Source organism: Miscanthus floridulus, chromosome 18 (assembly GCF_019320115.1).
Source record: "Miscanthus floridulus cultivar M001 chromosome 18, ASM1932011v1, whole genome shotgun sequence".
NCBI classification, from domain to species: Eukaryota; Viridiplantae; Streptophyta; class Magnoliopsida; order Poales; family Poaceae; genus Miscanthus; species Miscanthus floridulus.
In genome coordinates this window covers 119660486-119724049 of record NC_089597.1, presented here as the reverse complement: position 1 = coordinate 119724049, position 63564 = coordinate 119660486, and the positions used below count along the sequence as shown (strand labels likewise).

General features: G+C 44.9%; 3 protein-coding genes and 2 pseudogenes across 3 annotated transcripts; 3 read left to right on the top strand and 2 right to left on the bottom strand.

Annotated features, from left to right (window-relative positions):
- Positions 1-25488: 25488 nt before the first annotated feature.
- Positions 25489-27056, bottom strand: LOC136522594 (uncharacterized; annotated as a pseudogene).
- Positions 27057-27072: 16 nt separating this feature from the next.
- Positions 27073-28907, bottom strand: LOC136524489 (protein ALP1-like; annotated as a pseudogene).
- Positions 28908-38034: 9127 nt separating this feature from the next.
- On the top strand, positions 38035-43680 carry LOC136524488 (anthocyanidin 3-O-glucosyltransferase-like). The gene is made up of 3 exons (XM_066517843.1): positions 38035-38162; positions 38208-38695; positions 43195-43680. Exons 1-3 carry the CDS (start codon positions 38035-38037, stop codon positions 43365-43367), a joined length of 789 nt encoding a protein of 262 aa, XP_066373940.1. The 3' UTR covers positions 43368-43680.
- Positions 43681-47645: 3965 nt separating this feature from the next.
- Positions 47646-48287, top strand: LOC136521795 (large ribosomal subunit protein eL27x-like). Its single transcript, XM_066515562.1, has one exon. It carries the CDS (start codon positions 47717-47719, stop codon positions 48128-48130), a length of 414 nt encoding a protein of 137 aa, XP_066371659.1. The 5' UTR covers positions 47646-47716; the 3' UTR covers positions 48131-48287.
- An 11955-nt stretch (positions 48288-60242) lies between these two features.
- Positions 60243-60719, top strand: LOC136524487 (predicted GPI-anchored protein 58). The gene has a single exon (XM_066517842.1). It carries the CDS (start codon positions 60243-60245, stop codon positions 60717-60719), a length of 477 nt encoding a protein of 158 aa, XP_066373939.1.
- Positions 60720-63564: the final 2845 nt, after the last annotated feature.

Genomic DNA, 63564 nt, shown 5'->3' with positions numbered 1-63564 from the left:
GCGAGCTGGACCAAATTTGGTTCAAACCGAATTTAGAATACGGAAGACGCCGAATAAAATGTAGAAAACTAGAAATTGGTCGAACAAAGCCTAAACCGAATTCGATCCGATTTTGAATTTAGTATTCCGTATTTCGAATTCGAATTTAGTATTCCGTATTTTGTCTGAAAATACGAATTCGCTCGGGTCAAATGTAGAAAACGATGCGGTTCGGTTCGGGATATTTCCTTTCCGTTTTCATCCTTACGTACATGTGCACGCTGGATAACCTGATGTAACCTACTAATTTGTTCAAATGTACGTGTACGTATTAGCTAGCTAGATTAAACATAACTGGACAAAAAACAGCTTGTACTTTTTTTCTAATGCAACGTAAATAAAAGCAAATGAGGCATGTGCACATTACATTTTGAATGCACAAGAAATTTGACATGATATGTGCATGACTTTTATTATTATTGTAACGTGACAACATAATAGAAAAAAGAAACATGCATAATATATTTGTACAATAATGCGTGACAAAAAAATTAATGTTATATGATACCTGAAAATAACGAAAAAATGTGACGTACATATTACATGCATTTAAAAAGAGGTAACGTGACATAGTAAACTTGGTATTTGTACAATAATTGGCCTACTTCCATCCGAGTGTATCGTGGATAAATGGAAAGAGTGCATGGCTGTTGGGTGGTGCATGCAATGTACCAGATATCTAGGGATTGACTGTGATTTTTTTTATTTTTGTTGTTGTTTTAGTTATTTAAATACTTTATAAATCTCTAAAATCAACGGCTATGATTTGTTTTAGCTATTACCTCCTAGGAGGTAATGTTTGTACCGTAGCAAAACCCTAACGTTTATGATCACATTTTCCAAATCTTCATCAGACCCGAAGCACGCTGCAAATGTAAGCAAAACAACATCTCTGTTCCCAGCTGTCTCCACGGAAACCTTCTACGAATCCTCTGTTTCCAGCAGCTGCTTAGTAGAAAAAAGCAGTCCAATTACACACGGAGGGGAACAAAGCCACAAAGGCGGTTTAGACCTGTTGGGTTAAACGGGTTTTCTCTTTCGACGACGTTTCGTTTTTGGTTCCAGAATCCACACGCTGCTGTCTGCTGTTGATCGCAGCCGTGGCTGCTGGCCGGTGTCTGCCGGGTCGGGGGCGAGGCAGAGAAAGGCGGGCGTGGCTGCTGGAGACGCGGGGTTGCAGGTTCAGAGCAAGTTTGCCGTCAACAACACCTCACCTGGGCATGGTCGGCGGGATCGCTGTCCAATCTTCCTCTTGGCGGCGGACTCCATCAACCACGAGCACGCCTCTAGCCTTCATCAGAGAGGAACTAGCTGCTGATGGAAAGGCCAAGTCTGGTTGCTGCAATGTCTGCCGCACCTCTGCATATCCTGATACCTCCCATGCCCAATTATCAAGCTAGAACTTTCTCTTGATTTTTGTGGTTGATGGATCACCGCGTTCTGAAACTACATCAACATTCTACAAGCAGCAGGTCGCTGGTGATGGTTAGAAGCAGCAGATGATGAGAAGCATCCAGCTTGCATTATTCCACGGAGAGAAGTGGACACTTCAAACTGTCTCAGCACTTAAAAATGGCTGAATGGGGGAACACAGCAGAACTATAGAGAAAGGAGTAGCACACCAAAGTTATATTAATAGAGTAGCAGCATAGCAGGGCAGTAACGAGGCACGCATTTCTGCAGAGGTGTAGATATATATTGCAGATTGAATTGAAGGCGAGGTGTGTGTTCGGATGATACTCATGAACTCATCCGAGGGTAGGACAGAGTAGGCTGCAAGGGGTTCTGTTCGGGTCTACCCTCTTGCGAACTGGATTTGCTCCTAGAATTGGCCCACGGAGCGAAGCGGATTGACCCCATACGGACGAGGGGGTCGTCACTCGATCGACCCCAATCAACCCCATGCCACTCCTCTCTCTGCCGTAGAGCCGTGCGCCATCACTACTCTGCTCCGGTTCATGGGGCCAGGGCGTCGCAGCACGTAGCTCTCCTCCCAATCCACTTAGCCGCCCTGCAGATTGGGGTCGGCAGTGTTCGGATCTGCCTCACTTTCTGGTTTTTGACCTCTGCCTGTTAACTTTTTCCTATTGATTTTGTAATAAAATTTTAGCTTAGCAACACAACAAAAGCTAGAAAAGCAGCTCAAAACGTGTTTTTCAGCTTTTATTAGTTCATTTCAAGCCAACTTTCTAGCTTTTCAAAAGCCAACTCAACGGCTAGCCTATTTGTTTCATCTAAGTGTGTGGCTTGAAGAAAGCAGAAACAAACATGCCCTTAATCCAATAGGACCATAACTTGAGTCCATACCCTATGAAGGCCTCCAAATCTTTCCCCTTATCCCCGCGCACGTAGGGAACTCCCTATTTTTTTTTCCAGGAAATCCCTCCGCACCAATTCCCTTCTACACGTCTTCCGTCCCGACTATCTCCCACGCCACCACCGTATTCCCTCTCGCCACACCACCATCGAGGCCAAGCCTGCCCCTCCCCGTCGAGATCGTCCCATCCCACAGCTCCACCACCGAGGCTAAGCATGACGCTCCCCGTCAAGCCCGATCCATTAGCATCGTAGAGAAGTATAGGAATCACACCACACACCCAATGTGTGGGGTGGGTGGGTGCTGGATATATATAGCCACAGTCACAATACAATATAAGGCAACTAGGTTATGATTAATCACTATCCTAAAATACATGATCCTGCTGGATCCTTTCCTAATGCAAGCATTCCTAATGAGTCATTTCCTAATAAGCACTGGGGCCAGAGTGAGATAATAGGAGACAAAAAATAATAACAATAATGTGACTGACAAGTAGGTCCCAAAAAAATAGAGGCCCTAATTTAAGGGCTACTGTTGGAGTTAAGCACAATGAACAAAACCTTCAAATTAAATCCCAGGTAGTGGCCTGTTTTATGTGGCATTATTGGAGTTGCTCTAATAATTGTCACGAGAACTACAAAAACTAAGTTGATGGTATAATTGTCACGAGAACTTTGCTAGTGGCCTTTCGAGGATTTTTAGATTCGTTCCGTGGGGGGGGAGAGAGAGAGAGTATTTTTTCAAATTATCTACATGTATATGTATATATATCACAGAGCTACGCATGTTCTTGCTATCGGCATGAGCTCACGTGATGGATGATGCAATTAATCAATCTCCCTCTACTTCCATTGCCGCACCTCAAGGGTGTACGACGTTGGATAGTATAGTTCTACAGATAGTTATCTATTTCTTGAGCAGTCCTGCTTCTTTAATTTGTCTCACGGAATTTCTGATCTTTACCAGCCATAAAACACGCTGCAAATGAAAGAAAACGACATCTCCTTTCCTGTGCCTCCATGGAAACCTTCTACAAATCATGTTTCCACTTTTCCAGCGCTTTGGAGAGGAACAAAAGCAGTTTAGACCCACTAGGTTAAACAGGTTTCGATGTCGGTTTCGTTTTTGTTTCACACGCACTGCTAGCTGCTGGTGTCATCAGAGAACAGGATGCTTCCTGCGGGCGTGCAGAGCATGCATGGCAACTGCCGGTCATCTGTCAACTGGCGGGACAGTTGCACAGCAAGCGCGCCACCAAGGTTACATAACCTAGGCATGGTCAACGGGGCCGCTGTCCAATCTTCTTGTACAAGTCTGGTTGGTGTAATGTCTGCCGCACCATTGTAGATCCTGATACCTCCCATGCCCAACTATCAAGCAAGGATATTATATAACAAGCTAGAACTTTCTCTATATTTTTGTGATTGATGGATCATCGTGTTGTGAAACTACAACTCTACAAGCAGCAGCATGTTGCTGGTGATGGATAGAAGCGGCAGATGAGAAGCAACCAGCTAGCTTCTATTGATTCCATGGTCCTCCTGGGAGCTCTACAACTACAAGGAAATGGGAGAGCAGTGGAAACTTCAAACTGAGCCCCAACACTTAAAAATGACAAGACTGCACTGAACGGGTGAACACAACTAGAGAAGGGAGTATAGATCGAACACTAAAGTTATAGTATTGATAGAGTAGCAGGACAGCAACGAGGGCACATATTTTTGCAGAGATGTAGATAATGCAGATTTAATTGAAGGCAAGGTCTGTAGGACAGAGCATGAAGCTAGCGCAACAAGAATGAGGGAGGACAAAAATCTAGAGAAAGTTCTAGCTTCATATATAGTTGGGCATGGCAGGTATCAGGATATGCAAAGGTGCCACATGCAGTACACCAACGGACCAACCAGACTTAATTGGCCTATCTATCACCAGCTAATTCCTCTCTAATGAAGGCCACTATTCTGTTAATGGTTGATGGAATCGCCAGCCATGAAGAAGAATGAACAGCGACTGCGTAGACCATCAGCCTGTTCGCTTGTTGGTTTCAGCCAGGGCTTATCAGTCAGTCAACATTGTTTTTCTCTCACAATAAACCAGCACCAGCTGGACTTATCAGCCTAGAAACGAACCAGCGAATAGGCTGCATGCCTAGCTGAGGTATCGTTCGTGGCGCGCTTGCTCTGCTTCTGCCACAGCCACGGTCGCCTTTCTATGCCTCGCCACATTGCGGACCGCCATGCCTGTGCTACTATCATGCTCCACATCGATATCTGCCATGATCGCCCTGGTCAAGAAACAGTATTGCTCAAGAGATATGGAAAATGTGCTTCAACTACTGTGTATTATTATATATGGAAAATGTGATATAACTGTAAGCCCAACTGGCCAGTGCTGCATAGAAGGTAGAACCATAGTTTGGAGGTTGATGTTGTTTGAGAAAATTTCTTTATTGTTCATTATTCATCAGTGTGAACTTTCCTGAGAATGTCATTGGAAATTGGGAGGCGCAGGGTCGCGGGGATGAATGTAATTGGAACCATCTCTGTTCTACCAGTGGGGTGATAAACAGACATTTCTATAGAACTAATAATATTTTTTTGGAGTCAGCTGACCCTACAAACCAGCTCACTTTCGCGCTTGGGTGGAGATCCTTAGGCCTTGTTTAGATGCCATCCAAATTCCAAGTTTTTTCACTCTCTCTCTATCACATCAATTTTTAGCCGCTTGCATGGAGTATTAAATGTAGATAAAAAAATAACTAATTACACAGTTTAGTTGAAAATCACGAGATGAATCTTTTGAGCCTAGTTGGTCTACGATTGGACAATATTTGCCAAATAAGACGAAAGTGATACTATTTATCAGGTTGAAATTTTTTCGCAATCTAAACGAGGCCTTAGCCAGAAACTGTTTTTTTGGATCAGTTCTGGCAGAGATGTGATCTTCCGGCAGCTAGCACCAGATGTTGATAGAGTATATGCATGAGTCATGTCATGTGTAATAATGGCAGCTTTAATACTGATTCTAACCATATCAGTCCACGTAATGCGAGCATAAGTTTAATTTGGTTCGTTACCTCTAGTGCTATGTTCATTCATTGGTTGCAAAAGAAAATACAGAAACATATGAGGTCTGTCTTTGTTGATAGTTGGTACGTGAAGCTCCATGCAGCTAACGGCCACGCAGCTATATTATGAGGCCTAGTATGGTAAATAAATCGAACATAGATCACAGGTATAATCATGAATGGTAGGTCTTGTAACAGAACCAACCAAATTATAAGAACGTAAGTACAAAAACAATCACCGAAGTGGTTAGATTCCTGTACTTAAGCTCCCATAATCCCAGTAGTCCAGAAATCACGAAGGATTTCAAACAACTCCCGACATACAAACCAAGACCGTAGTGATTCAACACAACACATCATTCGTTACAACATTTCACAAGTGGCATTTTGATTACATCCATCAGAGTTCAAATAAAATATTACAAACCAAGTTCAAATTTGCGGAAGAAACATAGTTTAGTACATAACTTCATAGTTTCAAATACATTGCCAGATCTTAGTCATGTCCCACAAAAGCATCTTCAGGTACGAGAACTAGGAGAGACCGCGTTCAACGGTCTAGTCTTCATCCCCAGCCGGGAGAAGACAATACTTGCAGCAACCAAAGTAGAACTGGTCATCTGCAACAGGTGGGAGATAAACCCTGAGTACGAGAAGGTACTCAGCTAGACTTACCCGTCAAAACCAAAAATAAAAGACACCAAGGGTCATGCAAGGCTTATGAGGTTGGCTAGCTTGACATAGTTGCATAAAAGAGCTTATGAATATAGTGACCAATTTAAACTTAGCATCAAGTTTATCATCATTTACCTGTCCACTAGGTTAGCACCTGTACTATAGCACTCACTTATTAGGAGCAAACAATATTAACCATAGCAGGTATAATAAGGCTGTCATCATCATATTATCATTTCTAAACCATTATGTTATTTAGTATATCTACTTTGGAGATAAGCCCGTCAAGTTCTCACTAATCGGTGAGAGACGGCGACTCGAATCGAATTACAACTCAGCTGAGGGGATATTTCTAACTCTCACCCTGGCATACTTTGCAAGGGTAGCCGTGGGTCACCTTTGGTACAACTCAGGAACCAAATTCGCGAGTTCGATCAGCGCCTGCACTCTCAGGGATTACCCTTCTGCCAAGACGATCAGGACTTTTAAATCACCTGCCCTTGGACTCACGCCTACGGCTCCCTTCCAAGGCGTACTTTATACTTATCGACTCCCGGCCTGAGGTGAGATACTCGGCTTCGTGGTCGGTCTCCGGACCCGGCCAACTAAGAGAGAGGCATGCGTTCAACATGAACAGGAAATGCTCCAAGATTTAGTCTTTAAGCGACACAGACAGAGTCACTACAAACCGATAAGCCTTCGCCCGGTCTTCATTTCAAATTAAGACATGTTCTTTTCCACAATAGCAAATATAGCCAACCGTGCCATATGTATATCCCTATATCTCGCAGGTGACAGGAAATCACCTAACTTCTACCGCGTTTAAACAGGGCTAAGCACTACACGAGCCTGAGCTACATAGGATTCAGGGTATCAATATCTGGACAAGGATTGGATAACCAATGCAGCAAGTGTTTGCATCCAACACCTAAACTTAATGCAACAATATATGTAACAATAATACTTTAACTGCATTTCAGAAATTAGGAGGCTTAATATGCTCCGGGGCTTGCCTTTCACAAAGTTGCACGGACGGTGATCCGGGCACTCAACGGCGACCTCGTCTGGCACTTCTCCCAAAGGCTGCACCTCCTGAACCTCCGGTGTTGGCTGTTGCTGCTCCCCGCTCGATTCCTCGAATTCCAGCAGTGTCACTCCTTCCGGTACACCTATTGCATGCCGATGCACAAGATAAGTATAATGGATGCATAAGGAATGACATGATGCTCATGATGAATGGATCACAGTAAGTGTTTAACGAAAACATCACTGGACACTCGTTTACCGATTAAGAATAGCTCTATTCAAATCACTTAAAAATATGTATCTAACTTAACTTAAAGAACAAGATCAACTTACCTAACTTGCATAACCTAAGATAAAGATGCTCATCTTTAGTTAAAGGCCTAACATCTAGAAACATTACCACAAGCTTAGGAATAGTAAAGGCATACTTAAATTAACAGTTAAGGTTTCATATGCAAACGAGCAGTTCCTTAATTCAATCACAACAAGAGTTCTACAAATTTAGATGACTTGCAAGGGGACATTCTAGAAAGCTTATGAAATTCTCTACAAATCATTTGTAAACATCAAAGCATGATTCTTACGTTAACCAAATCGAATTAAAGTAAGCATAGAATCTGTCCAGAAATGGCAGGTTTACTAAATTAAATATTTAGTGATGATGCAAAAGCATAATTGGACCAAACCAAGTTTACCAACTTGTTGTGCATACTAGAGGAACATCAGAAAGAATAGTGCCAACTTCTAAATAAATTATTTAATGTCCTTTTCTAATTTATTTAGTTAATTAGGCGATTAAAGCAACATATAGTAAAACTATACAGAAAAATTTACAAAAATTACAGTAGCTACCTCATGCTTCACATAGACTACCATAAAAATTTCAAAGCAATTGGGCAAGTAGAACTTGCTGTATCAAAAATAACAGATGGCAGGTCTATTTCTAGCATAATTAGGAAACCCTATTGAAAAGTGTCAAGCAACAGATTTCAAATTTTTCCTAGTATCATTCTAGCATAAGAATAGTACTCACCAAATTTTACCTTTACTGGATCTATAGAAAAATTATGAAAATTCACACAAGATCCAACCAAGCAAACAAGAGAATTACCTAACTCTTACCTACAGTGTCCAAAATGTATGAAAATTTAACTACAAGCTACTCATGATATGAGCAGTACACCATAAAAATTTCATGCCATTTGGAGCTACACAGAAAAAGATATAATTACCCCTATTTCCCACATGATTAAAAGAGATAATTAGCAACTCTATTCTTCATAACAGAACATGGCATAAATTATATTTTTAATATAAACTAGACATTACCAGGAACTCAATAAAATTGGAACCACATCATTTGAATCTACCAACCAAGAGATATATATTTTTTAATATGTACTCAAATCTGTGAAAAAGAATAAAACAAAATAAAATGGAAACCTAACCAACTACTGCTGGGCCGGCCCAGAAAGACACGGCGGCCCATGACGCGCGCACTTCAGCACTCAGCGCGGCCCAGAAACGGCGCGGCCCACGGCCGGCTCCCGCCTGCGCGCGGCTGCGGACGAGCGGGCCCCACAAGTCAGAGAGACAGACAGGGGAGGGAAGAAGAGCGACGGCGTAGCTCGTCGCCGGTGGCAGCTCCGGCGAGGTCATCAGTACCAGCGTGTTCACCACACCCATGTGCACCTAGGGGTACCATCAATTGCGGCTATTATGGTGGCTAGGGGAACTGGCGACGGCCATGGCGGCGCACGACCGCGGGTTGGCCAGCTCCAGCGAGGTCCGGCCCCGTAGGGCGTAGCTAAGCTCGGTACGAGCTTCAGGAGGTCACTACCATGCTACCTAAGCAAAGAAAAGGGGAGGGGAAAGCCTCGATGGTAGTTGGCCGCGTGGAGCGCCAACTCCGGCGAGGTCCCGTCATGGCGGCGGTGGTGGAAACAGCAAATGCACCCTTACCAAGACCCAATCGGCATGGTTGACAGGTGGATGAGGTAGAGGAGAACACGGTGGAGCTGTGGTGAAGACGTAGTTCACGTTTTTGCGGTGGCGAGCAAGCATGAGCTCGTCGGAGTTGCTGCGGCAGTTGCTATGGAGCTACGGGCGAGTGGAGGAAGCTGAGGAAATGGAAATGGGACGGGTGAGCTGGTTGATAGGCACGTGGGGGGTGCTCATGTTGTGGTCGGCCATGCCAGGGCGTCCACGGCGCGTGGCAGCACGATCAGACGACCGGCGATGCGCGGCGTACACGCGATCGTCGAACCCTGAACCTGTCGAACACTGTAGCTTGTCTGAACTCGATTCAGTTTTCAAATGAACCGACTGACAGGCGAAGTTGATAGCGTTGGATCTCTTAGACCGTGACGAATTGGTGGAAGTAATGTATATAAAAATTGTAGAGCTATGGTAGGGCTACAACTTTAATTTAGAAATCAAGAGCTAATTCTCCCTGGATCATGAGTTGTATCAAGCCAAAGTTGGCTCGATCCAACTAGAATGGTATTTATGACTTAGAAAATTTTCTAAGTATGAAATCAGCAAGGAAACCTGACTTGTGGGCCCTATTTGAGTATGTTCTAGCCATTTTCATGAGATGGTCATATTGAGACTTTTGTTCCTCGATAAATTGGCTACAACTTTGGTAAAGGGTGCACATCCATGCAAGGTCTCTAGGTTGGACTTTTGAATCAGTCAAACAGTGGCACTCTATAGGTCACCCTAAGTCAAACCTCCACCTAGAGGGCAATTTAGTCATTTTGGTCCACATGAACAATGTCCCATCAATTACCCTAAGTGTAGTTCAGGTGTATTAGGCCATAATTAACCACTCTACACAAGTGCTACACCAACTTCTAAGTATCACATGTGATGAAACAACAAAACACTCGATTTACCCTAATGTTGCAATTCCATGTTTCACATGTTTCACATGTTTCATGACTTTGTTGCAATTTTACACTTGTCAAATTACACTACCAAGTTGCCATGTTTCAAGGTATGAGAAACTCATGTTGCATTCACATGTTTCACCACTACCATTCACAAACAATCAAGTATGAAACAAACATAATTGAGAATGTTGCATATGCATGTTTCAGTAACAATGGTATGATGAGATAGATGATGCACATATTTATGAAATGAGATGCAATTTTGTAGGAGCCAAACACCTAGGGTGTTACAGCCCTCCCCCCTTAGAAAAATCTTGTCCTGAGATTTGGAAAGCGTACCATTCAGTATAGAAAGTCAAAAATTTTTCCTTTAGATAATCTTCTTGCTCCCATGTTGCATCTCGATCACTATGATTACTCCAAACTACCTTGTATAACTTAACTACTCACCTATGAGTCACCCTTTCTTGAGTATCCAGAACCCGCATGGGCTTCTCCTCATAAGAAAGATCAGATTTCAAGTTGATTCTCCTCGTTGCTACTCTTTCCTCGAGAATACAGAGACACTTCTTCAGCTAAGACACATGGAATACCGGGAATATAGCTCCCATTTCACATGGTAGATTGAGTTTATAGGCTACTCTTCCACTTTTCTTGATAATTTGGTAAGGTCCAACATATCGAGGCTCAAGCTTCCTTTTAATTCCAAAACATTTTACTCCTTTCATAGGGGATACCTTTAGATAAACATGGTCACCTACTTCAAACTCAATAGGTTTTCTTCTCTTATCAGCATAGCTCTTTTGTCTAGCCTGAGCGGCAATCATATTCTTCTGTATAGTTCAGACTTGCTCTTCGGCTTCTTTTACAAAATCAATACCATAGAATCTTCTTTCTCCGAGTTCTACCCAGTTTAAAGGAGTCCTACACTTACGGCCATAAAGAGCTTCAAAAGGAGCCATTTTGATACTCTCTTGATAACTATTGTTATAAGAGAATTCAGCGAGAGGCAACCATTCCTCCCAAGAGCCTTTGCAAGAGATAAGACAAGCTCTAAGCATGTCTTCAAGAATTTGATTAACACGCTCAGTCTGTCCTGATGTTTACGGATGATAGGCAGAACTACGGATTAGATGAGTGCCAAGATTCTGATGTAAGCATTCCCAAAAGCGAGCCGTGAATTGCGGTCCTCTATCTAAAACAATGGATTTGGGTACACCATGGAGACGTACCACTTGTTGAAAATAAATATCAGCATAATTGTGAGGGTGATAGGTAGACTTGACCAGAATAAAGTGAGCGGATTTGGTTAGACGATCTATGATAACCCAGATGGAATCACAACCCTTTTTGGTAATGGGTAACCCAACAATGAAATCCATAACAATTTCTTCCCACTTCCAGCCAGGAATAGAGAGTGGCTGCAATAACCCGGGCTTCATGTGAATAGCCTTGACTCTGCAACAGTTATCACACCTTGCCACGTAGGCTGTGATTTCTTTCTTTATCTTGGTCCACCAATAATACAGCTTGAGATCTTGATACATTTTACTGCTACCAGGATAGATGGACAATCTAGAAGAATGGGCTTCAGCCATAATTTGATATCTAAGTTCTTTGTCTTTGGGTACTACAAGCCTATCATTAAACCAGAGAATTCCTTTGTCATCGACCCTAAAGTGCTTGGTCTTCTACTCTTTCATCTTTCGCTTGATGTGAAACACACCCACATCAGTCTTCTAGAGTTTGATAATTCGACTTCTAAGAGAGCAATCCATAGTGATATTGTGGAGTACTACAGGATGAAGGAGGTGTGCCAGATGAAAGTCTTCACTAACTAAGGAATTGCAATGGGCCTTTCTGCTTAAGGCATCAGCAACCACATTTGCCTTGCCAGGATGGTAGTGCACTTGAAGGTTATAGTCTTTGATTAATTCTAACCATCGTCGTTGACGCATGTTCAACTCGAGTTGAGTAAAGATGTACTTGAGACTTTTATGGTCAGTATAGATGTTGCACACATTACCTAGCAAGTAATGTCTCCAAATCTTCAGGGCATAAACAACCGTGGCTAGCTCTAAATAGTGGGTAGGATAATTAATTTCAAGCTTTTGAAGCTGGCGTGAAGCATAAGCAATGACTCGGCCCTCCTGCATAAGAACACACCCCAAACCAGTGCCACATGCATCATAATAGACATCAAAAGGCTTCTCAATGTCAGGTTGTACCAATACAGGAGCAGAAGTCAGTAAGGTCCATAAAGTGTGGAAAGCCTCTTCACACTTCGGGGTCCACACAAACTTCTCATTCTTTTGAAGTAGTCGAGTCATGGGCTTGGCGATTTTTGAGAAATCCGAGATAAATCGATGATAATAGCCAGCCAAACCCAGGAAACTTTGGACTTCTATGACCGTAGTAGGTGCCTTCCAATCTAGGACTTCTTGCACCTTAGTAGGATCAACCGAAATTCCATCTCTAGATAACACATGACCTAGAAAAGGTACCTTGTTCAACCAGAATTTGCACTTGCTGAACTTAGCATAAAGCTGGTTGTCACGTAATCGAGTTAAAGCAATTCTCAGATGTTCAGCATGCTCTTCTTCATTATGAGAATATACAAGGATATCATCAATGAATATGATGATGAACTTGTCCAATTCTGGCATGAATACCGAATTCATCAGGTACATAAAGTGTGCCGGAGCATTTGTCAACCCAAAGGACATGACAAGATATTCGAACAAGCCATACCGAGTAGAGAAAGCCATCTTAGGTATATCTTTAGGACAAATTTTGATCTGATGGTAGCCAGACCTCAAATCAATCTTGGAGAATACTTTAGCTTTGAAGAGTTGATCAAACAGAATATCGATGCGAGGAAGAGGGTATTTGTTCTTGATAGTAACAGCATTAAGGGGGCAATAATCCACGCACATGCGCAGAGACTCATCCTTCTTCTTCACAAAGATAGCCGGACAACCCCAAGGAGAAGAACTAGGCCAAATCAAACCTTTCTTTAATAGCTCATTCAACTAAATCTTCAGCTCAGCCAACTCATTGGGCGGCATTCTATAGGGCCTTTGAGAAATAGGAGTCATACCCGGAACGAGTTCTATCTTGAATTCTACTTCATGGTCCAGAGGTAATCCAGGCAAGTTATCAGGGAAGACATCTAGAAACTCACAGACAACCGGTATATCCTCAATGGCTTTGGCTAGGGTAGCATTGGCTATATTGTGGATAGCGATATCATGAGGCAACTACACTAGAAAACCCTTCTTATCCACAGGATCTCTCAACATTACCACACGGGTTGATGTATCGATCAACACTCCATTCTCGCTCATCCACTTCATCCCTAGGATTACATCGATTCCTACCCCTGGTAGAACTACAAGATCCACAAGGAACTCTCGATCCCTAATCTTAATCTTTACATCTTTAACTACTTGGTTAGTCATAATATTATTCCCAGCAGCACTAATACAATAACCACCCTTAACAATTGTAATCACATTCATCTTATGCTTAGATGCAAAAGTAGAACTCACAAAGGAATGTGAAGCACCAGAATCAAAGAGCACAACTGCAGGGTGATCATTAACAAGAAACTTACCAACGGTGACCACTTCACCAGTAGGAATTTCCTCCATAGTAGTGTAGTGAACACGCCCCTGACGAACGTTTCCCTAAGCATTCTGCTTGGGAGGATAGGGACAAGTACTAGCTCAGTGACCAGGCTTGTTACAGTTCTAGCACGGCCTATTAGCCGGTGGGACATTGGAGCTGCCCTACCCAGAGGTGTTCTTTGGCAAGGAAGCTATGTACCCCTTGCGGAAACCAGTTTTAGCTTGATTCTTCTTCTGAGGTGGGCAGTACCAGACATTAGCATTAAGTAGATGATATTGGGTTTTGGATACCACTAGTGCCTTAGACTGAGAAGCACCTGCCTCAAAGTTTCTTTTACGGGTCTTGGAAGCAGCATATACCTTATCATTATTCTCCTAAGTCAGGGTGTCACTGATAAACTCATTGAAGGTGACATACTTATAGTTTAGGGGAAAGTCCCCTCTTGAAACTAGCTATCTTTTTGGCATCAGTATCAACGAACTCAGGAGCATACCTCGCCAGGTTGTTAAATGCCTGGAGGTATTCATTAAGACTCTTGTTGCCTTGAGTTAGCTTCATGAACTCGGTATGCTTAATTGCCATGAGACCAGGAGGGATAAAATATCCCCTGAAAGCTGCCTGGAACTGGTCCCAAACCACCTCAATGTTTGTAGGGAAGGTGGTCCTGTGATGGGTCCAGCAGATGCCTGCAGGGCCTTGGAGCTGGTGTCCTACATACGAGGCCTTCATACCTTCTATCAATCGAAACAATCTAAACCTTTGCTCTATCGTACTCAATCATTCATCAGATTGTAATGGTTCTTCTGCCTCTCTAAAGATAAGAGGCTTTGTGTCCATGAAGTCCTTAAAGCTGCTATACTGGTTTGGCTCGGGTCCCTAGCGGACATGTCGATCATCACGGTTAGCCAGTTGGCGCATAGCCTCTGCTAGCATGCGCTGGCTTTCGACGACTGTCTGCATTAGCTCAGCTGGTGTGGGCGATGGTGGAGGAGGTGGTTGTTCCTCATCTCCAAAGCTACGACCGCGACGAAGATTATAAGCCATCTACAAAATGTATAGCCAATGAGCACTGACGATGTGGAAAATTTTGTAGATGAATTGTATAATTATGCCAAACTGATTCCATTAGAGAGAATGAATTTATACAATCAATAGAGGCACAATCATCCATCATAATCACACAACTCATCAAGCGCATTAATTGACACATTAATGCGATGAACTTAACCAACAACGAGATTGATAGACCGCATAGATGGAATTTATCAAAGGCTCACATACGTGGAGCATAACACGTTTGATAGGTTACATCTAAGCCATAGAGGTTCCAAACTTACACCAAAGATAACATAGGGTTCGATATTACATCCCAAAGATTAACTCATCACAAAGCTACTCGTTCATGCATGAGGATCAACAAAAGACTAGCTCTAGCGCATTAGCTAAGTAGTAAGCTAAACTATGCATCGTCCTTAGAGTTAGTGTCAAAGATCTCTCCTCCATCTTCATCACTAGCAGGTTCTAGCTCCTCATCTTCCTCCTCTTCAGGTGGAACGTCCTCAGGTCCATTAACCTCAATGTCATCATCATCTTCATCCATGATGACACCAGAGCCCATCCCATCCTCATCATCAGGGGGCAGGAGAGGGTGAAGCTGATTGTGTAACAGGTGAACCTCCTCATGGAGATGGTCATTGTACTCCTCTACAGCTGCCAACTACTGCTCCAGCTCAACCTGTCGCGCTCTCAACGCATTCTCTTCGTTCCAGGCTTCATTCTGCTGGTTCAGCACGTGAATCAACATATGTTCATAGTTGCGGTGAGAGAAACTGTCAACCTCTGAACCTCCAGGGTCTCTTGATCCCATTCCTGCGTTACTTGCTCCAAACGCTGCTGAGCCGCACTCCTCTCAGCAGTCACCCGGGCCAGCTCTGCCCTTAGCCTTTCCTCCTTAGTAGGCTCTGGATGGGGCTCATGAGGAGCTAACTGGTGACGAGGCGCCCTGTCTCCGATGGACTTGCGAGCAGTGCGTTTCATGCGCGCCATCTGTAGCAAAAAGTTACAACATAAGGGGAGAATCATTTAAGGGATACAAAATTTAATTAGTCGAGACCATCAAATTTTTAAAGGAGGGAGTAATGCAAGAAATGTCATGTATGCTTGAACATGATGCATGCACGATCTGTACATCCTCACAAATCTAGAAAAATTTAAAGGCTAGCGAAATATACGGTGGCATACATACGTTCTCTCATATACGGTAGCTAGTCGATCTACAACGATATGTTGTTAGTGTACCTGCAGGAAATTTCATTTTAGCCCAATAATTTCCCAAAAGGCATGTACAGCAAGCAGTAAACTAAATACTTTCATACATACATCTCCCGATGTATATACTCTAGTATCACAGCTACCCGACAGAGATACCCACACTTAAGTACTCTCATAGATACATGATCGAATATGTAAGTATGCGAGCAACCACAACTACTCTCCCCTAGACCGACAGTTGGACGGTCATGCTCTCACAACTTTCACTTACCAGAGCGTAGAGGTATTTTGATCCATACATTACCACCCAAGCAGATGGCATCCATACAATAGCATGCTGTATGGACAACGAAATAGAAACAAGTAGGAACCCCCAAGTTAGTACTTTAATAAGCACCTAAGAGTCCTTATTTGGGCATAAAGGATATGACCACTGGCAACACTTAGTATTTAATTTAGAATTTTCACAAATACTTTTGTTTTAACTACACAAATGACATGTTTAGTGTCGAATCTTGCTCTGATGCCAGCTGTAATAGAACCGACCAAATTATAAGAATGTAAGTATAAAAACAATCACCGAAGTGGTTAGATTCCTGTACTTAAGCTCCCATAATCCCGGTAGTCCGGAAATCATGAAGGATTTCAAACAACTCCCGACATACAAACCAAGACCATAGTGATTCAATACAACACATCATTCGTTACAACATTTCACAAGTGGCATTTGGATTACATCCATCAGAGTTCAAATAAAATATTACAAACCAAGTTCAAATTTGCGGAAGCAACATAGTTTAGTACATAACTTCATAGTTTCAAATACATTGCCAGATCTTAGTCATGTCCCACAAAAGCATCTTCAGGTACGAGAACTAGGAGAGACCGCGCCCAACGGTCTAGTCTTCATCCCTAGCCGGGAGAAGGCAATACTTGCAGCAACCAAAGTAGAACTAGTCATCTGCAACAGGTGGGAGATAAACCCTGAGTATGAGAAGGTACTCAGCTAGACTTACCCATCAAAACCAGAAATAAAAGACACCAATGGTCATGCAAGGCTTATGAGGTGGGCTAGCTTGATATAGTTGCATAAAAGAGCTTATGAATATAGTGACCAATTTAAACTTAGCATCAAGTTTATCATCATTTACCTGTCCACTAGGTTAGCACCTGTACTATAGCACTCACTTATTAGGAGCAAACAATATTAACCATAGCAGGTATAATAAGGCTATCATCATCATATCATCATTTCTAAACCATTATGTTATTTAGTGTATCTACTTTGGAGATAAGCCTATCAAGTTCTCACTAACCGGTGAGAGACGGCGACTCAAATCGAATTACAACTTAGCTGAGGAGGTATTCCTAACTCTCACCCTGGCATACTTTGCAAGGGTAGCTGTGGGTTACCTTTGGTACAACTCAGGAACCAAATTCATGGGTTCGATCAGCGCCATCACTCTTAGGGATTACCTTCCGCTAGGACGATCAGGACTTTTAAATCACCTGCCCTTGGACTCACGCCTACGGCTCCCTTCTGAGGCATACTTTATACTTATCGAATCCGGCCTGAGGTGAGCTACTCGGCTTCATGGTTGGTCTCCGGACCTGGCCAACTAAGAGAGAGGCATGCATTCAACATGAACAGGAAAGGCTCTAAGATTCGGTCCTTAAGCGACACAGACGGAGTCACTACAAACCGGTAAGCCTCCGCCCAGTCTTCATTTCAAATTAAGACAGGTTCTTTTCTACGATAGCAAATATAGTCAACCGTGCCATATGTATATCCCTATATCTCATAGGTGACAGGAAATCACCTGACTTCTACCGCATTTAAGCAGGGCTAAGCACTACACGAGCCTGAGTTACATAGGATTCAGGGTATCAATATCTAGACAAGGATTGGATAACCAATGCAGCAAGTGTTTGCATCCAACACCTAAACTTAATGCAACAATATATATATGTAACAATAATACTTTAACTGCATTTTGGAAATTAGGAGGCTTAATATGCTCCGGGGCTTGCCTTTCACAAAGTTGCACGGATGGTGATCCGGACACTCAACGGCGACCTCTTCTAGCACTTCTCCCGAGGGCTGCACCTCCTGAACCTTCGGTGTTGGCTGCTGCTGCTCCCCGCTTGGTTCCTCGAATTCCAGCAGTGTCACTCCTTCCGGTACACCTATTGCATGCCGATACACAAGATAAATATCATGGATGCATAAGGAATGACATGATGCTCATGATGAATGGATCACAGTAAGTGTTTAACGAAAACATCACTGGACACTCGTTTACCGATTAAGAATAGCTCTATTCAAATCACTTAAAAACATGTATCTAACTTAACTTGAAGAACAAGATCAACTTACCTAACTTGCATAACCTGAGATAAAGATGCTCATCTTCAGTTAAAGGCCTAACACCTAGGAACATTACCACAAGCTTAGGAATAGTAAAGGCATACTTAAATCAACAGTTAAGGTTTCATATGCAAATGAGCAGTTCCTTAATTCAATCACAACAAGAGTTCTACAAATTCAAATGACTTGCAAGAGGACATTCTGGAAAGCTTATGAACTTCTCTACAAATCATTTATAAACATCAAAACATGATTCTTATGTTAACCAAATCGAATTAAAGTAAGCATAGAATCTGTCCAGAAATGACAGGTTTACTAAATTAAATATTTAGTGATGATGCAAAAGCATAATTGGACCAAACCAAGTTTACCAACTTGTTGTGCATACTAGAGGAACATCAGAAAGTATAGTGCCAACTTCTAAATAAATTATTTAATGTCCTTTTCTAATTTATTTAGTTAATTAGGTGATTAAAGCAACATATAGTAAAACTATACAGAAAAATCTACAAAAATTATAGTAGCTATCTCATACTTCACATAGACTACCATAAAAATTTCAAAGCAATTGGGCAAGCAGAACTTGTTGTATCAAAAATAACAGATGGCATGTCTATTTCTAGCATAATTAGGAAACCCTATTGAAAAGTGTCAAGCAACAGATTTCACATTTTTCCTAGTATCATTCTAGCATAAGAATAGCACTCACCAAATTTTACCTTTACTAGATCTATAGAAAAATTATAAAAATTCACACAAGATCCATCCATGCAAACCAGAGAATTACCTAACTCTTACCTACAGTGTCCAAAATATATGAAAATCTAACTACAAGCTATTCATGATATGAGTAGTACACTATAAAAATTTCATGCCATTTGGAGCTACACAGAAAAAGATATAATTACCCCTATTTCCCACATGATTAAAAGAGATAATTAGCAACTCCATTCTTCATAACAGAACATGGCATAAATTATATTTTTAATATAAATTAGATATTACCAGGAACTCAACAAAATTGGAACCACATCATTTGGATCTACCAACCAAGAGATATACATTTTTGAATATGTACTCAAATCTGTGAAAAAGAATAAAACAAAATAAAATGGAAACCTAACCAACTACTGCTGGGTCGGCCCGGAAAGACACGGTGGCCCGCGATGCACGCGCGTCAGCACTCAGTGTGGCCTAGAAATGGCGCGGCCCACGGCCGGCTCCCGCCTACGAGCGGCTACTGACGAGCGGGCCCCGCAAGTCAGAGAGACGAGACAGACAGGGGAGGGAAGAAGAGCGACGGCGTAGCTCATCGTCGGTGGCAGCTCCGGCGAGGCCATCGGTACTAGCGTGTTCACCTCACCCATGCGCACCTAGGGGTACCATCAATTGTGGCTATTATGGTGGCTAGGGGAACTGGCGATGGCCATGGCGGCGCACGGCCACGGGTTGGCCAGCTCCAGCGAGGTCCGGCCCCATAGGGTGCAGCTAAGCTCGGTACGAGCTTCAGGAGGTCACTACCATGCTACCCAAGCAAAGAAAAGGGGAGGGGAAAGCCTCGGTGGTAGGTGGCCGCGTGGAGCGCCAACTCCGGCGAGGTCCCGTCATGGTGGTGGTGGTAGAAACGGCAAATGCGCCCTTACCAAGACCCAATCGGCACGGCTGAGAGGTGGAGGAGGTAGAGGAGAACACAGTGGAGCTGTGGTGAAGACGTAGTTCACGTTTTTGCGGCGGCGAGCAAGCACGAACTCGTTGGAGTTGCTACGGCGGTTGCTATGGAGCTACGGGCGAGCGGAGGAAGCCGAGGAAATGGAAATGGGACTGGCGAGCTGGTTGACAGGCGCGTGGGGGTGCTCATGTCGTGGCCGGCCGTGCCAGGGCATCCACGGTGCATGGCAGCGTGATCAGATGACCAGCGACGCGCGGCGTACACGCGGCCGTCGAACCCTGAACCTGTCGAACACTATAGCTTGTCTGAACTCGATTCAGTTTTCAAATGAACCGACTGACAGGCGAAGTTGACAGCGTTGGATCTCTTAGACCGTGACGAATTGGTGGAAGTAATGTATATAAAAATTGTAGAGCTATGGTAGGGCTACAACTTTGATTTAGAAATCAATAGCTAATTATCCCTGGATCATGAGTTGTATCAAGCCAAAGTTGGCTCGATCCAACTAGAATGGTATTTATGACTTAGAAAATTTTCTAAGTATGAAATCAGCAAGGAAACCTAACTTGTGGGCCCTGTTTGAGTATGTTCTAGCCATTTTCATGAGATGGTCATATTGAGAATTTTGTTCCTCGATAAATTGGCTACAACTTTGGTAAAGGGTGCACATCCATGCAAGGTCTCTAGGTTGGACTTTTGAATCAGTCAAACAGTGGCACTCTATAGGTCACCCTAAGTCAAACCTCCACCTAGAGGGCAATTTAGTCATTTTGGTCCACATGAACAATGTCCCATCAATTACCCTAAGTGTAGTTCAGGTGTATTAGGCCATAATTAACCACTCTACACAAGTGCTACACCAACTTCTAAGTATCACATGTGATGAAACAACAAAACACTCGATTTACCCTAATGTTGCAATTCCATGTTTCACATGTTTCACATGTTTCATGACTTTGTTGCAATTTTACACTTGTCAAATTACACTACCAAGTTGCCATGTTTCAAGGTATGAGAAACTCATATTGCATTCACATGTTTCACCACTACCATTCACAAACAATCAAGTATGAAACAAACATAATTGAGAATGTTGCATATGCATGTTTTAGTAACAATGGCATGATGAGATAGATGATGCACATATTTATGAAATGAGATGCAATTTTGTAGGAGCCAAACACCTAGGGTGTTACATGCCTAGTGTGGTAAAAATCCATTAATTATATGAGGCAGTAATGCTAGCAGAAACTCATGCATGCTCCTCGCAAATCAGAGGTGTAGATAATGCAGGCTGAATTGAAGGCGTGGTGTGTGTGGAATCCATTGATAATACTAGCTTAGAGGGTAGGACGGAGCATGAAACACGAGATGATTGAGAGAGGATGAACACTATTACTATTACTATTACTATTACTATTACTATTAGGCCATGCCTGACAGATGGATCTTATGCACTACTACCTTTGATTTGCGAGGAGGATGGATGAATTTCTACTAACACTAGTGTTATGTGGGGCCAACAATACCAAGCCACTCCAGGGCTCGAAATGCTGCCATGAGCGCAGCAATAGAGGTGAATGCAGCTGTGATCAATAGCAATTAGTAGATTATTAGGGATTAGTAGTTATGGCTGCAGTAATAGAGGCGCATGCAGCTGCCAGAAGCACAGTAGTAAGAGCATGTGGCTGTAATTATGAGAATTAGTAGTATGATTGAGAGATTAGAGTTAATGGTGGGGAGAGAAACGAGGAGCTAGAGCCTGGGCGCCTCTACTTATATCCTGTAACTAGTTTATGTTGAGGCAAGCAAGAATAAACCTATTCCTAATCTTTCCGTTCCCTCTTAATCTCATCCCCTTCAACATAGGGCATCCAAGGGATAAACCCCACGCCATTATCAACCCAATCTACGAGCTTCATAGTTGAGGGCCAGCTACCTTGAGCACCAACGGCCTTGAAAACATGGTATCGGGTTCTAGGCGTTTCTCGTCTGCCCCTACGCCACCACCAACCGCCACCGCACCATCCACCGCTGCCCCAGCCTCACCATCCACCTCCGCTGCCTCCATCTCTTCTCCAATGGCCGAACCCACCATAGCAGACTTGGTGAAGCTCATCCAAAACCTCTCTGCTTCCATCAACGACCTGCAAGGCAAGGTCAATGCGCTGCATCAAGAGCGCCTTGTAGGGGCGTCCTTCTCTGGTTCAAGGGGATTAGGCCACGGCGACCACCAGGGCGATCGGCCTCCCCATTTCCAGAAGCTAGACTTCCCAAATATGATGGCAAATCTGATTCGCTGGCGTTCATCAATTGTTGTGAGTCCTACTTCTATCAGCAGTGCATTGCAGCAGAGGAGTAGGTCTGGATGGCCTCCTACAATCTAGAAGCCGGCGCACAGATGTGGTTCATCCAGGTGCAGCAAGACGAAGGCACCCCATCCTGGCGCCGCTTCTCCGAGCTCTTGAACCACCGTTTCGATCCGCTGATCCGCTCCAATCCACTGGGCGAACTCATGGTGTGCAAGCGGACCGGCTCCGTCACCGAGTACCAGGATCGGTTAGAGGTCTGCTTCCCCGCATGGGTATGCTAACAAAGGCACATCAAGTCTAGGCCTTCATGGCAGGACTCCAGCCGCCGCTCAGCCTTGATATTAAGGTCCACAACCTGCAGTCACTCGTCGTCGCCATGAGCCTTGCGCCCTTGCCCGTGAGCTAGGGCTTCATGAGCAGTGTGCTGCCGTTGTTGTGCTGCCTCCCGCACCATCATGCGACTAGCAGCAGGGCCTCCTTCCGGCGCTTCCACCATGTCTCGCTCTACCGGCTCCATTACCTGCCGCGACTGCTGCAGCTGCCACCGTCAAGTTGGAGGATCGCCCCGTCAAGCGCCTGTCAATGTCCGAGATGGAAGAATGTCGTTGGCTTGGCCTTTGCTTCAATTGCAACGAAAAGTTCGGGCATGGTCACCACCAAGTGTGCCAGTGCCTGTTCTTGTTGGACCTGGCGGCGGTAGATGATGACAATGACGCCGCCTCCAACGACCCCGACACCACGAAACCGCTGATATCGCTCCACGTGATCACCTGCATCCACACCAGCAACACCATGCAGGTGCACCTCCAGTTGGGCGACATCAATGTCCATGCCCTCATCGACTCGAGCACGACACACAACCTCATCGCTGGAGGAGGTTGCCAGATGCACTGGACTTCCCATGGTCCGCTACAGCTCTGCGTACGTCATGGTGGCTAATGGCGAGCGCATGCCGTGCACAGGCGTGTATAGGCAGGCGCCGTCCTCCATCGCCGGCAATCAATTCTCCGCTGACTTCTTAATGCTCCCCTTGCCAGGGTACGACGTGGTGCTGGGTACCCAATGGCTCGCCACACTCGGCCTAATCCTATGAGACTTTGCGGTCTTCACCATGTCCTTTTGGCACAAGGACCATCATGTCTGCTGCCTCTTGAAGAAGTTCGTCGACACCCATCCGGTTGCACCACCGACGCTGCCGCCTACCCACCATGATGATACAATGCCCAAGCCAGAACGTGCTGCCTACACGCACCTCATCCGAGGCATTCACTAGGTTCCCGTGCACTGGAAAGGCGAACCAGCTGCATCGGACACCTGGGAAGATGTCGACGGCTTCTCCGACTGCTATCCATCCTTCCAACTCGTGGACGAGCTGCTTCTCAAGGGAGGGAGAGATGTTATGTGGGGCCGACAATACCAAGCCACTCCAGGGCTCGAGATGCTGCCAGGAGCGCAGCAATAGAGGTGCATGCAGCTATGATCAATAGCAATTAGTAGATGGTCGGGGATTAGTAGTTATGGCTGTAGCAATAGAGGCGCATGCAGCTGCCAGAAGCACAACAGTAAGAGCATGTGGCTGTAATCAATGAGAATTAGTATGGCTGAGAGATTACAATTAATGGTGGGGAGAGAAACGAGGAGGTAGAGCCTAGGCGCCTCTACTTATATCCTGTAACCAGTTTATGTTGAGGCAAGCAAGAACAAACATATTCCTAATCTCCCAGTTCCTTCTTAATCTCATCCCCTTCATCTTAATCTCATCACCTTCAACATAGGGCGTCCAAGGGATAAACCCCACACTATTACCAACCCAATCTACGAGCTTCGTAGTCGAGGGCCAGCTACCTTGAGCACCAACGCCCTTGACACATTAGTGCATGCAATCCATTTGTCAGGCGTGCCCTAATAGTATAATGGAATTTGTACCACGGTCCTATCAATCATAACTATATCTATGCTCTATGTAGATTTATTCATGCTATGGAATTGAAAATTCAATAAAGCTCTAATGGAGTAGTTAGCTGTGTGGCCGTTAGCTGCCTGAAGCTTCACCTACAATAGAGTCAGAACTCATATTTTTTGTAATTTCTTTTGTGGCCAATGAATGAACAGACAACTGAATGTACTAGAACTAACGAACCAAATTATAACTTATGTTTTCATTACGTGAACTGATGGTTAGAATCAATGCTAAAGCCGCCCTTACACATGACATGACTCATGCATACACGTATCAACCGATCTGGTGCTGTGCCAGAAGATCATCTCCGCCACTAGAAGAACAGTTTCTGTCTGAGCTGGTTTGATTGAAGAGTTCAGCTAACTTCGATAAAATATTGTTAATCCTATAGAAATTAATGTTGATCACTAGTAATGACCCCACTGGTAGAACAGAAATGACTGCAATGAACTTGATGGGGCTCCGATCTGGTCTCCACGGCTCCACGAACACATTCCTTCCGTGCCCCTTCAATTTAATTTCCTGCCACCTCCCATTCTAAACCACTATCAGGGAAATTCATACTGATGATTAATGAACAATAAAGAAATCTCCTCAACACCATCCTCCAAACTGTGGTTCTACCTTCTATGCAGAATTGGACCATTGGCCAAGTTGGACTTACAGTATAGCAGAGTACCTAGCGAAGAGACGGGATGGAATGAAGCTCAATAGCCATATAAGGGGTGGCCTCATGGAGAGGTTGAAAGGCTCATAAATAGTGAGCAAAGAGTGGTCAATTTGTCGCTTATGCTTTGAAACCATGGTAGTATATAGATGAGCAATGCTCTTCATGTTTGTTTTTTAGAGAGTAAAGAAGTAAAGATCGATCAACTGATCGTGGGGCGTGTATATGCTTGGTGCTTTCAAGTGCATATAATGCAACCTTCATGTGTTCGAAGAAAGGGAACACAACAATTTTCAAAGTGTGTCTAAGTTAATATAGGGCTTGTTTGGTTTGAACACTGGGAACAAAGGGCTAGTTTGGATGGAACCCTGGGATAGTTGCCTGGGCTATTCACCTGCCTGGGAGCTGCCTGTATTCAGTTGCAAGATTGCCTGGCCAGGCAAAGCTGAAATTCAGGCGTCGTTTGGTTGATGGCCTGAAAATTAGCCTCAGCAAGTAGAAAGGTCAGGCGATGTTTGGTTTTTTATTCTGCCTGGGTTACACTCAGCATTATTTGAAGTAATGAACTCATATGAGCTCTATTCATAATATTACACACAATGAGTTCTCAAGCTATATGCTAACAAATATTACAACTTAAGATTAGATAATAGTTCGTCGATATACAAAAGCACATCAAGGCTATCCCAAGAGTCTGTCAGGCACCTCTCTGACTATCAACTTCGCCAGCACCTAATTAGCATCTAGTCATACTATACATATTGATTCCAAAAGGGTGCAGCAAAAACAAGACCCCATCAGCCATAATCAAAAGATCATGTAGCTACAATCATCCATAATCAGGGACCACCAAGATCACCACCAGATAAATGGTTGAACACCCAACGCTCAAGGTATTCTTGACCCATATTGATAAGGAAGCTGCGATGAACTTGAAATTCTGGCTTGCAAAGGTGCATTCCTACTGCAAGCCTATCATCCGGTGCTAATGCGATCTTCTTGAGCATATCCCATAGAGGACCATTAGGGTCTGGAGGAGGTGCAACCTGCACTGGTTTTCCAAGGTTCTGTTGGATACCACGCAAAGTATTGGTTATCTCCACATCCATATCATCATTGGCATAGGCAGGAGATGGTTTTGTGTTGGACTTACTGGCCCTACCAACCCGTGCAGCAGCAGGTACTGTATTAGACTTGCCAAACCTTTTAAAATTTCTCTTGTTAGGCTTCATGGACTTCACACTAGATGAAGAAACTTGAGTGCTAGCTGTAGCAAGGGCAGCCACCTCCTGACACTCATCACTATCAGACTGTAGTTTGTCTGAGTCTTCCCCATGTGCATCATTTGTGTTATCATAGTTAGCCATATCATTCAGCATGTCAAGTCTCTCAGTATCATCTTGGTCTGGATCAGCTGCAGTGGAAGGGTCTTGCATAAAAGAACCATCAGCTGTGCTGCCACTAAATAATTCTTGCAACTTGTCAAAGAACTGAATTGGTTTAGACAGAATCCCACGGTCATTTGCCTGCATAAAAAACAATAAGAATCATTTATGATAATGCATGTAAGATGACTACTTAGGCAGGAGATAATTACCGAGAGTTCGTTCAAAGTAGACTTGGAGAGAGTCACCATCTTGGTGTCATCATCCCAGCCACCGCCACTCTCATTCATATGCTTAGCCACAAGTCCCCAAGTATCCTTATGCCGCCTCTAGTGGCGATGAACTTGCTCCACAGTATAGGTAGTGCCATATTTAGAGTTCACTGCAGATGTACAGGCTGTGTGATGCATCTTCTTGAAAAAAGTTTTTGGAGGCATCGCCAACTTCTTCTCAATGTACCAATCAAGTAGAAATTCAGATATAGCTGGAGGCCAATTTGTAGCTTTTGCCCTTGGATTTGAACCTGCAGCTTTCTCACCTCCCTTGCCCTTAGCATTCATGCTACTTTCTCCTGTATCCATTGTCAACGAACTACAGAAAAATATTGTAGTGAAGAAAACAGCAAGCAACAATACAGGAAAATATTTTGATGAAGAAAACAACAACCAACGGTACATATATTTTGCTAATTAATAATAAGTCTTACAAGCTAAATAATACTTTATACATGTATTACACCGTACAAGTACATATATGCTACAACAATAGTACATAGCATAGTGAATTACATCAATATTCAGTCCACATCAAATTAGCTAGTTCATCTCGCTTAGCCACCCATTGTCTGTTTTCTGCACCTTGATCTATTGCTACTCTAGTTGACCTGGGCAAAGTATTATACCAGAGTTCTTCATCATATATGATGTCATCAGGACCAGTTGTCTAGGATCCAATTGTGTAACACACAACATGCTATCACAATCTTCACCTGTATGCTAAAGGGAAAATATGGCTTGTTTGCAAGAACTTTAAAGCGATTCTTTAATGTCCCAAATGCTCGCTCAACAGTTGTACGAAGAGAGGAATGTCGAAGATTAAACAACTCTTGTGGTGTTTCTGGATATCTCCCACCCCCATACTCCTTCAAGTGATAGCGAACACCTCTATAAGGTGGCAATATACCCGGTCTCGCTGCATACCCCGCATCAGCTAAGTAATATTTTCCTACAATACACAAGATGACTGCTTTATTGCCTCATCAAAACTTAGTGTATGCCTTAAATCATTTGGACAAATATGCTAACCTTCAAGAAATGGAATTCCATTTGATCTTTTAAGGGCAGCCCTTAGAACTACGGAGTCATGTGCTGAGCCCTCCCATCCAGCAAGCACATATGTAAACCGCAAATCAAAGTCCACGGCTGCTAGCACATTTTGAGTTGGGTAACCTTTACGACCTCTAAACCTGTTAACTATATTTTCAGGGACAAATGCGGAGATATGAGTGCCATCAAGTGCCCCAATACAGTCCTATATTGCAAGGAATTTTTATTAGTGTAATAAACTAGCCATCAAAAATAAAATATTAAGAATTGTATGTTTTGTAGTATACCTTAAAATAAGGGTAGAACCGCCCAGGGCTACTGGTTATCTTTGAATGGGTCTCTACAGACCTAAGTTTTATCATATCTTTGGCAAGGGAACATAAAGCCATCAAGACCTCACTGAAATACCGGCTTACGGTCTCGCCGGATCTCTTGAAATATAAGGCAATCACACAATTTCTCAAATTGTGGCCAACTGTATGCAGAAACATAGCTAATTGTTCTTCAACCGAGACGTGTATAGTATCCCTAAGTAGACCGGAATCACGCAAACGGGAGGAAAGTTTTGCAGAACACAGCTTTCCTCATCCGAAGTTGACGGATGCAGTTTTTATCTGTTCCATTATATAGTTCATCTAGCCTTGTTTGCCTCACCAAATCTCTGCTCACCAAGGGCCCATATTTTATTGGCAGTCTTCTAGAGCGAAGACGCCGACGTCGCCGCCGCCATTGGATAATGGCAATGACAATAGATAGGACACTTAACATGCGAGCTCTTTGCTGGATAACATAATCGGAAATGTGGTCTTTATCCATCTAAGCATCATATGAGAAAATGTAAGAAACAAGCAAGTTGGTAGTTCAGACATGCATGTCGTCATTTTCTAAAGCAACCTGTACAAAGTTACTACTTTAATAAATATACATTTTGCCACTCACTTTCTAATCCTCCAGATAAAAGTGTACTAGCTAGCACCATTGGATGTCAGTACGCACATGCTAAAAACTCTACTCTCCAATACTATAAGAAAATCAATATGCTTATCACGGAGAAAGGTACTGGGAGAGGAGAAAAAGGATCTATGTACGCACAAGCTAAAAAAATGGAGTCTCACGTGCTACAAGAAAATTGATCTGATTAGCATAGGGAAAAAATGCATTTGTATACATCAACCTAGAAAAAACTGCAGCCATCATTTGGACATAAACAAGAATGATAGATCAAGCAAATCAAGAAAATAGAAACAGATTTTGCTCACCTTTCTGAACCAGATCTAAGATCAGTACTTCTTGAAGTCAATGAAGAGTGAAGAGAGGAAATTAATAGAGCAAACCACCAGATCCACAACATAGAAGATCACCCTGCAGCATCCTTCATCGCCATGGAGTCCAATCTGTGATTTCCTCACTTCTGAAGAAACACCAACGAGAGAGAGAGAGAGGGAGGGGGAGGGAGGGGAGAGGAAAGGAAAAAAGTGAGGAGAGGATAAGGCAACGGAGTTTTACACGATGATTAAAGCCAGGCAGCTTGGCTGGAGTCCCAGGCGATCGATTTTCTACGCCTGGCACCCGGCACCCGCGCCAGGCATCCGCGCCAGGCAAGTAAATCCTAGGGCTTGAACCAAACAACGTCCAGGCAACCTACAGGCAAGGGTCCAGTCCTGGCAATTTTAGCCAGGCCTGTATCCAAACAAGCCCAAAATGCCTAGCTAGAACATTGCCTGTGTTGTGCCAGGATCGTATTTGGTTGGTGTCCTCAGTAGGGATTTTGCTGCCTGTGTCTGGACGGAGACTAGCACCACTTACCTAGCTTTGGCACTCGTTTTTGAACGCCTGGAACATGTTTGGTTTGGAGCCTTAGGAAAGTTGCTTGGGCCAGACAACTTTGTTAAGGGTCTGAACCAAACAAGCCCGGGTGCAGAAAAGTGGCTAGCCTGACATTAGTGGAGCATTGGATGGCATTTGGTCCTTTTCCCAAAAAAAACATATATTGATGCCACATGTTCGTTCTCCGACAGAATTGTTGATTAGCCATTGCTACTTTTCTCCATATAATCCGATGAACCAAGAATATTTGGCTAATATTGTTTTAATTTCTTTGAGACATCCAAATCTCTCTTTACATAACAACAAATTAAATCAATGATTTCAAATGGGTTTACAAATTTAGAAATAGTATACGTGGAACAAAATGAATCGTATTTGGTTGGTGTCCTGACCATAGATTTTGCTGCCTGTGCTTGGACAAAGATTAGCACCACTTGCTTAGCTCTTGTTGTGGTTGGTGTCCTGACCATGGATTTTGCTGCCCGAACCTGGACAAAGATTAGCACGATGGAATAAGGTGGCACACGCCCGCTTCTCTTTCTACGTGATGAAGGGATTTGGGAATATTCATGGCTGGGGATTCCATCAACCATTAGCTTAACTCTGGCCTTCATCAGAGAGGAAGTAGCTGGTGATGAATAGGCCAAGTCTTGTCGGTCCAATGTCTGCCCCACCTTTGGATATCCTGATACCTGCCATGCCCAACTATGAAGCAACAAGGGTAAAAATATATGAGGCAGAATTTTCTGTAGAGTTTTTGGCTGATGGATCATCGTCGTGTACTGAAACTACATCTACAACAAGAAGGTGATGGGTAGAAGCAGAAGACGATGAGAAGCAACCAGCTAGCTTGCATTGATTCCACAGTCATCCTGAGAGCACTACTACAACTACAAAGAAACAGGGGAGAAGTGGAAACTTCAAACTGAGTCCCAGCACTTAAAAAAGACAGGACTAATGAATCGGGGCACACAACTAGAGAAGGGAGTAGAATTGAACACGAAAGTTATATCAATAGTGCAGATTGATCGAATTGAAGGCGAGCGAGGTGTGTGGATCAAGTGTGTTGATGTTGATGATACTAGCTCAGAGGGTAGGACAGAGCATGAAGTGTAAGATGAACAAGGGAGGACAGAGGCTATTACTATTACTATTAGTATTAGGCCATGCTTGACAGATGGATCACATGCACTACTGCCTCTGATCTGCGCTGCGAGGAGCATGAATGAGTTTCTGCTAACACTGTTGCGTTACATAGTGGATTTTGTACCACACTAGGCCTACCAATCATGATTATACCTGTGAACTTTGTTAGATTTACACTGGGAAGTCGGATGCAAAATATATGGTTTGTATGAGTTGGATACAAAATATATGGTTTTGAACAAATACACACATGCACGCGCGTGTGCACACAGTAGGTTTTATCTGACTTCTCGCTCCCGCTTAATCATTTCCCATTTCACTCAGACCTGAATGATTAGCCACACAAAAGAGAAATTGAAAAACTTGCCAAAAGAGAAATTAAAAAATGCGCCAAAAAAGAACGCACGGACGTAGGGTGTGAGGGGACCCTAGTGTTGTAACAGAAAATGAAAAGTGAAAGCAACAATATCTAAAAATAGAAAAAAAAAACAGGGTGTTGTCCTAGTGTTCACTGATTAAGAATTCAGTGATCCGCTGATTAGTGGTGACATATCGACCACCCAATCCACTCTAACACACGTGGATTGAAGTGGATATAAGCATGATATATATAGGACACCCGATCGACTTATCCAATGGATGTCATGCATATCATCCCTCTTTGCTACTCTTTCTTCTCTTCCGATGACATTCAATTCCACACCATTTAAGAGGTTTTAGAGGATGTGATCAAGTGCTCATATAAGCAGCCTGTTCGTTTCGACTGAAACGATCGTGGATTATTACTGCTGGCTGGTTTGGTGTGACAGAAAAATACTGTTCTGGCTTATAATTCACGATCGTTTACGACCAAGCGAATAGGCTGAAGATTTGTGGAATCAAAGTTGTGAGGTTGGTTGTTATCTCACACTCGATCTTCTAACCATCACCGAAAAATTGCTTGTACATGTAGTTTCATATCACAATTATCATCAATCAACCACAAAAAAAAAAATTGGATTGACGTATCTTTAGGCCATGGCAACGAACGATAGGTAGTTAGGCATGGCATGTACAGATATGCAACATACACGATGCCACGGACAGCCACGGGCATATCGGACACTTGGACAGAACAGGGTGGCCCACTAGCGACGCTGGTGGGGGTGGATTGCGGCGGCCCGGCCCACATATCCACTAGAAGCACGTGCGCTAGCTGATGCGGCAACCCACACACAGCCGCTAGCTTTTTGTGAGTTAATGCGGCAACCCGCATGGCACACGGCTTATGCATGCTGTTAAACCGCTTGGCACTAATTTAACAGCAGCTTGGCGCACAACCCAAATGTCCAAATCCTGCATGCTATAAGTTTATTGTAATTTACAGAAATAAATATTGAGAACATCGGTGAAATAAAAGTTCACATAAGAATTCTAAAAGGTAAAAAAATTGTTACCATTTGAAAATATCTTGACTTAAACAAACATCATATACATTTTCTTAATAGCTCCATGATGAACTGATACGTGCCAGGGTTCTCAACTGAATTTATATTACAGATGTGGTGACTTATAGAAGTCCAAAAATATATAACTTAAGAAGTCAACAAAAACTTTTGAAACCACACAAGCAAAAACTATTTTTGGGTTCTATCTTTCACAATTTGATACCTTATATCAATATGTTTGGCAGCTACACTTGCCTTGTTGTTACTCGCATAGAAAAACTGCATCTCGATGATTGCAGTATAGTGATATGGATAAGCCATTCACCACTTTAAACCGGGGAATAATATTCTTATGCCATACGGCTTTCCCTACAACTCTAGCATGCTATCACCAATGTTTATCATGAGGCTTTAAAAGTAAATAGCTGTACTTGCGAGTGTGATGATATAAAACTTAATGTCGACATCTTAGTATCAAGGGTCTAGTGGTCTGATTCATTAATAACTCCAAGTCTTTCAGACTTCTTATGTGTATGCATATGTGATGCTTAGTTTTTTATACATCATAAGCAATCATGCCTCTTCGTCTAACAGAATTTCTGATCTTTACCAGACATAAAAACACGCTGCAATGAAAGCAAACCAACATCTCAATTCTCTGCTTTGTCTCCACGAAAACCTTCTACAAATCCTATTTGCAGTGGCTTTGTAGAAAAACCCAGTCCAACGTGGAGAAAAACAAAGGCGTTTTATGTTTTGACCGTTGGGTTAAACAGGTTTCGACAACGCTTTTGTCTTCCTCTACACGCTGCTAGCTGTTGGTGAACAGGATGCTCCGATCGGGTGTGCGGGCAGCGGGTGTCGCTAAGGTCATCTTAGAAGAAGCATGGCGAGGAAGAGATGGACGTGGCCGTGGCTGCCGGGTCGCTTGCGAGGCAGAGCATGGCGTGACGTCGACACGACGACAGAGATAGTAGACTCGCCGTGGTGGTCGGCAACGTGGTGGTGCGGAGAAAGGTGGTCGTGGCTGCCGGAGATGTGCCGTAGAAGGCGTAGCAAGCGCCCCCCGACGAATACCTCACTTGGGCATGGTCGGCAGGGTCGCTGCCCAATCTTCTTCCTGGCTGGGGATTCCATCAACATGTGGTTGAATTCTGGCCTTCATCATAGAGGAACTAGCTGCTGATGGAGAGGCCAAGTCTGCTTGGTGCACTGTTTGCCGCACCTTTGCACATCCTGATACCTGCCATGCCCAACTATCATGCTAGAATTTTGTCTAGATTTTTTTGGTTGATGGATCATCGCGTTCTGAAACTACATCTACATTCTACATGCAGCAGGTTGCTGGTGATGGGTAGAAGCAGCAGATGAGTAGCAACCAGCTTCCATTGATTCTATAATCCTCCCGTGGCTGTGTGCTCTACTACAACTACAAGAAAATGGTAGAGAAATTGAAACTTCAAACTAAGTCCCAGCACTTAAAAATGAATGGGCGAACACAACACAACTAGCGAAGGGAGTAGAACACCAAAGTTATATATTGATAGAGTAGTAGGGCAGTAACGAGGGTAGGGATTTTGCAGAGGTGTATATAATGCAGGTGGAATTAAAGGCGAGGTGTGTGGAGTCCGTTGATGATACTCAGAGGGTAGGACAGAGCATAAAGCACAAGATGAAGGAGAGAGAACGGACGCTATTGCTATTAGGCCATGCCAATGACTCTGATCTGCAAGGAGGAGCATGAATTTTTTGAACATAAGCGAGGAGCATGAATTTGTTTCTACTAATAGTACTGTCTCTGTCTTTTATATATAATGGACTTTGTACCACACCAGGCCTACCAATCAAGATTACACTGTGGAACCAAAAACTCCATAATGCTCTAATTAATGGGGAGCTGTTAGCTGCTTGGAGCTTCACATACCAACAGAGGCGGAGCTCTTCTCTTTTTTTTTTTGCTATTTCTTTTGTGACCAATGAATGGACAGACAACAGAGCACTAGGACTAACGAACAAAATTAAACTTATGTTTGCATTACGTGGACTGATGGTTAGAATCAGTACTGAAGCTGCCCCTTACACAGTTACACATGACATGCATACATACATGCCAACTTCTGGTTTCTGTGCTAGAAGTAGAAGATCATCTCTGCTAGAATTAGTCCACAAGAACTTTCATTTCCTAAGGTCGTCGTCGTAGAAGAAGCATGGCGAGGCAGAGTTGGGCGCGTGGCCGTGGCTTGCCGGGTCACTTGCAAGGCAGAGCACGACGGCTGTGGCTGACGTTGAAGCGATGACTGAGATAGTAGACTCGCCGACGTCGTCGGCAACATGGCGACGCGGAGAAAGGCGGCTGTGGCTGCCGGAGACATGCTGTAGCAAGGCGTAGCAAGTGTGCCATGACGGATACCTCACCTGGGCATGGTCAGCGGGGTCGCTGTCCAATGTTCTTGCTGGCTGGGGATCCCATCACCAGTTACTCAAATCTGGCCTTGATCAGAAGAGACGAACTATCTGCTGATGGACAGGCGTTTGTGCAATATCTAGCGCACCTTTGCATATCCTGATACCTGCCATGCCCAACTATCAAGCTAGAACTTTCTCTAGATTTTTGTGGTTGATGGATCATCACGTTCTGAAACTACATCTACATTCTAGAAGCAGCAGGTTGCTAGGTGATGGGTACAAGCAAAAGATGATGAGAAGCAGCCAGCTTGCATTTGTTTCCACGCTCCTACTGCGAGCTCTACAACTACAAGGAAACGGGAGAGAAGTGCAAACTTCAAACTGAGTCCCAACAATGACGGGGCTGAAAGACTGAATGGGGGGGAACACAACACAACTAGAGAAAAGGAGTAGCAGGGCATGCAGTAACGAGGGCACAGATTTTGCAGAGGTGTAGGTAATGCAGATTGAATTGGCGTGTGGAGTCCGTTGATGATACTTAGAGGGTAGGACAGAGCATGAAGTGCGCAACATGAATGAAGTTATTAGGCCATGCCATAGCCTGACAGACGGATGGCATCGTATCCACTACTGCTTCTGCGACCACGAGGAGCATGAACGAATTCTGCTAACACTACTGTCTCATATAATGGGATGGGACTTTATACCACACTAGGTCTACCAATCATGATTGTGAAGGAATGGAACCGAAAACTCCGTAATGCTCTAATCAATGGAGCAGTTTGCTGCGTGGCCATTAGCTGCATGGAGCTTCACGTACCAACAGAGGCGGTGCTCATACTTTTTGTAGTTCCTTTTGTGACCAATGCAATGAACCTCACTAGAACTAACAAACCAAATTAAAGCTATGTTCACATTACGTGGACTGATCCTTAGAACCAGCACTAAAGCTGCCCTTACACATGACTACAGTCATGCATATGTATATCAACCTCTCACCTCTAGTGCTATCCCTGCCAGAATTGGTCACAAGAACAGTTTCAGACTGAGTGTCTGCACCCAAGGACGGACCTAGCCTGATCTGGTTTGAAGGGCCAGCTGATTCCTAAAAATATTTTTAATCCTATAAAATAACCGTTCATCACAAGTAATGACCTAACTGGTAGAACAGAGATGACTGTAATTGATGGTTGGTTCCGCTCCAGTCTCCACAGCTCCAGGCACATATTCAACCCAGGCGACTTCCAATTTCCTGCCACCTCCCATTCTAAACCACTATCAGAAAAAAGTATACTGATGATTAAAGAACAACAAAGAAATCTCTCTTCAACATCATCTGGCCTCCAATGCAGCATTGGACCATTGGATAGTTCGGCTTACAGTTATAGCTGATTACCTAGAACACTTCTAGCAAAGAGATGGGATGGAGTGAAGCTCGACAGTCATATAAATATATAAGAGTTAAATGTATCAGAGATCCATTAACTTGTGAGGAAGTTTCAGTTGAGTCCATCAACTTCTAAAGTGGCTTTTTGGGTCCATAAACTTTTAAAATGATTCACTGTAGTCCATACCTATTTATTTAACCTTAAATTCAAAGCACATTTGTAGAAAAACCCTTCCCACACGCATGCAGGTGCATGCATGGCCCTCATCCGCGCGCCTTCCTCCCCGCGCAGCAGCTCCTCCACGGCCGCGGCCACCCCGGCGCGCGTCATGCCCGCCTCGAACGCGGCGCCAAACCCCCACACGTGCGCCACGGACCGCGCGTTCATCCGCTGGTCGCCGAAGAAGGGGCGGCACGCCATGGGCACGCGGCTGGACACGCCCTCCAGCACCGACGCCCACCCGGCGTGCGTCACGAACGCGCCCACGGAAGGGTGGCGTAGCACGGGCACCTGCGGCACCCAGGGCACCACGAGCCCGGACCCGGTGCTGGTGGCGCGGTCCAGGAAGCCCGGCGGGAGCAGCGGCCACGAGTCCTCGCGCAGCGACCACAGGAACGGCGCGCCCGAGGCCTCCAGCCCGGCCGCCAGCTCGCGGAGCTCGTCGGGCCGCGGGGACGCCACCGTGCCGAAGCTCACGTACGCGACGACGCGCGTGGGGTGGCGGTCCAGCCAGGCTCGCCGGGCTCTGCGCCGTGGAGTTGGCCGCGTTCGCCATCGTCTCGTGCGTTGCAGGACCAGCAGCAGCAGGTCGCGCGAACTGCGACCCCGGCGGCCGCGCCCCTGGCTGGCGATGCTTCGGCGAGCCGCGCCTCCGGCGGCCACGCCCATGCCTAGCCGCGCTCCGGCGAGCTGCGCTCCCGGTGACCGCGCCCCCGGCGCCGCGCCCTGGCGAACTGCGACCCCGGCGGCCACGCCCCTGGCTGCCGTGCCCGGCGAGCAGCGCCTCCGGCGGCCACACCCATGGCTGGCTGTGCCTGCACTGGTGCTGCAACTGGTGCTACAACTGACATCCTAGCATTTCCGTGATATCTATCTTCTATCATCACTGATCATACTCTATGCCTGCACTGGTGCTGCAACTGACATCCTGCATACTAGTTTGGAGATGACAGGCAACAGCAATGCACGGAATGAATGGAATTCTTCTCTGAACAAAGTTGCATGCATTGCTGTTTGGCATCGATCGATGTTGCTCAGATCTGATTTTACTAGCAAGCATTTATTAATTTGGATAGATCTGGATCGCTAATTGCTTTTGCTCGCTGACCCTGATAAATTGCTGCTGTTTTGCATGCAGAGCTTGACGCCGTCGGGAAGATGGAGAGGGAGAGGAACGATCGCTCGGTGATCCAGTACGTTCAGTCTTGGCTAGAGGGGATGGAGCTGACGAGCGAGACGGACGAGGGACAGTCGTCGTCGTCGTCGTCGTGATGAGAAATGAGATGATGGCCATCTGAATATAATCCATCTCCTCTCGCCGGCGGCTTCCATTTGTTTCCCCTGGTGATTAGTAGTGTTCTTGCCTGCAGCTTTCTGTCAGGGTACATCTCGTTCTGAGTAGATTAGTAGTGTTCTTGAATTCTAAGGAACCATCGTCTCATACCAGAATTGATCGCCGTTCCAAACAGGCTTGGGTAGGCTGTACTTGTAGTACTCTGCAGTATCCGTGGTGTGGTTCGTTCTGTTTGTCCGAGAGAAGAGAACGTGTGCTCTGCTGTGCCTCTGTTCGCAAAGTCGATCTGCATCTGCTAATGCAAATGGAATTCAGTTTTGATTCCTCTTGCACGAAGTCCGGTCCATTTCGTCAAGTTTATCCAAGCCATGGTTTGGCGACGAGGATGAACAAACCTTGTTGTAGCTGTACTCCACCGGTGGCGCGCCCGCGCCGCCGACGAACCGCTCCGGCACGAACTCCTCCGCGCGCTCCCACGCCGCGGGGTCCCGGCCGATGGCCCACTGCGTTGATCACCACCCGCGTGCACGCCGGCACGCGGTGACCCAGCAGCTCCGTGTCCTCCGTCGTCTCGCGCGGGATCAGGAGCGGCGCTGGCGCGTGCAGCCTCATCGTCTTCGCTGATCACCGGAGTCGTGGCCGCCGGGGTCGCAGTTCGCCAGGGCGCGGCGCCGGGGGCGCGGTCACCGGGAGCGCAGCTCGCCGGAGCGCGGCTAGGCATGGGCGTGGCCGCCGGAGGTGCGGCTCGCCGAAGCATCGCCAGCCAGGGGCGCGGCCGCCGGGGTCGCAGTTCGCGCGGCCTCAGGGACGACGGCGGCTGCGGCTGCGACCTGCTGCTGCTGGTCCTGCGACGCGCGAGACGATGACGAACGCGGCCAACTCCACGGCGCAGAGCCCGGCGAGCCTGGCTGGACCGCCACCCCACGCGCGGCGTCGCGTACGTGAGCTTCGGCACGGTGGCGTCCCCGCGGCCCGACGAGCTCCGCGAGCTGGCGGCCGGGCTGGAGGCCTCGGGCGCGCCGTTCCTGTGGTCGCTGCGCGAGGACTCGTGGCCGCTGCTCCCGCCGGGTTTCCTGGACCGCGCCACCAGCACCGGGTCCGGGCTCGTGGTGCCCTGGGCGCCGCAGGTGCCCGTGCTACGCCACCCTTCCGTGGGCGCGTTCGTGACGCACGCCGGGTGGGCGTCGGTGCTGGAGGGCGTGTCCAGCCGCGTGCCCATGGCGTGCCGCCCCTTCTTTGGCGACCAGCGGATGAACGCGCGGTCCGTGGCGCACGTGTGGGGGTTCGGCGCCGCGTTCGAGGCGGGCATGACGCGCGCCGGGGTGGCCGCGGCCGTGGAGGAGCTGCTGCGCGGGGAGGAAGGCGTGCGGATGAGGGCCATGCATGCACCTGCATGCGTGTGGGAAGGGGTTTTCTACAAATGTGCTTTGAATTTAAGGTTAAATAATTAGGTATGGACTGCAGTGAATCATTTTAAAAGTTTATGGACCCAAAAAACCACTTTGAAAGTTGATGGACTTAACTGAAACTTCCTCACAAGTTAATGGATCTCTGATGCATTTAACTCAATATATAATAAGGGGTAGCCTGATGAAGAGGCTGAAAGGCTCATAAATAGTGAGCAAAAGGTAGTCAATTCGTTGCTCATATAAAGTTTCAAACCATGGCAGTATAGATGAGCAATGCCTTTTATTTTCTTTTTTGTTTTTTATAGAGAATAAAGAACATGAAAAACAGAGCATGGAGAGCAAGATGATGAACGAGGGGGGATGGACTCTATTACCATTTGGCCATGCGTGCATGACAGATGGATCACAAGCACTACTGCCTCTGATCTGGGAGGAGCATGAATGAGTTCCTGCTAACACTGCTATCTCATATAATGGACTTCGTACCACACTAGGCTTGCCAATATAATCATGATTATACCTGTAATATATATTATATGTTTGATTTACACTGTGGAACCAAGAACTCCCTAATGCTCTAATGGAGCCGTTAGCTGCGTGTGCATGGAGCTCCATCACGTACCAACAGAGGTGGAGCACATCTTTTTTGTAGTTTCTTTTGTGACCAATGAATGAACAGAGCGCTAGAGCTATGGAGCCAAATTAAACTTATGTTCGCATAATGTGGACTGATGGTTGCCCTTACACATGACACGACTCATGCATACACACATATCAACTGATCTGGTGCTGTGATTGACAGAACATCTATGCCAGAATTGGTCCACAAGAACAATTTATGGCTGAGGGTCTCCACCTGATAAGGGTGTGGAGCTAGGATGGTGGTTTGAAGGGGCCAGTTGACTCCTATAAAATATTGCTAATACTATATCCATCATTAGTAAATGACCCTACTAGTAGAACATAAATGTCTATGAACTTGAGGGCTAGCTCCGCTCCGGTCTCCATGGCTCCACCTACTCTTCGACCCCACGTCTTCGAATTTCCTGCAACCTCTCATTCTAAACCACTATTATCAGGAAAATTCATACCGATGATTAATGAACAATAAAGGAATCTCTCCTCAACGTCATCCTCCAAACTATGGTTCTATCTTTCTATATGCAACACTAGACCAGTGGCCAAGTTGGGCTTACAATTATAGCTAAGTTCCTAGCGAAGAGAATGCTTAACCACGTTATATATTTATATATATTATTGGATACTAGATGAAGAGATACACATATGGAATTAAATATATCAATTTCTCTATGTGTGTTAATATGTAACCTCAATAGGGTATAGTATTTCTAAATTTGTAAAACCATTTAAAATCATTGATTTAATTTGTTGTTCTGTAGAGATTTGGATGTCTCAAATCAGATTTTATGGAGAAAAACTCGTGTTCCTCAAACTTGCCTGGCCAGGCAAAAACACATGGACTGCCACTCGGGCTTTATGTTACCCAGTATTGGGACCATACCGAGCAAACCCCAAAAATACTCTTCACATCATTTTTTCCCAAAATTGTGGATGCTCCCCCTCGAACACTGGAAAGTACAATTTCACCAGATGATTTGCGAAAGAGGACATGCTGGAGTGACTAGCAGTACGAAAATTTCTATCATTTGAACCAAAAGCCATCAACGAGGTTTTGGCCGAATCAAACATACTTGTGACTGAGGCTCGCACTATAGTCATGAGTCGTGACTAACCCGTAAGCCAGTCCCTAGTGATCTAGAGCAAAACGGTGACCACCCACTTGGCCCGATGCGCAACTCTGGTGATGGTGTGCTGAGGATTGATTTGTTCTGGTCCGCATCTTCTGCCTCGGGCATTCTTGGAGTAGTAGTCGCATCCTGTAGCACGGCTTGCTGTTTGATCATGTCGACTTGCTGTCGAAGATCTTCGACTGCTTCATAGAGTTCCTCAACTCGTTCTTCCACATGTTGCCACACCTCCACTGTCCGTTGCAGTGCCTCCAACGCTTGCTTCTGCTTCCAGCGATCAGCCGCTGCCATGGCACCATCCGTCTCCGCCTTGACATGCTCCTCCTCCGCTAAGATGCCCTCATTCTCCGTCTTCGGCCGGTCTTCCTTGTATGCCTCATGAACTCCGTGAAGTTTGAGGTATGGATTTTCCTCGGTCCGTTTGGGTGGAGCCAGATCGATCTCTTTGGGAAATTTGATTGAACAGGTAGAGGGTGGTGGGTGAAAAGGCTCCAAGTACCAATTGTTAGGAACCAAGAATGAGAATGAGAAGTAGGATAGCAACAGACCGGGATAGAGATAGCTAACACGGAAATTATAGGTGAGGAAGAGGGGATTGCCGAGGAAGGATTCCACAAGAACATTGTGTTCTCAGTTTGTTTCTATTTTTTTAGTCATGACATGATGTGTCTCTTCCTCTATTCAACCCCATGCTTATATTGACAAATAGGGCCTACACACACAATGCTGGTCCATAGCACAACACGCGATAAACACACACCATGCAAACTCATCTATTTTTCAGGGGTGAAGAGTTCCCGTCCTCCACCTGTCATGTTCATGCTGCTGCCGACATTGCTTCCGCTGCAGCTTTGGCCTTCAGAGTCTCCATCTTCTTGGCATGCCAACGTCCTCACTTCCTCTTCTGACCGGCACCAACACAGATGGTGAAACTACCTTATATATTATCTTGTACCATAGCTGTAAGTCACTGGAATGGAAGCAAAACAGCAACTTTTTTTATTTGGTTTCACTGGCATCATGCCTGCTGCACCTTTGTGTGTCGTCCCAATACCCGCCATGCCCAATATCGATCTTGGCAATAGTATATAAGATATTTCCCCCTCCAAATTTGGTGGTTGATGGATCATTGTGAAGCAAGAAGCAGTTTGTTGGCGAATGGTGATGGGCATAAGTTGGCAGTTGGCAGTTGGCAGATGAGAGCTTCCCAACTTCTATTCCACACTTCTTTTATAGCTCCAACATCCTCCAAAGGCTCTTAGAATCATGAAACTGAATTGGGGAAGAAGAGAAGAGAACCGGAGTTGATGGAGGGGAGAGTAAGGAGGAACACTTCATGCATGCACGCACCAACTATTCAACGCTGCGTATATAATGCTGTTAGAGTGAAGGTTGGTGGGAAGAGTCAATTTTCATAACATTTAGAACAAAACCTATTGACAGAGGGCAGGACACAGCTGTGAATGTAAGATGAGCATGGTTTGCATTAGCACTTATCAGCATGACGTGGAGTATTATTATCAGCATGAAGTGTCATAGAGACAGATCTCAAAGCATATAAACTTAGGACACTTCAATTACTCATAATGTATAGCTGGTACGAATAATAGACAAGAATATAGATCGAGAATCAGTATGACTTCCCTACAACTCTAGGACATTTTTTTTTTGTTTCCATAATAATGTAGTTCTGTTAGCTTGCTCTACTGTAAAGTGAAATGTATATGCATGCACAGCAATACACTGAGAGGGCACGTGGTGCAACCGACGGCTGTCTATGTAGCGTCAATTTTACATACACCCCCTGAACTGTAATGTAATAAATAAAGTGACAGAGGCAACTCGTCGTCTCATGAGACGACGGCCGCCGCTCGTGTTTCCAGAACCCATTCTCCCGTTGTACGTCTTGTTCTGAGACGACGACGGATTGTTCAGATCTTGTGCAGTCCACCGGCCGAGAATGGCGACGGCGCCAAATATTCAGCTGCTCGCGCCAATTCCTTCCCTCCCCACCACAACAATCTCTCATCCTCCGCCACAATTTCTTCCCTCAACCACGAGTCCAGATCGATGCGTCCCTTGTGGGTGGGTGGATGATGCAGTGGTGGCACAAAAGAGCGATAGGCTACGATGTTGGAACGAAGTATCCTTTTTGTGTTCTGCTTAATGCAGGTGAGGTTGGAGCCCTTGTACGGATGCTCCAAGGTGTGTCTTATGATGAAGCTAGTGAACAGATGCAAGGGCTCCAGATGCAATGTATCATGGCAAAAGGGCTTCATGTGATTGCAACTAATAACCAACGTGCCCATGACACATTTGCCACAAAACTTTTTTTCGGACCCCCGCGTCGCTCCTCATGGGGCGACTCGGGCGGAGCCTCGCGCCACCGCCGCAGCACTCCGTGCCTTCCTCGTGCGTCCTCGCCGCCACCTGAGCGCGTCGCCGGTGGCTGTGCGGCCGTAGTGAAGGTGGCGGCGGGGTGCTGCCCGCACAAGCTGCTTGCTCCATCCCTTTCCCTCCCCGTCTTCCTCTTCCCATGGGTGCTTGGCTTCCGCGCTGCCGTGACGGCTTCTCCGGCCAGGGTCCCATGGATCTGGGGTCTTGTGGCTTGGATCCGTGGTTCCTCGGGCTGGCCTTTGTTGGCTGCCTGGGTGGTGGCCGACTCTGGACCGAACTCGTCTGCGAACTCGGCGGCGGTGGCCGGGGCGAGACCTTGAGCTGCAGTTGGTCCGGCGGCCAGATCCACGCGGGGGTGGTAGCCCTGGGTGGCTGGCAACTGGATCCATGGTCCGGTGGCTGGATCTGAAAGTCCGGCGGTCGGGGCCACGTGGAGGGTGGCTGGGTGCGGCTGGGGGGCAGGTGTTGGCGGGCTAGGCGGCTGGGGCTTCTACCTCCACTTCCCTGGCCCCCTTCTCTTCCCTGTCATCTCCCCTCTCCCTTGCTGCTGCCCGTTCGGCTTGCTGCTGGCTGGCTTCGGCCGGTTCTGGTGGTGGACATCCTCTTCGGCGTGCTTCGTTCGGCTCTGCTTTCGGCTGGTTGGTGGCAGCGGCTGCCCGTCGTCCTTCCTCAGGGCGACGGTCGTGCCTTCTTGTAGCTCTCAGTGGTGGCTTGGATCACCGCGGAGGCTGGCTCGGCAGGGATTGGGACGGTGGTGGGCTGGGTGACTGGGGCTTCTTCTGATCCTGACCCTCTTCTCCCCGCTATCTGCCTTCTCTCTTCCTCGGGTTGGCTTCTGTGGCGGAGGTGGTCAGTTTTGTGTGCTACTGGCCGGCTTTGCCGGTTCCGGCGGGGGCGAACTCTCCGACGGGCTTCTCCCGGCGCTTCTCTTGGCCGGCGTCTCTAGGGGCGGTGGCCGGGCGGGGCTGCTGCCGATCCTTCACCGCACCATGCCTCCTTGGTAGGGTTCGTTCTCGAGCGGCGACGGTGTGGAGGTTGCTCGAGGTCGGGGCGAAAGCTTGGACGACGACGTCTGTGGACGCCGTTTCCTCCTTGGAGGCGTCCTTTCTTGCCTCTTCTCCTGCCGTCGGCGCTTTTAGCGTCGTTTTCTTCTTGGAGGCATTGTTAGGCGTTCCAGTTCTGCGGTCGCTCCTTGCCGTCTGGCCATGGTGGTGTCTCCAGCTGTGCTGTCTGGAGTCGCCACGGCAGGTCATCGTGTTTTCTTCAACCCTTGTTAGTTGCTAGTTGAGTTGTTAATTGGATCGATTCGACCATTTTAGAGCAAGTAGTGGTGTGAGTAGATGTATGTCCAGTTGTTGTATCAAAGTTGTATAGGATGAGTGGTGCACTCTCCTCAGTTGTATGGTTTTTTGGGCTCAGTTTCCATTTAAAAAACTAGGCGGACACTTGCCTTTATTTTTCTTTCTTCATCTAATAGAAATTGCGGCAAAGCTTTTACCGTCCTTTAAAAAAAATGACACATTTGCCTGGTCAAAGCGTGTGTGTGTTTTGGTATTTCGTTATAAACACTCTATCGTAATGAAGCGCATTTGTCCCGCCTTTTAGAGAAAAAAAAGGATCACTTGCACTTATTTTCGTGGATGCGTTGCTTGACCAAGAGGTTGCTTGCTACCTCTACTGGTACTAGTTGTTCGAGAAAAGCGAATCTGCTGCCGGGTTGCTGGCATGCTGATCATGAGCAGGGCGGCCGTGGCTGACATCGACGAGACTGAGTGAGATAGCAGTGCGGGCACAGCGACCACAGCAACGTGGCGAGGCAGAGAAAGGCGGACGTGGCTGCCGGAGACGCACCGTCATCCATCGGAGTTGCAGAGCAAGCCCGCCGTGATGGATACCTCGCCTGGCCACAGTCAGTAGTGATGCTGTCTAATCTTCTTCATGGCTGCGGATTCCATCATCAGAACGGTGGCAAACATTTGAGAGAGCTGGTGATGGATAGGCCAATTCTGGTTTATGTAATGTCTGCCGCACCTTTGCATATCCTGATACCTACCATGCCCAAACTATCAAGCAAGGTTAATAATAATAAGCTAGAACTTTCTCTAGATTTTTGTGGTTGATGGATCGTCGCATTTCTGAAATGGGAGCTCTACAACTACAACTCTACAAGGAAATTGGAGAGAAGCTGAAACTTCAAACTGAGCCCCAACACTTAAAAATGACGGGATTGCACTGAATTAATATGGGAACACAACACAACTAGAGATGGGACTAGAGCACCAAAGTTACATTTATATTAATAGAGTAGCCGTGCAGTAACAAAGTTATATCTATACTTAAAGTGACAGAGATTATTTTGCAGAGGTGTAGATAATGCAGGTCGAATTGAAGGCGAGGTGTGTGGAGTCCATTAATGGTACTCAGGGTGTAGGACAGAGCATGAAACACAAGATGAACGAGTGAGGACGAACACTATCACTATTAGGCCATGCCCATGCCTCTAATCTATGAGGAGCATGAATGAGTTTTTGCTAACGCTACTACCTCTGGAACATTCAACAATTTTGAAAGTGTGTTTAAGTGCATATAGGCCTTGTTTGGTTTCAACCCTAGGAACAAAATGCATGGTCGGAGCATTGCCTGTGATGTGCGAGGATCGTATTTGGTTGTTGTATAGGGATTCTCAAAGCATGTAAACTTGGGATTTTGGGACACTTCAATTACTCATAATGTATAGGGATTTTGCTGCTCGTGCCTATACCGAGATCAGCATCACTTGCTTGGCTTCGGCAATTGTTTTTGAACGCTTGGGGCATAATTGGTTGGAGCCTTGGGCTTTCTTAGGGTCTGAACCAAACAGACCGCTGGTGCAGTAAGGTGATTAGCCTAACCAAACAGACCCCTGCTTAGCACTATATTAGATGTCATTTGCTCTTTTTTCTCAAAAAAGTATCATGATGCCACATGTTCGTTCTCCTACAAAATTGTTGATTAGCTGCCGCTAGTTTTCTCCATATAATCTGATGAACAAGAATATTTAGCTAATATTATTTTCTTTCAGACACCCAAATCTCTCTTTGTAGAACAATAAATTAAGCCAATGATTTCAAATGGTTTTACAAATTTAGAAATAGTGTACCCTATTGAGATTACTTACTAACATACATAGAGTGATTGAGATATTTAATTAGATAGGTGTATCTTTTCAACTAATGCGCAATATAAATAGGCGATTAGTAGTATTCTCAGGAATATGCATCAAACCAAACACATCTTTCTCAAACTTGTCTGGTCATGCCAAAAAAACCATGGACTTTACAGGCACCTCTCGCCCAGCAATTTTTGCTAGGCAAATTCTCCAAGGCTCTAACCAAACATGCCCATAGTGCTTGCACTTTAAGCGTGATACATAGTTGCTGGTACTTTTGGGTGCTTCTTAGACTGATTTTCTTTAGTTTGACAATTTGCTATATTTATTGTGATTATTCATATTGAATATCCAAATACAAGCATCCAGGCAATTGTCACAAGAGATCCATGGATGACCATATCACATCAAACCTTGCTCTCAAAGCAAAAACACTCTTTCTAGGTGAGGGTCTCCAAACAAGGATGTAGCTGTGCTGGTTATAGCTGATATGATATGAGTACCTAGAACACTTCTTGCGAAGGACGGAATGGAAGAACGAAAATCATATATAAGGGGTGGTCGTATGGAGAGTCTGAAAGCTCATAAATGGTGAGCAAAAGGTAGTCAATTGGTCGCTCATACTTTAAAAACCGTGGCAATATAGATGAGCAATGCTCTTCCTTTCTTTTTTGTGTTTTTAGAGAGTAAAGAACTACTCCATCCGTTTCAAATTATAAGTTACTTTGACTTTTTTGGTACATCCATTTTACTATGTATCTAGATATAATAATATGTCTAGATACATAGTAAAATTGATGAACTAAAAAAGTCAAATCGACTTATAATTTGGAAGGGAGGGAGTAAATAAACAATGCAGAAAGAACATAAACTACACTGTAATGCAACCTCCCATTCTAAGCCACTATCGTTGAAGGACGAATTGATGGTGGGTCGTGTACATGCACGATGGTTTCAACTTTCAAGTGCACATAATGCAACCTTCAGGTGTTCAAAGAACGGGAACACATCATCAGTTTTCAAAAGTGCGATGAAGTGTATATAGGGCTTGTGCTTTTGGACGGAGATTAGCACCACTTACCTGGCTCCGACACTCGTTTTTGAATGCGGAAGGTGATTAGGTGGAGGTGCTTAGCAATATTAGATGTCATCCAAGCCCTTTTCCCCAAAAAAACATATCATGACGTCACATGCTTATTTTACAAAAATTTTGATTAGCCACGGTTAGTTTTCTTCATATGATCAAGAATATTTAGCTAATATTATTTTCTTGGAGACATCCATATCTCTCTTTAAAGAACAAAAAATAAATCAATGATATGATATCAAATGGGTTTACAAATTTATAAATTTAGAGATTGATGTATAAGCATAGTATACAAACAAGATCGACTTTGTTCTCCCACGGTTCAGCTACAGTAGTGCTCAGATTGGGCCTTGGCCCATTGACGACTGAGCCTCGGATCGGACGCAAATCCGACCCATCCTGCGACCCCTGAAGCCCGAGCACGGCAGCACCGTCCGATCCTAGATCCAACAGCCGAAACCCACCCTCCTGAAAACCCTAGCGCCGCAACACTATATAACCTTCCCCCCTCCCGCGCGCTCCCATTTGACCCACCTCCCGAACCCTACCCTCCCGGCGGCGGCGGCGCAGGAGCAGCAGCAGCACGCGAAGATGGTGAAGTTCCTCAAGCCCGGCAAGGCCGTGATCCTCCTCCAGGGCCGGTTCGCCGGCAGGAAGGCGGTGATCGTGCGAGTGTTCGAGGAGGGCACCCGAGACCGCCCCTACGGCCACTGCCTCGTCGCCGGCCTCGCCAAGTACCCCAAGAAGGTGATCCGCAAGGACTCCGCCAAGAAGACGGCCAAGAAGTCGCGCGTCAAGTGCTTCATCAAGCTCGTCAACTTCACCCACCTCATGCCCACACGCTACACCCTCGACGTCGACTTCAAGGACGTCGCCACCGGCGGGCCCGACGCGCTCTCCACCCGCGACAAGAAGGTCGCCGCCTGCAAGACCGCCAAGGCGCGCCTCGAGGAGAGGTTCAAGACAGGCAAGAACAGATGGTTCTTTACCAAGCTCCGCTTCTAGATGCTCGGCATCCCCAATGGTGCCTGCTTTAAATGTCGATTTCTTGTATCGGACACTCTCTAAGCTATCTCTGTTTTCATATTACTATGAAGACTTCGTATTTAGTCCAGGGGCTCTCAGAGATAATTTTACTAAGATATGCGGTTGATGTGTTAAATGTTGTCATGGATAGATCTGTTTGAAATTTTATTTGAAATCACGGCTTGCGTGTTCTTAAGTGGTTGGTCATGTAGGTGCCAGACATATCTGTTTGAAATTTTATTTGAAATCACGGCTTGCGTGTTCTTAAGTGGTTGGTCATGTAGGTGCCAGACATTTGTGATGCATATTATTACTATTACAACACAAGCATATTATTATTATTACAACACAAGTGTTTCGTCAAGTATGGTCCTTTGTTTCTACTTGAGTCGATGATATGATTAGTTATTATGTCACTTCAATATTAGGCTAATTGAGCTTTTGTCCTTGGAATCATCTGAATTGTTGAATGTTCAATTTATATCTTTAGGATTTAGTGTTTCATCAAATAGATGATAACAAATATTGTTTACAGTCTTATTTGAACTGTCATAGTTGTCTATGAAAGTAATATCATTGCTGATAGTTAAATATTACTAGACATACAGGGAAAATCTTGCTTTAGCTTGATGTAGTAACAGCTAGCTTGATTTGTCCACTCAAATATGCATTCATTTCAAGGATCTTGCTGCATGTGTATTGTTTGCCATTGTATGTCTTAATAATATCTGACCCCATCAACTGTTAAATGTTTGACAACTGTTTGTACTGTCTCCTTAATAGACAGTTAAACATTGTTAGAGTTGGGTAGTCATTCCTTATTGATAGACAGTTCCAAATATTGTTAACACTATGGAAATTTGGATACATTCGAATTTAAACACTGTTGACTACCATATTACTCCCTCTGTCCCTGAATGTCTGTCGTTTTCGCTTCCCGAGAAACAACTTTGACTAAATATATATTAAAAATATTAATATTTATGATATATAATTAGTATCATTGGATAGATATTTGAATCTAGCTTTTTAATAAATTTATTTGCAGATAGAAATGTTGCACACATTTTCTATAAATCGAGTCAAAGTTATCGGCACGCAAATCGTGGCGACAAACATTTAGGGACAGAGGGAGTAGATCATTAGGTGTGTCATGTTTGGTACCTTCGCTTATTATTGATAAGCTGTTAGTTTTAGTTTTACTCCTGAAGGTATCCTAGGAATTCAGAATATATGATGCAGCCCTCTGAACTTATTGTGAGGTCCATATTTGGGTTGGTAATGTGTTAATGTTGCCTTTTTTAAACTGAGCTATGGGTTCCTTCACCTAGAATCTCTTATAATCAGCTACAGATTTTGAATGATTTGGCACTTATATTCTAGGACGGTGGAAGTATATTCATTCTTTTGCTGCTGTTACCATTGTAGTGTTTGCTTTACAAGTGTAGCATTTTCTGGCTGTGTTAGCAAACTATGCATTGCAGCTAATAGCAATAACCTAATTTTAACGTGTAACTCTAGCACCTCAAAATTTGCTTTGAATGGAATGTGACATTGAAGAATGTTTAAATCCCAATTTTGAACTGATTCTGGGTTGTATTTACCTACAGACGAGGTGCTGCTGTTTCAGTCTTTTGCGCAGCAGATCATTGATTCCATGAAATTTGCGTTTTCTTTTTTCTCTTGGGAATTGTTCTACAGAGAGTTTTATTATTGTTGACTAGCTTGTTGGATGCTTCAGTCTTGGTTCCTATTCTTATTTCTTATTATTCTTGTTCCCTTGGCTTATTAGTGATGAGCTGTACGTTTTAGTTTTTTGTTTGTTTGTTGATCATGCTTGTAGCGTCTGGTTATCCTTTATTTACTACTGGTATCCTAGGAATTCTAGAATATATAACGTGGAGTAGAGCAAATGATGCTTGTAACCCTCTGAAATTATTATGAGTTCCATGTTTGGGTTGTGATGTGTTAATGCTACCTTTTTAAATTGAGTTATATGTGTTACTTCACCAAGAATCTCTTATAATTTGGTACGCATTTTGAATGTTGGATGGATGAAGTACGTTGATTCTTTTGCTGCTTTTACTATTGCAGTGTTTTATCTGCCTGTGTTAGCAAATTTAGCATTGCAGTTAATAGCAGTAACTAAATTTGAACGTGTACACTTGCACATCAAAATTTGCTCTGAATGGAAACTGTATTTACCTACAGCTGATGTTCTACAGTTTCAGTCATTGCCCAGCAGATTATTGATTCCGTGAAAATAGCCTTTTCTTTTTTGCTCTTCGGAAATGTGAACAGATAGTTTTATCTTTTTCGGCTGTTAAAATCTTAGCAGCAGGATAAACTACTCCTTTGTTGCTATGCTACAAATGTATGCTGTTCCTCAGTGATGCAGACATAATGGTCTGCAATCAATTACGCACTTACGTCAGTGATATGGCCCCGTTCGGCTTACCTTAAAAGTTGGCTTGTTCAGCTTCTTTTTTCAGTCGGAACCGTGTTTTTTTTTCTCATAATAATTTAACTTTGGCTTGTTTTTTCAGCTAATTTCAGCCAAACGAACGGGGCTTATATATAACAAAGGAAAGTGTATAATGGGAAGATTGACATCCGTTTCAAAGGAAAAAAACGTAGGAATCTAAAAGGCTGAGGGTCTAGCGCATCTCTCTTGGTTCGAACGCATGTGCCTGTCGCGCCCGCGTAACAGGGGGACGTTATCCCACCGTAATAGGATCGCGCCCCCCGCGCCCGCCTCACCCTACCTGCAAATACGCGCTGAGAGACGAGACGTCTATCGACCTCAGGCACCCTCACGGTAGCCCATGGGTAGCACAGCGCCCCAGCAACAGTAGCATGTGGCTACAATAGGCCGCTGTCAACAAGCGATCGGGGCCATTGCTGCATGTACTTCCCTATGTACTTTTAAAACATACAATTGAAACACTTGCAACATGTGACTGAAAAACAGGCGAAACACATACGCTTGAAACATGCGTGTATAGCCATAACAACATATGCAACATCGAGATCTAGTTTTGCAATAGTCAAATAAAACACTTGCAACATACGTATGAAACACTTTGAAACATGCATGCTATCCAACATCTAGATATATTTCTGCAACATATGCAACATCCTAGATCGATTTATGCAACATTCATATGAAACACTTGAAACATAAGTCTGAAACGCCTGAAACACTTAAACACGACGTAGCCGGCGGGCATGGCGTACCTGGTGGGGAACTGCGATGGGGGATGAGGCGCAGCCCTAGCCGGGGCAAAGCGTGACATAGGGCTGCGAGTTGATTTTGTTGAGCTCCACCTGCTCCCACGCCGTCGCCCGCCTGTCCGTTCGACGTGCCGACTTGTTGCTCTGTCGCTTCGACGCCCTCTTCGCCGCACTCGTCAAGCAAGGCTCCTTCGGCGTCGACGACCCGTACGGGCTACGCTACGCCGCCCAAGAAGATGGACCGGATGGCGCGCAAGATGCAGTGCCTGGTGTCCGCCACGACACACATGTGCCACAAGATCGATGCGCTCGCTGAGCTGGAGTAGCCTGCGCCGGCACCAACGCCAGCGGCGTCGCGTCAGGGAGCAACCGGGCCGAGTGCGTGCGTCGCGTGGCTAGGCAGAGGCAGGAAGTGGAGCTCCTCCGCGTGTCGTCATGTGGATGAGACGGAGCCACATCGCTAATAAAAAAGAACGGTGAAAACGAACTGAAGGTGGGAGCAGGCCTGTGTGCCGATCAGCAGGCCCAACTAGAGCATCCGGGGGACGGACACGGGACGGACGCCCGCGGAGGAGTATTAGCTATATAAAAACGGAGGAAAGGTAATCGTGTTGTGCGTTTGGAACGGAGGTAACCATCCCACCTTTTAAACTCATAGAACATTTTACTCCAATGTATAATCCTTGTTTTATTTTCCTTGGCCCGTTTAGAATGTGGGAAAAATTTCCTATTCCTATGTTTTTCCTGTAAAATTGAACTGATTTATGTGAAATTTGTGCCTTGTGAAATTCCTGTGTTCCAAAAGACTCTGAGAGGCAATAATGGAAGAACCTGTTCTATCATTATCATTCTATCAATGTCTCCAAGCCTTGGCCGGGCGCTGGCTTGACCTCACTATGCCTCTGGCGTTGTGGTGCTCTTGCTACACCTGCTCCGTCTGTACGCTTTTGCTATTATTATTAGCTTCAGTCCTCGACGATGGTCCAACTTATTGGGCCCATATGTCAGTGACTTAGTTGGTGAGATGTGCAATCTGCTGATACCACGAGGTTGAGCAAAACATATGGATATGAGAAAACACAGGAGGAAAGTAATAATAAGATTGGAAAAGCATAGGAAAGAAATATAAATATGTTTGCATCTCATGAATCTGTAGCATAAGAACATTGAGAAAATAGCAAGAGCAATAGTAATATACCCTGTGGCATATTAACCGTCTATCATCATTATTATTACATCCCTGAGAACAATCACTTCAGCCATGTTCGGCTGCTGATTGAAGTGCTGTTTGGCACCATGGTACAGTATCTTGCTCTCCTCACAAACACAGCAGCAGCCGTGGCAGCGCTATCTTGATCAGCAGAGACGTGTGAGATAGCACCTTCTAGTTTCCTGCCACCTCCTATTCTCATCCGCTATACATTAGGACTCGATAAATCACATGGTATAATAATGGAACAAAAGAGGAATCATTGTCAATAGTACCAAGGGTACTTCTAGTGAAGGGAATGGACATATAAGAAGTGTGGCAGATATACATATATAAGGCATTGAGGGCCTGGGAGGGCTGATAGTAAATATATGAGGTCCCAAAAGTCTGGCTGAAGTTTTGATGTTTTGAAATTCAAATTTGTCAAACGATCTCGGATGGCAAAACATCCAAAATCAAAGTTGTAGATCTCGATTAGAACAACAAATTTGTAGTTTATGACTTTTTCATCTGAAGCCATTTAGGGTCATAAATATTCATTTTAAATCTTGAAAAGTAAATACCAGAGGAATAGATATGCTATATAGATACACGTGACATGGGGGGAGGGGGGGAGACTTCCCAGGATTGAAACAAAATTTTGGTCATTGAACCTGTAGAAATATGAGAGTATAAAGACCATTGCTTCGCGACCGTGAGACAACACTCTCTAACTCTTGGGAAACTAACTCTAAAGGAGAAACGAAGGTTTTACTTGAAATAACAATTTATCAGAACCTCGTGTGCAGACCAAGAAAATTGCCCAGTATATCATATATTCCCTTTTCCTCTCTATAATTAGGAAAAGTAGTTTGTATGATGTACATCGATCAGAGTTCCTTCATTTGAGTAGCCTATGGACATTAGTTTGCAGTTGAGGCCATACATTGGTACTGTACTTTTGGTGCCACAATAAATGTGAAAAATATCCTGGAGTTATAATGCTTGTGCTTTTATCATGACTACTTTATCACCCACATTAGTATTTATTGGGTGTGGAAATTCAGCATGCACACAAACATAAACTAGCTTTGAACGACCCACACACTGGCACATTATCACGACACACGTGGTTCTATTTATAGTTTGGCTGTGCCATTGCCTTTCTTAATAATAAACCTTTGACACCCTTTGAAAGAAATGCTTGAATATTGTTTATGTTTTCTTTTGGTATAACCTCTAGTAGATATTGTTGGAGTTGGGTAACCATTCCATGCTTATTGTTAGCAATGCACTGTTCTGAAATATCCCCGGTCTTTCAATTAGCGCTATGGAAAATTTGACCCCATCAATTGGAATACTTTTATTGGTATATGTACAAAAAAAAAAAAATCATTGCTTGAGCAGTAGTGTGGATGACTAGCATATGTTAGATGCTCATCCCTTGGCTTATCAGCACATTGTTGAGCTGAGTAGGTTAAGTTTTTAGTCTGTACCTGTTTGTCCTGCATGTGGTACCTAGTGTTATTTGATTTACATTGGTTCATGATAGTGTTTTTTTTTTGGTCAGCTATGGCAACCTGACTGCTCTAACTTCGTTTAACCATGTAACTCGGGCACCACAAAATTAATTTAATGGAATTTGCGTAATTGACGGTTAAGGCCTTAAGGGCTGTTTTGTTTTAGACATCCAAAAATGTTTAGTTCCCAATTGGGTTTGTAATTACCAACAACTAAGATTCTAGCTAGAAGTTTGAGTACTTGCCCAAAACAGTTTCTTGGATCCCCAAAATTACCCATTCCATTTACTTTTTAGGTGTGATCCTTTTTGTAGTTCTTCAGACGAGACTGTTTTATTGATCTTCCCTTGTATATATGGACCACCTTTGTTTTGCAGATGCTTTATCTTGTTTCCATCCAAGTGTCATACATCTTGTTTTGATCCTTGCTGTTCAAATGTTCATACAGAAGAACGTCTATGATGTATTCACCCTCATACTGAAGAAGCTTGCTGCCAGGTCTGGCCTGTTTGAAAAGCACTAATTCCCTAGTATTTGATCAAACACTGGATTGAAATTCAAGTCTTCCGTGTCACTTATGCGGTGATGCGATGAACATGTGTGATGTGTGCTCGAAGTCTCGAACTCGATGGTGGGCCTCAGACCTGCACACAGCTAGACGCATTGCATGTCCCATTGTCCTAGTGCCACCCATGCCGAGCTAATCAATTATGCCAGTGAAATAGTAAAAGGAAAGAAAATAAAAAAAAAGACTAAAAGAGTGATCTTGATATCTACCATCCTAGTCAGGACAACATCCACGAGGCTTAGCTTTTCTCGCAGTGAACGACCAACTTTGAACTCTACATGGTTCTAGCGATCAAGATCGAGCGAGCTAGTAGGCGTGAGCACGCGTGTATAGTTGTAGAAATGGAAGGAGGGCTGGGCCGGCTTATAAATAGTAATATTTTTTTTTAGGAAGCTGGAGGGGCTTGCGGCCCTACAGATAATTTTTATTTCAAATTTAAACAGTTAGAATTTACAGAGCCAAGACCCAAAAGTCATTAGGGTACAAAGAAAGAAACAAAAAATAACAATTTTATAAATAGTAATATATAGAATTTCCATGTTCTTTGATGTTCGAGCTTTGCTTCCCTAGAGTTTTCTTCAGATGCTTGGCTTGAGCTACAGTTGTATTAGAAAAAAGGAAGGTTTAAATTTGTTCTAGTTAAATTTTAGTGTACATTTGTACGTGTGCCATGTTGCTGAGAAATATAAAATCATTTGCACTAGGAAAAAATGATTTGTATGGCATTTGGTACTGCAGTTTAATAATACAAACATTACACACCGGTGGCACTGACTGGTCAGTATTGTCCTTGGTCTCTTTACTTCAATAATATACACCTCTAATATAATGGCACTTAACCTTTTGTGGATGAACTTTAGGATTCATAGAACTGCTAAGTGCATAATCGTATTATTTAGAGGCTGTTTGGTTGGCCACCACCGTCTTCGACGCCGCAACTTCGACGACCACGTAAAAGGGAATCACTGTTTGGTTGCCACCTGTAGTTTGACTATAAAGAGATCAGTTTACATCTGCCTGTTTTTTCGTCACAAACGTGGCACCGATTTTTAGTGCCACAACTGCGGTGTCGCCACACTTGCGGCTTGGCAAGATGTGGCCTGCAACCAAAGAGACTCTTACTCACACAAGTAGATGGAGCACGAGCTGAATCACTTGGTATCATGCCAGGCAGAGTACATCCCAGAGAACTATTTCATCATACACGTCTCCTTTGAAGCTTTGGGAATGCACATTCCAGTTTCTTGCCACCTCTCATTCTCAGCCACTGTTATCAATCACATAATGGAAGAAAAGAGGGAATCCGATCCCCCCCTCAACATCTCTCCAAACTATTGTTTTTGCCTTCTAGGCTTCTAATAACATGTACATATATAGAGCACTCTAGGGAAGGGACGTGAAGGGAACATGGCTGATGAATAAGGGATGGAGGGGGGGGGGGGGGGGGGGGGTGGGGGGTGTTGTAATTGGGGCTGAGATGGCTGATAAATAAATAGATATAAGGAGCTGAGAGTGGTCAGTGGTCACTCGGTGAGCTAGCTCACTCTTGGGAGCCTTTAAAATGCGGAAGGAAGGACTTATTTTGAAAGAAGAATTATTTAACATAAATTTATTGTGTTTTGATCAAGAAAATTGCCCTGCACACATAGCCTTTTTTAATATAAAAAGTACTTTATATAATGTACACTGCTCATAGTTCCTTCATTTTATTAGTAACCTATATACTTTACTTTGTAGTTTATGTCACACATTTTGATATTCTGTTTGTGATGCCACAGGAAATGTCAAATTTCCAGAAGTTTTAATGTTTGTGGTTTTCTGTTTATTGGAAAGGCTAAGTTTAGATAGAGACTTTGGGTAGCTTTATTTGCATATTCAAGACTTGCTTGAGATGCTTGCCCTTGGGATTCAGCTGCATCAGGAAACAAGAGGGCATAAATTTCTACTAGTTCAGTTTTGTGTGGGAAAAAGGATTAGTACATTGTTCATGTTGAGGACAAACACTCACTGAGATCCCACAATAATACAACAAGGAGGATTTTTAGTCCTCTTTGGCGTGGCTCGGCTTTGGTTCTGGCTCCTCCAGACACAGTTTGTTGGGCTACTATAGAATAGAACTGCTAAAACCATTTGTAGCAAAATAACCTACGCAGGGTAGGATCTAGTGAAACCAGGGTTTTGAGGCTTCATTCACTTCTGCTATAGTGTGCTATAGTAGCTTTGCAGTATGGAGGAGGTTGAAGCCTGCCAAAGATGCCATTGGTATCTATTCGCTATGGGGTTTATAACAACACATTTGGTATGTGCAGAAACTAGTTTTGATTGGCACAAGCACAGGTGGTTAGTCACACACATGGACGATTGATACTATTTATTTTTACTTCAGATAGTCTGTAAATAAGCAAATATAGAACTATAAGTTTTGTGATCATATTTGCGCAATGCGCTACTAGATCTTTAACATATGGAGCACATGTCTGGTTATTTACTTATAGACCGCGTTCATGCATAGGAAGTCTTTCTTTTTTTGAAACAAACAAGCAGAACAGCTGCTTATTGCATTGGAGAGGAGGAGGCAGCCATAAGATATTTCTGAGCACTCACACAACACTTTATGTTGCAGATCGACACAAGAAACTCGCACTGCACCTCATGGTACCTCCCATTTGTAAGCATCACTAGACCAACTATGGTTGGAGACATTCTGAAAAAAAAAAACTATGGTTGGAGACATCACTTATCGTTGCAAGAACAAATTGGACCTACAACCACTTAGGTACTACTACCTAGCATCTGTAGTGATAGAGGAGATGTTGAAATGAAACGAGGGGTGCGAATAGGGGAGGACATGATGCGGATTTGGCACCTGTAACAGCACCTAGTGAAGCCAAACGAAAAAGTTTTGCTAGCTCTCAATTTATTTTGGGGTTCTGCTAAATAACATGGCTCTTATTCTGGGACATCATAAACTCCCATAAGCCTATTTGTGGCTACCACACTGAAAATTTTGAAGCTAACATTCAAACAAATTGGTCTGCATTGTTGAATTTTTATAGTCTCTTTTAGTTTTGGGAGAAGAGTGGTCTCCCCAAATTGAGGCTAAAAAGAGGAAGGTGCTCTTCATAAAAATCTACAAAGAGTGCCATAAGGTCCGGTTTTATGATGTCCCAGAATACTTGATAGAATTTTGCTGCAAGACCGTCCGGACCAAGAGACTTATTATGCTCCATCTAGAATACAACATCCTTTATTTCTTTTTGCGTGAACAGAGCTAGTAAAATATTATTTTTCTCCCCTATCACTTGAGGCATATCTTCAATATGATTTTCCACTAAGGAAAATCATTTTCCTCCGGTGGATGAAACAATCCCTTGTAATAGTTTGTGATGTAAGCTTTCAATTCAGCATCACCCTCTATTACGCCATCTTCTTGTTTCAATTTGAAGATACATTGTTTTCTATGTGTTCTATTAGCAACCAAGTGGAAATATTTGGTGTTATCATCACCTTCCAAGAGGTCTTTAGTTTTCACTCACTCCCGGCAAGGATCCAAGCCTCGAGGTTGGAGCTCAGGGACGGGACCAGTGGTTCCCTCCGGTGTCAATTCTTCTCCTGGCCGCATGTTTTGTCAAAGTGAAAGATCTACATACATGTGGACTGTACCATCATGTATATCAGCTTTGTACTGTATATCCCAATACCTGCCATGCCCAACTATCTGTAACCGCAATGAGCTAAAGTATCTCCAATCTTTTTTTGGTCGATGGATCATTGTGGTTTGAATCTAGACCTACAAGCAGTTTGCTAGTGATCATATATAGGTACAAGATGGCAGTGGGGGGCAACCTCAACTTCAATGCCACAAATGTTTCATGAGCATTGACATCCCGCAAAGGCTACTAAAATTAATGGCATGGAATTGAATGGTGGAAGAAAAGCAGAGAGGGAATGTTATTGTACCCACCAACTCTTCAAAGGCAGATAATGCGGCAACTTAGGCCTGGTTTAGTTTGCAAAATTTTTGACGAAATGGTACTGTAGCACTTTCGTTGTTATTTGACAATTAGTGTCCAATCATAGTCTAATTAGGCTTAAAAGATTCGTCTCGTGAATTTCGTCTAAACTGTGTAATTAGTTTTATTTTTTATTTATATTTAATGCTTCATGCATGCGTCTAAAGATTCGATGTGACGGAGAATCTTGAAATTTTTTGCAAAATGAAGTGGAACTAAACGGTACCTTAACGTGAAAGCTAGGTTTTTGGAGTCTGTTGTTCATAATATGCAGATCAAACGAGGGTAAAACACTACAGTGAAGATCATGAGGGTAAAAAACTACAGTGCAGATCAAACGAGATAAAAGACTTTTAGTACTCGGTCAGAATAGGTTTTTCTTTTAACTTTGTCGAAAAAAAGGAATATGTTCTTGTTTGCAATTGAGGTTCACATGGCCTTGGCTCTTACTATATATTCACAGCTTGATCAGATGTAATGGTGAATGGAAATTGTAACTAAAATACTAAGTTGGTGTACATCTTACCACATATACTCTATGATGAAACACACACCTCTTCTTTGCCGAAGATCTGTTGGGGAACATTTATCACAAGGAAAATAAAAAAATGCACGAATGCCCAAAAGAGAGACAATGTCTTCTTTCCAAATAATTAAACAAACCAACAGAGCAAATTAGTTAAACAACATCGTGGGGACACTCACTACTGGAAAAAGGCCCTTTGCCGAGTGTAAAAAATCGGACACTCGGCAAAGAATTGTACTCAGCAAAGAGTTCTTTGCCGAGTGCCGGGCACTCGGCAAAGGACTTATTTGCCGAGTGCCAGGCTCTCGGCAAAAGCGCGGCACTCGGCATAGGCTGCCCCGCGTAACGGTGTTCGACCACGTCCTTCTTTGCCGAGTGCCTACTGTTAGGCACTCGGCAAAGATTTTTTTTTGAAAAATACTTTGCCGAGTGCCCCTAACACGGCGCTTGGCAAAGATTCAATATTTTTTTTGAAATGTCTTTGCCGAGTGCCCCTGTGAAGGCACTCGGCAAAGAGGAAATTTCTAAAAAAAATTTCAAAAATCCTCTTTGCCGAGTGCCTTATTCTTAGGCACTCGGCAAAGACCCCCTTTGCCGAGTGCCATGTCCCGGCGCTCGGCAAAGTTTTTTTTTTGCCTCCAAATATTTTGTGTAGCCCTTTTAAAGTACCAGGAACTCCTCGTTAGAATTTGGAGATTTTTTTTTAGCTTTTTGATATATTTAGTTACTTTATTTAGTTTACTTGATTTTTTTTCAAAAAATATAAATTTAAACTGCACGTGGTACGAATAATGGAATTTAATGATTCAAAAAATGATAGTCATGTTACTGAGTGTAGTGTGAGGCCGTATCCAGGAACGAACCTGAAATTTTGGACATCTTGTTCATGAAACATGACTGCGAACTTACGTGCGAAGTGTTTTTAAATTCTATAAAAAGCAACGAAGTCTAAAAATCATGAAACTTGTAGAGATGTCGTGATATTGTATGTGGAGGCTATGATAAAAATTTCTGAAGATTTCGTGCACGTTGTCACGTACGATGCTTACAAACCAGGACATCTCTACATGTGACACTCGTGCCGCCCGTGCTCCCGCGCTGCCCGCGCCGCCCACGCCACCGCGACGCCAGGCCGCCCATGCGCCCGCGCCGCCATCGCCCGATCGCCTGCACTACCCGTGCGCCGCCCGGGCGCCCGACTGCCCGCGCTACCCACGCCGCCCGCTTGCCCGCGCCACCATGATGCCAGGCCGCCCGCGTGCCCGCGCTGCCCGCGCCGCCCTGCCGCCCACGCGCCCGCCAGCCACCGGGCCACCTCTGCCGCCGCGCGCCGCCGCCCTTCCCCGCGCCATGAATCGCCCGCCGCAGCCCCTCCCCGCGCCGCACGCCGACGCCTGCCCCCGGCCCCGCCAGCCCCCACCCCCGCGCCCGCGTGTGGCCAAGCGTGGCCAGCTCGCCCACGCCGGCCTGCCAACGTCGGTGGGTGGAGGAGGGGAGGAGGAGGAGGAGGAGGGGTAGGAGGAGAGGAGGAGGAGGGGGAGAAGGAGGAGGAGTAGGAGCCAGCCCTGCCCCCGGCCGCGCACCATGGACCGCCCGCCCCGACGCCGCCCGTGCCCGACCCCGTTCCCAACTTTGGTGACCCCGACCCTGACCCCGACACTGCCTGCCCCTACCCCCGGCGCCCATCAGGTATGCCCGCTCTCTTGTTGTTGTCGTGGTAGTGATAGTTGTAGTAGTATTAGTTGTAGTAGTAGTAGTGCTAGTGGTATTAGTAGTATTAGAAGTAGTGGTAGTAGTAGTAGAACTAGTGGTAGTAGTAGTAGCAATAGTTGAAGTAGTAGTAGAAGTAGTGGTACTACTTGGATATATTCTTCTGCATGGATTGATATCCAAACTACATGGCTTCTCTTGAGACATATGTGCTTGTCGGCCATCGTGTCGTTGTTTTTTGTAGGTTTTGGAAACCTCACCATGGAGGGGAGGTTATGCCGAATTTTTTTAAATGATAGTTTTTTGTTCCATTTTTGTAGAGAAGAGCCCGTTGGAGCCGAGTCGGAGTTCCCGTCGTCATGCCGGTCTGCCTGCACCGCGTCGCCTCACCACTACACCGACCCGCCATGGCCCCGCTAGCCTGACTCCGCCGCCACCCTAGGTATAACCCCTCTTTCCGTATCATGGTCATAGATCACGTAACCTAGTTAGGCGTCTCCTGTTCAAAAAAGACACGGTTGGAGGTATGCAGATCTTTGCATATCTATGACCGTATCTGTTTCAGATTGTCCACGTTTTTTGGACAGCCCACGGATGCATAGATGGGTTAGTTTTCATGGTCTACTCCAGTCCAAGATAGAGTTTCGGCATCACCTCCCTGTTGTTCTCTGGATACGCACTCTTCTTTGGTAGGACGATCTGGAGAATAGCGGGGAGGTGTTGCCGAAATTCTATCTCGGATAGGAGTAGAGCATGGAAACTAACCTCATCTACGCATCCGCTGGTGGGATTAGGACCTATCCTCACCTATTAGATAGTAGGAACACCATGTAGATGCAATTGATGGTTACATTACTCGCTGCTACATATGTTAGAGGATGGATGACCGTCAGTGGATGTACACGGGCTGGAGAAGTCAGAGTGATTACACCATGGAATGGATGAACAAGACCGATGCTTTCTTGAACAGTGCATTTGGCAAGGCTGCTAAAGGACATTGCCTAGTTTTGTGTCCCTGCAGCAAATGTGGAAACAGGAGAAGGGTAAACAAGGTGGAAATGGGTAAACATCTTGTAAAGAATGGATTTACGCCGGACTACACCTGGTGGGTCCACCATGGTGAAGCCCATCGTATGAGAGAGGAGGTGGTGAGACCACGGGTGGAGGCTTTTGATGCTGATGTCGGGGTAGCAGACATGTTAGATGACTTTCACCAAGGACAGTTCGATGAGGGACGTGAGAAGGAGGAGATGGAGGCAGCCGCATAGGCGTTCTACGACATGATGGACTCGGCATAGAAACCCCTTCATGATCGGTCAATGGTGTCTCAACTAGATGCCATTGGACGCTTAATGGGGTTGAAGTCTGAGTTAAACTTGAGGCAAGAAGGCTTCGATAAGATGTTGGCCGTGATTGGCACCCTGCTTTCGAAGGGCCACATTCTGCCAAAGAGCATGTACGAGTCACAGAAACTCCTTCATGCATTTAAGATGCCGTATGAGCAGATACATGCTTGTCCGAAGGGGTGTGTCCTATTTAGGAAAGAACATGAGCATGCAAAGTTCTATCCAAAGTATAGATCCTCCAGGTACCTGGAGGTAGACTCTGATGATGGCCAGAATAGGCAACTTACGACCCCCGTCAAAATCCTACAGTACCTTCCATTCCTACCGAGGATCCAAGCTTCACCATCCGATGGATGTACCATCTTGTCAGGATTGTACCGTTTGCCATTTTTGTGCCATGTCATCTGTTTCGCGGATTCCTCGGTCATGTATAGCCATTGGATGGCGCTGTGGTTGGCTTGTTTGAGAGTGAAGAAGATGTGGTATAGCCGTTGGATTCCTCGGTCATGTATAGCCGTTGGATGGCGCTGTGGTTGGCTTGTTTGGATGGCGCTGTCGTTGGATTCCTCGGTCATGTATAGCCATTTTTGTCAAAATCCTACAGTACCTTCTGTTCCTACTGAGTACTTTTCTCCCTTTTTAGATGGCGCTGTGGTTGGCTTGTTTGAGAGTGAGGAAGATGAGGGTGCCAATGCGGCCCTTGTCATGCGTCGGTGAGTTGTTTTCTTGTTTTTCTGTTGTTGAGCACCTCTTTTTGTTCTAACTTTTGGCCTTGTTCTCTTGTAGTAAGCGGTCGTCGAGCTCGAGTTCTTCTGGGGCTCTGGTACCAACCACACCACTCCTGTCGTAGGGTGGTGGTGATATTTTTGCTGCTATAGTCCCCCCTCTAAGGTCTTCTATTGGTTTTGTGAAGAAGAAGATAGCTGAGTGAGTGAATCCTCATTCCGTTTCTTTGCTTTTGTTTTTCTTCTTTCTGATTCATATTTTTATCGTCAAGTTTCCTTATCATCTTGCAGACCCTCACCTTCCCTTAACTCTTAGTCGACCTCTTGTCAGTCTTCTGGTTTGCCCCGGTGTACTGAGTCTTAGGATCCTGAATGTACGGTCGGCGAGGTGGCTGTGAGGGAGGCAGGGTTCCCTGGTGACCACATAGCTGCTGATTTGCTGGCTCCGGAGGTGACCGTGGCCGTGGTGGTGGAGGCATCTAAGGAGGTAGCCGGGGCTTCCTAGGATACGGCCCTGGTCTTGTCTTCTTTGCCTTGGCCGACTTCTCCCTTTGCTCCTCTTGCTAGTGGTGTTCAGTGTTT

Coding starts and splice junctions, on each gene's coding strand:
- LOC136521795 (XM_066515562.1), top strand. CDS start 47,717: ATGGTGAAGTTCCTCAAGCCCGGCAAGGCCGTGATCCTCCTCCAGGGC.
- LOC136524488 (XM_066517843.1), top strand. CDS start 38,035: ATGGGCGTGGCCGCCGGAGGTGCGGCTCGCCGAAGCATCGCCAGCCAG. Junction 38,163..38,207: donor GACCTGCTGCTGCTGGTCCT/GCGACGCGCGAG, acceptor TCCACGGCGCAG/AGCCCGGCGAGCCTGGCTGG. Junction 38,696..43,194: donor AGGCGTGCGGATGAGGGCCA/TGCATGCACCTG, acceptor GGCGGCGGTGGC/CGGGGCGAGACCTTGAGCTG.
- LOC136524487 (XM_066517842.1), top strand. CDS start 60,243: ATGCTTACAAACCAGGACATCTCTACATGTGACACTCGTGCCGCCCGT.